The 68348-nt window shown below is 49.5% G+C and overlaps 3 protein-coding genes across 6 annotated transcripts; 1 reads left to right on the top strand and 2 right to left on the bottom strand.

Moving 5' to 3' along the window:
• Nucleotides 1-1923: 1923 nt before the first annotated feature.
• Nucleotides 1924-15735, top strand: CROT (carnitine O-octanoyltransferase). 3 transcript variants are annotated; one of them, XM_078860084.1, is made up of 17 exons: nucleotides 1924-2330; nucleotides 5308-5540; nucleotides 5900-6024; nucleotides 6717-6898; nucleotides 7448-7572; nucleotides 9066-9177; nucleotides 9347-9440; nucleotides 10019-10144; nucleotides 10341-10442; nucleotides 10892-10975; nucleotides 11459-11566; nucleotides 12047-12177; nucleotides 12719-12842; nucleotides 13334-13412; nucleotides 14337-14430; nucleotides 14569-14688; nucleotides 15072-15735. In XM_078860084.1, the coding sequence occupies exons 2-17, from the start codon at nucleotides 5423-5425 to the stop codon at nucleotides 15196-15198; spliced, it is 1851 nt and encodes a 616-aa protein (XP_078716210.1). In that variant the 5' UTR covers nucleotides 1924-2330; nucleotides 5308-5422; the 3' UTR covers nucleotides 15199-15735. The 3 variants fall into 3 exon arrangements, 2 of the variants coding, with proteins under 2 accessions (XP_078716210.1, XP_078716212.1); XM_078860086.1 differs by lacking the exons at nucleotides 1924-2330; nucleotides 5308-5540; nucleotides 5900-6024 and adding an exon at nucleotides 6035-6163; XR_013637156.1 differs by lacking the exons at nucleotides 7448-7572; nucleotides 12047-12177; nucleotides 12719-12842; ... (2 more) ...; nucleotides 14569-14688; nucleotides 15072-15735 and having other exon boundaries at nucleotides 1926-2330; nucleotides 11459-11492.
• A 217-nt stretch (nucleotides 15736-15952) lies between these two features.
• On the bottom strand, nucleotides 15953-19160 carry ST8SIA6 (ST8 alpha-N-acetyl-neuraminide alpha-2,8-sialyltransferase 6). The gene is made up of 4 exons (XM_078859963.1): nucleotides 19023-19160; nucleotides 18445-18557; nucleotides 17765-17857; nucleotides 15953-16421 (listed from the first exon to the last, which is right to left on the bottom strand). Exons 1-4 carry the CDS (start codon nucleotides 19158-19160, stop codon nucleotides 15953-15955), a joined length of 813 nt encoding a protein of 270 aa, XP_078716089.1.
• A 4435-nt stretch (nucleotides 19161-23595) lies between these two features.
• CFAP69 (cilia and flagella associated protein 69) lies at nucleotides 23596-67829 on the bottom strand. Of its 2 annotated transcripts, none has more exons than XM_078860082.1 (23): nucleotides 67685-67829; nucleotides 44216-44278; nucleotides 43139-43204; nucleotides 38649-38758; nucleotides 38293-38369; nucleotides 37607-37705; nucleotides 37054-37206; nucleotides 35646-35823; nucleotides 33222-33345; nucleotides 33078-33126; nucleotides 32335-32456; nucleotides 31361-31586; nucleotides 30758-30922; nucleotides 30418-30569; nucleotides 30186-30304; nucleotides 29955-30036; nucleotides 28537-28780; nucleotides 27836-27973; nucleotides 26708-26784; nucleotides 26392-26589; nucleotides 26205-26291; nucleotides 25668-25772; nucleotides 23596-25061 (listed from the first exon to the last, which is right to left on the bottom strand). In XM_078860082.1, the coding sequence occupies exons 1-23, from the start codon at nucleotides 67712-67714 to the stop codon at nucleotides 24894-24896; spliced, it is 2832 nt and encodes a 943-aa protein (XP_078716208.1). In that variant the 5' UTR covers nucleotides 67715-67829; the 3' UTR covers nucleotides 23596-24893. The 2 variants fall into 2 exon arrangements, with proteins under 2 accessions (XP_078716208.1, XP_078716209.1); XM_078860083.1 differs by having other exon boundaries at nucleotides 30758-30916.
• Nucleotides 67830-68348: the final 519 nt, after the last annotated feature.

Here is a 68348-nt window from a genome sequence, read left to right as displayed (position 1 = left end):
AAAAAACACAGATAATATATGCATTGTCTTTAAAACTGATTGGTGCACACTAGAGACAGCTTTCTTTTGAGCCTAGTCTCAAAACGGTGTTAGACCAGAGGACGCCAAAAGGCGTGTGTTTTAACATCTTAACACAGCTGTTTTGTTGCCGGAAAAAAGGGGAAAACCTATTCTCATATTTTGGTACTGGCAAAGGAGGTCCCATGATGAAGGTTAACGCACTTTGATGGCTCAACGAAGAAGAGAGCAATGTTGAGCTTCGTCTGGAGTGTGGTGGAGCTGTGCCCCTGCGAGACGAGATGTTGGTAACGCGGAAGACAGACGCAAAGGGATCGGAAGGTTTTGAGCGTGGATTCGGTGCAGAGTTATGAAAATGAGCCGGACTGATTGAAATATCGCGTCGTGTTTCAGGTGGGAGAAGAACGATGACTTATTTGATGGTTATGAAGAGGGGGGACATCCGTATCGGGCAGGTGGTAATGAGAGGCTTGCTGAAGGGAGTTATGAGAGAGAATGGCTTGCTGCCGAGTGGGATGGTGGAGGAAAGATTTAACATTTTATTGCAGCCATGTCGGTTACTTGGATTGGGTCATTGACGGATGCACCGTCCACGCTCCCCACGATGCTAACTGACTGTTTTAGCTGACCGCTATATGCTCATTATTCATAATAGATTTTTGGGTTTGGCCATGTAACGTATCGCCAAATTTGTAAAATAATACTCTCCACCACCTATCCACCACCTGACAGCCAAATAAACTGTCACATTTACAGCATTCAATGTGAAAATGATTGTTTCAGCTCGTCGATACGTTGAATAACACATTTCACAACTAAATGTATCTATTCTATAACGATGGTTTGCTTGAAATTGCACCAGGCATTTTAAGGACCAGTTTCAGTAAGTCGTTCTGACTTTGCCCTGAAGACGTTTTGCGCAGTTTTAAGCGAAATGAATGTGTTTATTTTGGTTGCTAGAGTGTTTTAAACGTACCAGTGACGGCTGAAACTATAATCAATGGCGCATTAAACGCTTACACACGTGGCAAGCTCTGTTGGGTGGTGGATGATCCGACGGCACAAATGTGGCCACATCATTACGTGGCCTCGCTCGTAACTCGAACAGGAAGAAGCTAAATAATGTCGATGCCAGACGACGTTCGATAAGGGCGTACGGCCATGACGTCGGCAGCGGCTCGCAGTGACACAGAACACTGAATCAAGATGACCGAGCTTTGTTTGCCCAGGAGGCAATCCTTTAGAAATCCAAATGCAAAGCGTGCTGAGATTTCCGCTGCCAGTGGGTGGCTGCCACTTCTGTTAAGCCCCTAAAACCCCCCGCGGAGTGGCCCGAATGGATGAGAACAAACAAATAATAATGAAGCACGCTGAAGAAGAAGGCGAGATAAGGGTTTAAAATGATGACCAAAGAGAAAGGATAAGCAGAGCTCCAAAACAAAACCTGTCGGGGAAAAGAACGATCTAAATTTGAAGTTTATATAGATTTGAAGTGAAGGGAAAAGAACGGTTACACAAAACATTAAAGATATTACGAGGTAGAAGGTAACGACCCGCGGAAGTTTATCACAGCAGGGAATAATTGAATGATGCAGAGCTGAGCCAAAGCTGGTGCGGGTTGCCCCCCACCACACAGATCGGGCTCGAGTCGTGATATGAAGAGAGGCGACGGCAGCTTCGGGATGCTCTTGTCAACGTTGAGTCCGATAGATAGAAAGACAGAAAGCAACACGGCCACGTTCTGCAAGAGGGACCACGCTGTCGAGCAGCGCCAATCGCGAGCGCGCTATGACCTGAGCAAGGAACGTGGACACTGCTGCCGAAAGTGGAACAATAACGACGACAGCGGCCTCGTAGCGCGGCGTCTCGTGAGCGGCCCGGGGCTTTAAACCCCCGGCGATGATGACAGGCGAGGAGGAGGAGGCGGCGGCGGGTCCGGCCGGCAGGGGTCGCTGCGTGACCCGGACCCCTCGCGAGCCCTGCGACCAGGGCCCCCCGCGGAGCGCACGGCCGAAGGCGGCGATCGTGTCGGGCTCAGGGCCCCGCGGTGGTCCCAAGAGTTCCCCCAGTCCCAGTCCCCAGACCCCAGTCCCAGGCCCCGGTCCACAGTCCCCGGTCCCCGGTCGAGCGAGGACCGCGGGGACCCCCCCCACGCCGCCGCGAGTGCAGCAGCAGCAGCGGCGGCAGGAGGCGCGGGCCTCGCGACCTTCGGCACCAGTTGGGTGGCAACGGGGGAGGCGAGACGAGGAGGAGGAGGCAGACGAGAGAGGGAGACGAGAGAGGGAGACGAGGAGGAGGAGGCGAGCGGAGAGGTGGGGACAACAACGGGGAGAGAGGGAGACGCGACTGGGAGCAGGAGACGGGAGAGGAGGGGGGAGACGTCGAGACGATGCGAGTGCGATGGGCTGTGTGAGAGAGGGGAGATGGCAGGAGGTTGATGGGAGACTGGGAGAGATGGGCAGGGGGGACTTCCATAAAAGAAGGGGAGCTAAGAGGGTGGGATACGAGGCAGAGAGCTGGGGGGGGGGGGGTGTGGAGGTGAGTGGGAGGTGAGTGAGGGTCGTGGAGACCGCGCGGAGTCTCTTGGTCGCGGCTCGGCAGGCAGTCGGTCCCCGTCTCACCAAGGAGCCCTCTCCGAGCGGGGCCAATGGACATTGATTCTCGACCCGATTCCGATCATTCCCCAGTAAAATTACGGCGACCTAATTGCGGTCATGAGCACATCATTATCAGGAGGAGCCCCACGGAGAGGGCCCCTGGCAGTGAACATTCAGCAGCAGTTCGACAGCATTGGCTCAGGCGAGCCTGGCCCCGCTGGTGAGACGCCGAATGTCGAAACCGAACCCAGGGGTTTGTGTTTGTGTCGGACCAATGCTGCTGAAACGCTCTCCTCGCAGGAGGAAGACCCTGTGGCTGCTGATGGGATGTGTAAAGCAGTACTTGTATATGATGTATATAGATGTGGAGGCAGGGGCGGAGCGACCTGTTACAACGCGGGGGGCTGTGGGCCCCCCCACTCCTTCTCGCGACTCACTCTTACTAATAGTTCCGGGTGTTTTTAACCCCAATACAATACATGTAGTGACATGTCAGGCTATATAACTATATATTATTTTAGTTGCACCGTGTATTGTGTGTGCAGGAAGACAGTCTCGCAGTGACATTATTACTTTTTTTTAAATATGTCAAGGTACAATACTCACAATTGAGTTCCCGTGCCTCTTGATTTCATGCTGGACCCATCGGTCTGGGATTTACTCAAAGGGGGGGGGGTGGATGGCGCAGCTTCATGCCGCTTTATTTAAGGCGTAGGAGGCTTTCGCGACCAACATTACCTAAATATAACCGTGTCGTTAAACCCGCCACCACCCGACGCAGACAATTAGTGAGGTTCGTCACGTACACAACACGTGGCAATTCGTTACGAGTTCGGCACACCGCTGTGATGATGCTGGTTGTGAATTGCTCGAACTGTAGATGTTGTGGGGGTTCTCTCCGACACACAGGCGGGGTGCTGGACCAGTCACGAATTGGCCACGTTTTGTTTACTTGACAAACCTGACGAATTGGCTGTGTCAGATAGTGGCGGGTTTAGCGACACATTTAGATTTACGCGATCTGACCCAACACAAACGTATCTTATGGATGTATGCTCTATTGATATGATAACCAGATACATTCATCGGGCTTGGTCCGTGATAGACCGCAGGTAATTTCTAATTAATACATTTTCATAACATGTTACTATCTTGATTTGAAGCTTTCGTGACTGCAGGAATCCATACTCTTTGGTTCTTTCGGTAAAGTCACGTAACTTTGCCGTCAGAACCAAAAAGTATGTTGTTACTCTGTTTATCTGTTGATTCGGGGCCTCCTTGTGGCCGATTGGACCCCTATGCGTCGCATAACGCTGCCACACGACACCGCCAAAGTTGCGCCCCTGTTTGGAGGGACAGATGTGTGAAGAAGTCGGTGTCTGCTGAGTTATTTAATTGCAGTAATGACTGCAGAGCGTCCATACATAACACGGTTGTTGTGGTGCGATTGGAACCTTAAGTTTTCTATATTTTCCTAAAAAAGCCCCAAAGTCCGAAACGTTTCCAGTGTGATGTTTGGACAGTGTTTCGTCTTCACTTGTACTATCAATGCCACCTGCCAGAGCAGTGCAACCTCCTCCCTGTGTGTGTGTGAGTGACAGAACGGCCCGTGGAACGTGATGTCATAGAACTGATTCTTAGATCTCACCTGGTTACACAAATACACTTGGTTTAACACTTAGGCTTTCGCCACCAATATTATCCATAATAGAGGTTTTTGGGTGAGATCGCAGAAATATACACGTGTCATTAAACCCGCCACCACTCGACAGAGCCAGTCAGTCAGCTTTGTCACGTAAATAAAACATGCCAATTCGTTAATAGTACAGCACACCGGTGTGTTGGAGAGTAAACCCACAACATTTATAATTCGAGTACTGTACGACGTTTCGCCAGTGATTACAACTAGCATCAGGCGAAAGCTAGCATCATCATCGCCTGATGATGCTGGTTGTAATTACTGGCGAAACGTCACACTCGAATGTTGTGGGTTTACTCTCCAACACACCGGTGTGTTGTACTAGTCATGAATTGGCATCTTTTGTTTACGTGACAAACCTTACTAATTGACTGACGGGTGGTGGCGGGTTTTAACGACACATTTATATATATCCGCGATCTAACCCATACACCTCTATGATGGACACTTGGGGAGCACATTGACACTTTCACAGCTGCCCTCCTACAAAATAAATGTTAGGTACGTGGCAGAAAACCTCGCTAGGGAGTTCTGCCAATAAATTCAAAAGTCAAATATAAACACGTTTGTTTTGTGCAGCCCTTGCTGACCGGGTTGAGATAATCGACGAACCACGCGTGAGAGCCGTGTACAGTCGTCGGTCGTACCCACGTCTGGTGCCCTGTTGGCTTACTCTGTTTATCAGAATCATTGTCATCGCAAACGCCAATGTGGCCACTTGCAGGTGTTTTCTTTTGCTCTGTTGCCTTGTTTTTGCTAAAAACATGAGCAAGTGACGTTGAGCAGTAGTACGTGCACTTTACTTCAGCTTGGCATGCGTGTGTGTGTGTGTTATCAGTGGCGCACTAGGACCCACATTCCACGGGGTCCCGGCTACATTGCGATCACGTGTGTTTTTAACAAACACATGCACTTTGTAAATGCAGATAAGAGTGGCGAAGGCAGCGCACCAAGGCACTATTGTGGGCACTATCTATTTATTGCCCTCCACAGGCACAACTGTCGCACAGCGCGACTCTGCGCTTGCTGCTCAAGGAGAAAGGTGGATACAGGTGTGGTGCACAGCGGATTCCGTTCAGAAAGGACCAGGTGAGCGTCGTGCGAAGAGATGGAGAGCCAGATGTTTGAAGGACAGCAAGGGGAGCGAACCTTTGAACACCAGGACAGCCTGCCAGCCCTGCCCGTGCCGAGTCTGGATGAGACGCTCACCAAGTACCTGGACTCTGGTAGGGAGGAGAGCCGGCGCTGTGCCGCTGCCTTCACAAGCGCCTCGCGATTGCTTCGGGCAAACGTCACCTAAACCCATGCTGATATTTCTCTAATTTAATTTTACTATGAGCGTTTTTTTTAAAGTAATATGTCCGAGCCAATTGTTGAAATTACAAATTAATTAAATACTGTTTTTGTCTGTGCACTTTATTTCATTTATTCTGTAATGTGGTTGTGTTTCCGCTGATTTTAATTGCTTCATTGTTGTTAGCGCTCTTTGACTTGTGAAATGAGACCATCCTTGTTTCTCAGCTGGTTAAATGACAGAAACGTATAACAGCAGCACGCAATGCGCGTGCGACGATCGCGTGTGCAGTCAGGCCCTTCGCTACAGACGAGGAGCTCGCCCACACGCGGGAAGTGGCGCGGCGCTTCAAGGAGGGAGTTGGAGCGAAGCTGCACGCGCTGCTTTTGCGGAGGGGAGCCGAGCGCCAAAACTGGGTGCGTGGGGGCAGCGTGCGCGCCGCCCTGCACCAGCAGCTGGGAACCTCGCGCGTGGCACGCGCGCCGTCAAATCTCTACCGGCAATCTCTGCACGTTTCTGGGGAAAATCCTTATGCGGTGTTGTGGAGAATTATGGGTAATGTCGCGTTATTTTTATTTTTTTAGGCGTCTTAAGTGTACAGTTTTTCGATCCACACTCTTGATTCTTATCGGTCTGTCCACTAGGTGTCGCTGCTTACACGTAGAGCTGCTCCGTCCTGGCGGTTTCCAACCTTGTGGTCTGAATGTTATTAGAGAGGTTGGGACAGCACTGGTCTGGACACTTGCTACCGTGTCGGATCTCACCCTGAACTTTATTTATTTAACACAGTGGCTGAGCACAGGCCCATCGACAAACAGCACGATCAAAGTTGTAAGAGATAAAGTGAACACTTTTCCTGAATTGAGCAAGGTTATTATACGAGCTTGGGGAGAAGGAACGATTAAGTGGAGCAGTGGGAAGTGTCGTGACTTGCAATGTGATGGTTGAACAGAGTGTAGATGAGTCTGGTCGAGCAAGTAGAGTGAACACGTTATGGACCGAAGAGACAACATACAGCGCATTTCAACATTGTGTATTTTAACGTAATGTGGCGTTGCCTGCCTGGCCCTGTCACGTGACTGCTGCTGCCCTGCCCCGCGTGATGCAGCTGGAGGAGTGGTGGCTGAACAAGGCATACCTGGAGTCGCGGGGCCCGCAGCAGATCACAGGGAACTTTGGGGGACCAGGCCCTTACCTGGAGCACGTGTGGCCTCCCAAGGCGGGGACCCAGCTGGAACGGGCCGCCATCTTGCTGTGGCACCACCTCAACTTCTGGCAGCTGCTACGCACGTGAGATGCGCACACACGGACAATGAATAATCCACTCCATCATTCGCCCACCGTTAGTCAGTCACCTCCTAATCACTCTTCTATAACTGCTATAACTGTTCTTGTCATCTTCACGCGTTGGTTCATTCACCCATATTGAGTACTCGGTCTACCAGATGGACTGCTTTGTTTAAACCACGTTGTAATCCACAGTGCAGGTCAAAACAACATGCACTCACTCACTCTCCCATTCACACACTCATCCTCCCACTTACTCAATCAGCACACTGCAGGTCACGCCTCTTGCTGCTTCTTCCCTTGCTCTGCTCCACTATGGAATTTCCTCCCATGATCGTCTCTATTCCCAAGCTATTCTAATTACCCTCCTCATTTCAAGATGCATTTTAACTCTGTAACTATTACAACTTTAATGGTGCCGTTTGTTGTTGGCCACGTGACCTTTAGGACCTGTGCTCAGCAACTGTGTAAGAGAAATCGCATACTGCCTGTACCAGCGTGTTTGTATGATGTTTCCCGCATGTGTGTGTGTGAATGTGTTGGTGCGTGAAGAGAGAGGCTGGCCACGCACCGTGCTAAGGGTGTCCCACTGGACATGCATCAGTTCCGTATGATCTTCGGTACCTGCAAGATCCCTGGAGAGAAATGTGACTCCATCGTCTGCCATTTCAAGACTGGTAGGCTCTCCCAACTAATTGGGTGCCATGGTGGCAAGATTTTAACTCTCTTGCTTGGTATACACGAGGTCGTGGATTCGATCCCAATCCTGACACCTGTATATTTGGAGTTTGCATGTTCTCCCCGTGGTCGTGTGGATTTTTCTCCAGGTCCTCCGGTTTTTACTTCCACATTTAGAAATACGCATTTAGAGTATTTGGCTGCCATACATTTCCACATGATAAGTTACATCTTTGAACTATCATTTGTGGCCAGGTCGCTTCTGAAAAATATCTGTTTAGCTCATTGGGCCTTCCCTAGTAAAATAAAAATTGGTAAAAAATTATAAAAAATAGGTAATAGGAAATTACTATTTTCAGAATTGGCAAAGTCCACGGTGCTGCTGTGCAGACAAATTTACGTGTTCGCGATACGCAGGTGCGTGGTAGAGAAAAAAATTCTCATTTTCCGCAATAATGATTTATTTTACTACAATTTGCAACCCCGGTCAGAAAATTTTGCGGGCTGCATCAATATCAGTTCTCGTGATGCCGAAACAGTGGGAAGACGGATGTCCTGAGCAGCTGAACATGAAGCTTCACAGTCTTTTACCGTTGAGCAGCACCCAGCCTGATGACGATTGGCTGCTCTGTATTTTGACTCCTCGTGCCCTGGACAGATTTAACTCGTGCCCTAGACTTGGTTGGACGGTTAGGGTTAAAGAAATACGAGCACTGACCTGTCATGAACAATTCTACCTATATTGGAAAACCTCATCCTTAAATAGCATTTGGTTGTTCACAAGAAGATTCATATTTTGACCTCATTTATTGTTGCCATTACAATAACCCTAAACCTAACCCGAACAATCGCAACACTCTACTTGCCGTACTATCCATCGGTGGTTCAAGACGACGAAGATGATGATGATGTTGCTCAAGTCCCACCTCAGGCTCTTAAGGCAACGCAAGAAGGCTGGTGCTGCTGTTGCTCCAGGAGCTCGCCTTCCTGGTCGGCCCAAAAAGTCGAGTGGCCCGGACCCAAATCAATGGTCAATATTGGCCTTATTTTAGCAAGTCTCAGTAGACTAAATAATCCTTTGAATCGCGTAAAACTTAACGAAAGTATCAATTAAAGACTGAAAAACAGATTTGCTGATTCAAAATTTTTTTTCATACTGATTTATGAGGACCGGTATGTGTTATGCTGCACTAGTGTACCACCAATATGTCCAAATGCTGCTGCGAGGATGCCCTCCCAAGAAGAAACACTCAATAAGTTCATCAAGACCACTTGTGGCCCTAAAGGAAATGTATAATTGGCGAGCTTTTGGGCAATGGCCCTGTTTCATAGCACATACAGAGGCCTGAGAGGTGGAGTGGATATTAAGAGCTTGGAGATTTTTGTATCAGATAGCGTGTTTTGTACACCCTCCTCCGAAGCGAATGCTTGGTAATCGTTATGGTTTCTCACCCCCTCTCACTTTGCCCCTGCCGCCACCTTCTGCCAACAGAGGCGGAGGGCGCCTGCCCATCCCATGTGGTGGTCTTGTGCCATGGCAGAATCTTCACGTTCGATTCTCTTGCGCCCGGCGGGGACATTCTCACACCTCCCGAGCTGCAGAGGTCAGGGTGGTCCACTCAGTAGAATGCACACACCAGTATTAGGAAGGCCGTACGTACATATTTGGTTTTAATTTGTGCTCATTACCTCACGAGTTAATCACAAGGAGATGCGTGGCATCGTGTGCACGTGCGTGCGTCTGTGTGCATGCACGTCCCCGTGTGGGAGCAGTCAGCTCGCGCTCGTGAAGGCTCGCTGTGCAGCGGAGCCCGAGGGACCCGGCTTGTCGGTTCTCACAGCCGGCGACAGAGCCAGCTGGGCCAAGGTAACAACCGCTTCTGAGTGATGTGGCCCGTGCATGGGAGCCCGTGCCATGCATGCGTCGAGTGATGGAGTGTTGCGTGGGTGTCACGTGACGTGTGTGTGTGCCTTCGTTTGCATGTGCCAACAAGACATTGTGGAGCAGCATTGCAGTGAACTGAGCTTGATTCCTGCTCACGGCCAATATCAGTGACAAATATCTCAATCGATCCTACCTCCCACCCCAACTCCAGGTCGACTCAGCTTTAAATTAGTACCCGGTGTGGGTGCAGTATGCAAATATATGCAATGGGGAGACAAAGGGGGGCGGGCGTGGCACTGACTAGCTACTGCCCCTTCCCCCCAGCGTGCCGTCTTCAATAGACGCTCGCTAACAGCACCCAACAGTCTGTAAAAGGCGAAACAGGGTATCTTTCTAGATTTAAAGCTTTCGTGACTGCAAGAATTCATACTCTTAGGTTTTTCGGTAAAGTCACGTAGGTAAAAATAAATAATAAAAATAATAGAAATAAAATAATAAATCACGTCGTTTCGGAGGCAACACAAGTCTCCGTCATCTTTGTTTCGTCGCGTGTATTACAGACCAGGCAGCACCTGCTAAACTTGTGCGCGGAGAATGTGGAGCACATGAACGCGGTGGAGAGCAGCCTGCTCGTGCTCGTGCTGGAGCAGGCATCGCCCTCCGCCTCGCCGAGCGACTACTCCCAGGTGATGCGTTCCAAACGTTCTCTTGCGGATCACTCGCTGTCATTTCGCCAGGCGAGGGCCTGTTCATTCATCTAGCCGGGCGAGGGCCTGTTCATCTAGCCGGGCGAGGGCCTGTTAATAGTAAGGCCCTCTGAAGCACACTGCGTCGCCATTATTAACCACTCTCGCCGCCCGGCGTGCACGCCATCCCTTGCAGCTCCAGAGCTGGGCATTAGCTGGCAATCCCCGGGGCCGCTGGGGGGACAAGTCCTACAACCTGATCGTCTTTGAGAATGGTACCTGCGTCTCCAACTGTGACGTAAGCAGCACTCGCGCCATCACAACAAAGGTTGATGTCATTTCATACAGACCCAGAGGTGTGCACAACTTGTTTGTACCACTTCATGGGGAAGTCAATAGTGGTAGAATATGGATAGAATTGCCTGTGACATATATAGAACTTCCGCCAATGGCTGAGGGCTGTAAACAGATGATCATCACCGACGTCTCAATGGTTAGTTTAACACTTAGGTTTTCGTGACCAATATCATCCATAATACAGGTTTTTTTGTGTTAGATTGCGTAAATATATAACGACACATATATTTACGCAATCTAACCCAAAAAACCTGTATTATGTCTCAATGGTTGATTGAGCAGGAAATCACTTTAAATATTTTTTGTAGCGTTCAATAACATTTAATGTTGGGTAAACAGTCAGGAAGTGCTGATGTGTGCAGAGTGTTTTCTGTTCTCCAACCCCTGCAGCATGCTCCCTATGACGCGATGGTGCTGGTCTCAACCACGAGTTACGCCGAGAACACCCTGAAGAGAGATGACGGCGTGTGGGTGGTGAGGCTCACATCCGCACACACATCTCTCTTCACGTGCACACATGCACACACACACCCCTTGCATGCACGTGTGCACCCTACGTGTGTATGTGCTGCCTGTGTTAAGAGCAGTAGTGCAGTGGTTCGTATGCTGTACTCTGAATCCGGCGACCTGAGTTCGATTCCCGCTCACAACTAATATTGGTGACGATTATCTGAACTGGTCTTGGGCCTCCCCTAGGTCAAATCAGCCTCAAATGAGTACCTGGTGTGGTGCGTGAACATTGTCACTGGGGAGACAAATACGGTCAGCCGTGGTGCTGGCCACTCACCCCCTCATGTACCATGCTCATTAACAGCACTTCATAAATACTCGCTAACAGCACTTCATAGGTGCTCGCTAACAGCACTTTCACAAACAGTCTGTTAAAGGCTATACGGGGATCTTTGTTTTTAAGTAGCCTGTGTTCTTTGGTGCCCGCATTCGTGCTGTCGCGAGCAGGGAGAAGTTCCTCTCCGCCCACTACCGCAGCCCCAGGAGCTACGGTTCCGGCTGGATGAGCGAATCTTGTCGGATATAGCTCACAGCGAGGCCCTTTACAACCGTCAAGTGAGTGGGCGTGCGTGCACACATTTACACATTCCGCACAGCAGGAGCTGCGCTGAGCATCCAAATCTTAGTCTGGATCTTGAGTCGGACGGACCCTGCAATTACACTTTGTGTGTGTGTATGCTGAATGCAAAACTATCATCATCGCGTCTTTGTGCACAATATAAGTAACGGAATAAATAAGCAAGACAATAATCAACTGTATCTGTCCCTCCACATTAAAAAGAATCTACACATCCCATCAGCCACACGGCCTTTTGGAAGTACATCATTTCAGAAGAACTGGTTCAACACAAGCCAATCTCTCGGCAAGTTTTGGCATTCAGTGTCTCAAGACACTTGCTTGAACCAATGTTGATCAGCTATCAGGTTATAGGCAAGGACCCGCTCTGCTAGATATGGGTCCTAGTACGACACAAAACTATAGCATACACAGCACAACATAATCATTGGCGTTGTGGTGTCTGTACATTTGCACAGGCAAAGGACCTCCAGGTGGTGTCGCTGGCATTCACAGCGTTTGGGAAGCTGCTCATCAAGCAGCGCGGGCTGCACCCCGACACTTATGTACAGCTGGCGTTGCAGCTCGCCTACTACAGGCTGCATGGCCGGTAAAGCACGCTGGCTCTACACGGGCTCACCTGCAAACTCACCTATCAACCCATGGCTTGTGATAAACCACACAGGTGGCTTGCTTCCAAATTGGGCCACGTGTGTGGCAGTTGGGCCAGGTTCTGTCCAGCCAAGCACTGGGTTCCACGTCTGTGATCAATTATGTTGTCGTTTCTCAGTTTTTGAGGCCAGGACACATTTTACTCATTCACCACACAGCATATTCTGAGCTCCAAGGTAGAAAATACTCTCGCAGTAAAGACAACATTTACCCGCAGCCAATGAGAAATCTGCATCAGCTGAAAAAGGGATTTCAGGCCTTAAATGAGCATTGATGCGGTGCCCATCTTCTGTTTACAGCCCTGAGCGAGCAGTTATGAATCCACATTCCTCTGGCGGGTGTAAGTCTACCCATAAGATAACCACTCTATCCTCCCCACAAAGCGGTACTTGTTTTATAGACCCCAGACATATGATGAGCTGAGGCACACTGCCGCCCTCGCGCTTCAGCGTGGACCCTGTTGCCGTCTGTGTGCCCAGGCCCGGCTGCTGTTATGAGACAGCGTCCACGCGCAAGTTCTACCACGGCCGCACGGAGACCATGCGGCCCTGCACCCCAGAGGCGGTGGCCTGGTGCCGGGCCATGCAGGAGCCTTCCATGCCGGCACGGTCCCACACGCACACACACAGCATACAAAGACAACCTGTATAGCCATGCATGCTATTGAAGCAGCTGCTGTTAGCGAGTGTAAAGTACTTATTTAAGACTGAGTTGACGTAGGGTAGGCCCAGGATCGGTTCAGATATTTGTCACTGGTCATGAACTGGAATCGAACTCGGGTGGCCGTGATCGTAGCGCAGTGCGCTAACCACTGCACCACCGCCTCCACAGTCCCGCGCATCCTCAGGAACGTACGCACACGTTGCCTGTGTCCAGCATCTTGTGAAGGGATATGCACACGGATGTACCAACAACACACTGCCGCTCAGTGGGTCGTGTAAACACGGGGCACGCTTCCAGGGGTGGAGTGACACAAGTCCGATCAGCACGATTGGCTACGTGCGGTGCAAAAGAAGTTGAACATATATACGTCCAAGTTGCAAGTATGGATTCCTGTGGCGTGCACTAATCTGTTTGTGCATTGATTTTGGCAGACGGGGCGAAGGCTGGAGTTGATGCTGGAGGCATTTGACAAGCACAACCGGCTCATGAAGGAATGTGAAAACAACAAAGGTAGAGAGAAGCGCGGTCGTGGTGCCATCAGCTGTGGCCTCAATGAGAATAAAATAACAGAGCAGGCAATGTGCCTTCACATATCTGTCACTAAAAATGTTAATATTTCTTTTCATACATCCCATCAGCCGCACAGCCTTTTGGAAGTGCGTTTTTCAGCTTCGTTGATTTAACAAGCAAACTCTGGACCAGTTAAATTTCGATTTAAAGCTTTCGTGACTGCAGGGATTCATCTTCTTGGTTCTTTCGGTAAAGTCACGTAGAAGGGAAGGACCAGTTTTTAACATTCAGCGTCTCGTCAGCAGTCAGACATGGTTGAACCAGTGCTGGTGCACTGCAAGATGTCTGTAGGCAAAGATGGGTCCTGGTTCGACGCAAATCAATATAATACACAATACAAGTGTCTTTGTAGAGAATTTAAATAAAATAATGAAGCAGACAATGTGTGTTCTTCACCTATTTGTCCCTTCATGTAAAAAGTTATTATGGTGCCTTCAGTTGTGAGAACAGATTAAGCGACTTAATGGGAAACTGAATTTGAATGTGACTTTTGCCTGCAACGCATGTGAATGCTCGGCATGCGGCCCATACTTCAGTGAGTGTGGTTCGCATGCACGTGTGCGTGTGTGTAGGGGAGCCGTGGCAAAGTATTTAGTGCATTGCGAACCTGGCCATTCAATTCCTGCTCATGGCCAGCGTCAATGATAAAAATCTGAACCTTTCCTGGGCCTCCCCTAGGTTGACTCCGCTTTTAATGAGTACCTCGTGTGGTTCAGCCACTGGTGAGACAAAGGTGGCTGGGTGTGGTTCGAGCCACACCACCCCCTCATTGGTGCACCATATCAGCCTTCATAGGGGCTCGCTAACAGCACCTGCCCCAACAGCCTGTGTAGGCTACACTGGCGATCTTTTCTGTGTGCACAGGCTGCGACCGGCACCTCCTGGGCCTCCTGCTGCTGGCGGAGGATGAGGGCCTTCCCGTACCGGAGCTGTTCCGCGACCCTTCCTTCACCAAGAGGTGGGGGCGACTGGATGGGTGGATGCTGGGGGCAGGAGGCATCACGGTGTTAGAATCCTCCGTGATTATGTGACATTCCACAGCCCCCTGTGTGGTTTTTCACGCCGCATGGTTGTTCACACTGTTTGCGTGTGACAGTGGTGGCGGAGGGAACTTTGTGCTGTCAACGAGCCTGGTGGGATACACCAACACCCTGGGCGCCGTCGCTCCCATGGTGCCACACGGCTACGGCTTCTTCTACCGCATCCGCGATGACCGGTGTGTCCCGCTCGCCTGCCAAATATTAAATCTGAAACAAACCCGCACCATAACGCTTTCACGTCCGCGTTTGTCTCTGTCCACGTGTCCATGTGTGTTCGCGCATCCATGTGTCTGTATTGTGCCCGTGTGTGTCCATGTTGTGTCCGCGAGTCCACGCATATAAGGCACAGTATGGGGCACAGATGGTGCATCTGCCAGTCATCTCAGTCAGTCAATCCTTGCCACCTGGGTCTGTCACGTGACCTCCTGTCGGCGAGCCTTCAACATGGCCTCAAAGTGCACCTGGCCTGACACAGGTGCCGTGGGGACGTTACCGTCACTTAGTGGCGAATGGCGGGTATTATATTGTGTCCTCGTGTGTCCGTGTGTCGCTGAGACAGCCTCGTGGTTTCGGTGACGGCGTGGCGCTCGTGCCCACAGACGGACGGGGAGCGACTCTACCACGCATTCGCCGCCGCTCTACACGAGATGCAGTGCCTTGCCCTGACGCGTGCGGCACGCCTCTGAGAACCCGCGGTGCGCGGGCGGGTTCACAGGTGTCGCTGTGCAGGGGCGTGCGTGTGTGCAGGGGCGTGCGTGTGTGCACGCGCGTAGTGGTAGTGCCAGGGCTGCTCAAGTCTCGTACCAGGAGATTCCACGGTGCCACGCGTACGCTGGGGACGTTTGCACGTTCACACAAAATGAATTCTGAGCCACAACATAATATATCTGTCCAGCCGTATCGGTGTCAGAATTACACTGTATAACTGATTACACTTAAATGCAAAAAATGCAACAATGCACTTAGCACGTGACCATTGAATACCACTACGTAACATGTACTTGTTTTATGTTCCTTCTGGCACGAGTTTTTAATTGTAGTGTCCGATTGCTGCCAAGGTATTCCTCAGTTTCTGTAGGAGGGTGACTTTCACCAGCATCTATGTTACAAATCAAGATGAGCATTTATGTTTTCTGTAATTTCAGTGATCTCTGGCCATGCAGCCTCTATGATTGTAAGGTCATTTTAAACTCTACATGTGAAATGACATACAGAAAATAAAATGCAATCAGGAGACCATTGTGTGTGTTTTTTATCTTATAAATGATATTCACCAGGTAACTTACGCATCTTAAAAAAAGGCACAGGTCCCACTGCTGCCAACGTAGCCTCGAGAGCTGAAACTTTTAAAAGCAGGCAGCCAAGGTGTTGCAGTGTCGGTGCGAGTAGGTGGGGAGCGGTAGGTGGATGGGGCATGTGGGCGTGGTGCTGTGAGGAGCATTATGTGCACGTGCCCATGTGCAGCCGTATTGCTCCCTGGCTGTGCAGCAGGAGGTAGTGGCTGAACTCCTGGGGCATGTCGTGCGCGCCTGGCCGAGGCGGTCTGTCGTCAAAGTAGTGATGTGGCAGAGAGGCCCCGTCGGGCCCTCGTTCCAAGGGCCAGAATCCGTACAGGTGAACTTGGCGGCACAGGGTGAGGGAGGCGCTCGCAAGCATGAGGCCCGTGGAGAGGCGCTGCGGATGCAGCCCTCTGGCCGCCCAGAGGCGAGCGAGACGCCGCAGGTAGTCGGGGTGGAAGAACACGGCCTTCTGGCGAGCGCCCGCTGCCTCCAGGGCACGGTGCGCCCTCAGGGCCGGCAGCAGGTTGTGCACGTAGGCGAGGGCGGGCACGAGAAGCAGAGCGTCCCCGTAATCCGTGACGTCTGACACGAAGCGGCTCCGGCTCTCGCTGCTGTGGAGCCCCCCGTACCTGCCAGGGCATGGATCCAGCGGGCAGCGGTGTTGGTCGCACCTCACGGAAAGGAAGTCCATGCGTGCTGTATTTTGTTAGGTTGGAGCGTTGTAATTTGCCGAAATGTGTGATGAAAAATCGTTTATCCTATTATTATAGTAGTTACTATGATCAATTCTGCCGGTGCATTATCCGTAAAATGCTATGCGCGGTGTGCTTCACCGACAATGGACGTTGCAAACGTTGTGACGTCATTCGAGGAAAAATAAGCCATTGTGTGGCGGAGTTGTGGTCCAAATTTTAATTAATTAGAAAAAATACTCGCAAATTACTTAAATGTGAAACATAGTAATCGTCGCCCCCTTCTGCAAAAAACGTAGCAGGACCCTCCTGAAAAAATTGTTGAGACTCGGCGAGGCTTTCCTGGGTAAACAAGCAAATTAACGATTTATAATGTTTTAATAAACTTTTTATTTTACCAGGTAAGGCCCACTGAGCTATGTAGCTCTTTTTCAGAAGCAACCTGGTCACAAATGGTAGCTCAACGAAGTGGCTTGTCACGTGGAAATGTATAGCAGCCAAATACTCTGAACGCATGTTTAGAAATGTGGATAGAAAAACCGGAGAACCTGGAGAAAAATCCACACGACCACGGGGAGAGAGATCATGCAAACTCCAAATATATAGGCATCGGGGTCGAGATCGAACCCCCGACCTGTGCATAACTATGTCACTGGGTGCGGAACCCCTACAGTGCTGCATGGATGATGGTGGGCCCACCTTGGCACATGGGCACAGTTTGTGAATTCAAGATGGGTGAGCATTGAGCAGCACATGGATTTTATTTGTGACAAGCCAACCAGTAGGGAATTGAGACTGCAGGCTCATTGTGTAAACCTCAGTTACCGGAGGTTCCTCTTCAATAGCACAGTTGCTGAAGAAAAGGCCCAAAACATTAAGCAGCTCGCAACAAACAGCCTTATTGAAGGTTGCAAATTTCAAATATGATTTCCAAGTCCAATAAGTGTATCGACAATACTCGATTAAAAAAAGTTGGTGATTTTCTGAAGGCAGTGTTGAGCGAATATTCATAGGACAATCAGTGGTAACTTTCCCACAAAGTGGTATCGATTTTATCGACCCTAGAGGGATGATCGGACAAGTCAACCCACATTTAGGCGTTGAACCTTGCGATTGCGATCCGCTCGCTCCACCACCGAGCGGCTACTTGGGTGGGTTGAAGATGCGACGGAGCGATGCTCGCGTGTGAGTGAGGCCCTGGGGGCAAAGGCCTTGTCGAGATCCGCACGAGCACGGCAACGCGAAGCGATCCCTGTGGCCCACTCCTGTGCCACACTCACCGCTCCTTGATGATGCTGGGGTTGAGCGTCACCATGTGGCTGCGGTTGCCCACGTCCCGCGTGAAGTTTCTCGACACCGGAGGGAGGTTGCACCTGCGCGGCCACACACACCGCGGGACGGTTGCGACCTGGCCGGTGAAGCGACGCGGCTGCTTCGAACACGTATCATTACAAAGGGCCGAGGGCGGCCTCGTGTAATTCTCACACCCCCTTCACAGTCGTCTCAAAAGTTCAGCTTCACAACGTTATAATAAAAATCTGTCTTGAAATGTTTTGCATGATTACAGCCTGGCGCAGGTGGCTATGCTGCACTTGGCCTGTGATGCAGCACTGTGGAGCGAGGGGTCACATTTGTGAATTCTCCCTCCCTACTCATGGGCAGTGAAGAAGTACAGTAGCTGGGATAATTTAGATATTTATAGGGAATAAGTGTTGCCCCTCTCACACGCGTCGGTTTTCTCTGGGTAATCGTTTCCTCCCGAGTGCATAAACACGTGTTGATGGAGTTGGCCAAAAAAATCTTAATATAGGACCACAGAGCTCGGACAATTGTTGTCAGCGGTCGTGGCTGCCTTCTTTCCCGCTTTTCTGTGGTTTCCAGTGCCGCTGAGTCATTTTGAGAGTGACGGAAAACTCCATTCTAACCGAGCTGCACTCCGCTAGAATTCACGGTCTCTCACCTGATTACAAAGTCAGCGTTGTCGATGCTCCTACCACACCGGCTCCCCAGCAGCGCCCCACTGTTCCCCACCACGGCACAGCGACCGTGTAACTCGCCGGCCAGAGGAGAGCTCTGGCACACGGTCCAACCCACACGACACGCAGCCCACACACAACACCAACAACAATCGATGCCCCTGCACGTAGCCACCAATATAAACACCCCACATACACCACCAACACTCCACATACACCACCATCAACTTTAACCCCCACATTCACCAACACTTTGACAACACCACCTAGGGATCTCTCACCCAGCGCACATAATGTGCCAGGAGTAGCGATGCACGGAGACTGGAAACATGCTGCGTCACCTCACACCTGAGGTTGCTAGCTGTCCTGGCCTGACCCATAAAAACTGAGGAGTCTGTGCTCGGGTGGCAAGAACCAATTTGTGCCGAGATCTGCTACCGGAAATTTCTGTGTTTGGAACTGTATTGCCAGGACACTGCGCGGTTCTGAGAATGGACCGAGGCCGAGTGAGAGTGTCGTGTGGGTTTGGCGCATGGGGCCGGTGACCCTGAGTGGGCCCCACCTCCGGCAGCACGGACAGGAGCTGCGGGGTGACGTGCAGAGTCTTGGTGGCGGCCTCGAACGCGAGTCCCGGGCGCTCCGCCGCGTCTCCCCGCGTGAGCACCAGGCCGGCGCGCGCATCGCAGCACGATCGCAGCATCGCCCTGCGCGCGCCGCACGGCTCCGTTACTGCCAGAGAACTCAACACGCTCGTCAAGGAAACATAGCGAATAGGTGATCTTTTAGGCAAGGTCTCTCTTCTTCATAGCACATAATTAATACCAGGGTTATTTATACCGGGTTTTTTTGTGACCGGTAATCGCATGAAAATAATGTAAAAAAACAGTTCCTGGTTTACTGCACATGTTGCAATGTCTCGAGAGAAGCAGGTTTATTTTTTTAACTGAGAAACGAAGGGAGCTGCTGCCGTGGTGCCATGGTCAGCACACTGACATTTAATCCAGAGCTCGTCTATTCGATTCAATCTCCTGGTGCAGCAGTTAAACCAATGGGGAGCATTTCTTAAATTCGCCCTCACCCCTCTATTCACCCAGCAGTGCGAATGGGTCCAACTTTACCTCCTAACCGAGGAGCAAGGGCGATCGGCGCGTTCGTTAGGAACATCAACTGGAAAGGGTTACCGGTTCCTCACGTTCGGAACCGGTTACCGATGAACAACCCAAGTTAACCCAACACTCAGCATTCGCTGAAGCTGGGCACTGCGGCTATATCCGGGGTTGAACACCCAGTTCCTACGTTTCTGTACTCGGACAGAGCTCAGAGTGATGCAGCAGTCAGGGTGATAGATGATCCAGCACTCATTGATTCCCTGTTGTCACTCGCTCGCCAGCGGTCAGTCACCTGTCATTCTTCTATCGCTACTACCATGGTTACTGTTCCCGTGAACTTCACTCGTATAATAATTATCTTACTTTACTCAAGATACATGTTAACTCTTATCTATGACGAATTTCTAGTGCTATTTGTTGCTGGCCGCCTGACGTTTTGGACCTCCTGTGGGCCTGTGATACAAACAAAGGTGGCCCTGACGAGCAGGGGAGGGGTCATCACCTGGGCCAAAGACAAAGATCGCCCGTATAGCATGAACAGACTGTTAGGGCAATCACTCTCAGCGAGTACCTGTGAAGGCTGGCACGGGACACAAGGGGGTGGGTGGCTAGCCCCATGCGCTGCCGCCTTTGTCTCATCAGTACTGATGTTTACCCACCACAGCAGTTACTCAATTGAGGTTGAGTCGACCTAGGGGAGGCCCAGGACCAGTTCAGATATTAGTCAATTACGTTGCCCGTGAGCGGGAATCTAAATCGGGTGGCCGAGTTCAGCAACCCTGCCCTACTAAACTTGACCCCCGCAAACGCAAAGGTGGAACTCCACATGTGCTGTATGCTCGACGAGCTTAGCGAGGGGTGGAAGAGGGAGGTTGTGGATGGAGAAGAAGCAGAAGAAGACTCGTGTTCAACCTGAGGTCCCGCGCCGCCTCCTCGCTCCACTCCCAGCGGCACTCTCCCAGGAGGCGTGCGGCGGCTGCCAGCTGCTCGGCGCGCTCCCTGCAAGGCCAGGACGAGACGATGGAGAGAGATGTGGTCCCTCTATTCCGTGACCCATGTCTCAGCACATCCACTGCCCTTACATAGAGATCCATTAAACATCAAGAGGAAGATCCCCCGTGTAGCCTTAACAGACTGTTGGGACAAGTGCTGTTAGCGAGCACCCATGAAGGCGGGAATGGCACATGAGGGGGTGGGTGGCCAGCACCACGCCCGGGCTACCTTTGTCTCCCTAATGGCGATGTTTATACATCACACCAAGTAACCATTTTTAAGACTGAGTCGACCTGGGGGAGGCCCAGGACCGGTTCAGATATCACCGGTGGTGGCGGTGCCGGATTAAGCTAGTGCGTGGCCTGTAGCATATGTTATAAAGGAGCCCTAAAAATATATATATAGAAATATTAAAACATAGTAAAGTCATTGTATTTTTTCATTTGCTATACAGCCAGATAATATGACAAATCGGTAACCTTGAACAGCCAGTCGTTCATAAAAGTTGATGGCAGTATAATACTATAGTCATAGAGCAAATGCAGAATCACTGAACCGGAATTGATAGCTTGAATGCATTTAGTGCGGGGCCCTTGAAAGTGCGGGGTTCGTAGCATATTTAGCTGCTTTTGCTACTACGATAATCCAGCCGTGAGCAGGCATCAAACCGTGGTCGCCAGGGTTCGTATGGTAGCCACGACACTGCTGCTACCCACAGTACCGCCCCTATATAGAGATCCGTAGGCCTACTAAGACATCACCATACAAGCGGGTGCCACGGGGAGCAGAGACCCTTGCAGCAGCAGGAGCAGCAGCAGCAGGAGCAGCAGCAGGAGCAGCAGCAGCAGCTGCAGCAACAGGGCAGCAGCAGCAGGAGCAGCAGCACCAGGAGCAGCAGCAGCAGCTGCAGCAACAGGGCAGCAGCAACAGGAGCAGCAGCAGGAGCAGCAGCAGGAGCAGGAGCAGCAGGAGCAAAGGCCCTTGCAGCAGCAGGAGTAGCAGCAGGAGCAGCAGCGGCAGCCCCAGTGTTGGGGACGGCGTTCAGACAGCGGGGTGCTCTTGGAGCGGTTGCCACCTGTCCGGTTTGCCCCGGACAGTCTACGAATTGGCATCTGTGTTCGGGTGGCAGGAAATTGATTCGTACCGACATTTCTCGATATTGTGTTTAACTTTTTTTTTTAATCACAGGATACTGCACGCACAGAGTGTTGGTAACTGTGACTGCGAACTCACCAGCTTTAAGGCATGTGAGAGAAGTGGCCATCCAGTGGCCATGACCGCGATGAGTGATGTGCCCTGCGGCGTCTCCAGCTGCCCCGATGGTTGGCGCCGTCATTCAACTCTCGCCGGCCCGCCAGCTGCTCGAGGCGCGGCGCGGCGCTCGACGAGACGGATCGGCAACCTCGCCGTGTCTCAAGCGTGGTCCCTTTCACTTTCTAAGCTAACATCTACACTTTTTTGTATTTAATTTTACCAGCCGAGGGTCCACTGAGCTATACTGTATAGCTCTGTTTTTTCAGAAGCGACCTGGTCACAGATAATAGCTCAACCAAGTGGCTTATCACGTGGAACTCTGTAGCAGCCAGATGATCTCTCAACGCGCCTTGACTTTAAATGCGGAGGGAAAAACCGCGTCCATGGAGAGAGAGAGGGAGACACGCAAACTCCAAATATACAGCAGCAGGCGTCAGGGTCGGGATGGGACCCACGACCTCCTGTACACCAGGCGAGCGAGTTAACATCTCGCCAAAAGGCGCTCACCGGTCACGGGGCACCGCGAGGGCGAGGGCGTCCCGGCACGACACCGCCGTCGCGTTCGTGCTGCACACGGCAGGGGGAAGAACGCGCGGTGACTCGAGCCACCGCCGGTCATCATCATTGCGCGTCTCGCTGTGTGTGTGCCCGTGATTAAGAGCCACAGCGGGCGATCAAGAGCCGCCACAGCGGGCGACGAAGAGCCACCACAGCGGGCGGCGCAGCCTCACCTGGTTACGGCCGCCAGGGCCCGGTCCTTCCTCGCTCCCACCGGAGCTCCTGTCCCCACGTGCGCGCATCCCAGCACCTCCCTGCCTCTTAAGGAAAAACGAGGTCAGAATTGGGACGCGGTGGTCGCACGAGGGGTTGGTAGGGCCCGCGAACCCCGTTCGCTATTCCTCGTGACTCAATGGTGGCAAGGGTCATAGCCACGGCCAGTAACCACAGGCGTGGGCGACTGCCTCTCTCCACCGTCGTTTCGGGACCATCAACCGTGACCCGGCACACTCCACCTGCGAAGTCCCCCCGCCGCTCACCACCTGGCGGCACCCTCATCCCCCCCCCCCCCCCCCCCGGGGAACCCACTCACCTCGTGAGGCGCGCGCGGGGCGCCAGGTGGAGCAGCAGCACGAGGAGAGCTGCCCCGGCACAGCAGACGAATCGCAGGGCCCTGCGAGGGCCGCCTCGAGAGGCCACGCGCACCATGCCCCTGTTGACGAACCCCCCCCCCCGACCCTCACGGCATGCCCACCTGTGCGGGCCCAGCGGCAGTGATTGCGGGTGGTGATCGAGAGGTGGTGCGAGGCACTGCCCCGGTGCCCAGGTCTCTTCCCGGAGCTGTGCCCACCCCGTGTCCGCCGGCTCGGGGACTGGGACCCCGGCCACGGACTAAATATAACGCGGCGCGCCGCCGGGTGTAGAGTGTCGCGTAGGGCGTTGGCTCATCGAAGAGGTGGGGGGGGGCCTGGGAAGAGGGACAGAAAGAGTGCCCCACGGGTTCGGTGGGAGAGAGGATGAGAGGGGCCCATGATCCGCCCCTTGGCGTTGGGAGGCCCCAATTCATCGGGGCCGTGAGGCTCGTGGCGCCCGCGTGTGACTGCACCACCAAGGGACATTGCAGATGTCTTGTGTAACCAGTCATTGGGCGCTTTTAACGCGAATGCCAATGCGCTCTTGGTACGGCGCCGTGTACACAGGGGTAACCCACACCCAGGGTGGCCGTGATTGTCATTAGATATGCGCGACTCTGATAATCTAACGTGTACCAGCTTTATTTTTATGCATATGTATTTTTACATTTGAATTAAATTCTAGCACGCCGCACATTTCACATCACGGCGAGGATCTCGCACCACGTGGCGGCTTAATGTCTGTGACCCCATCAATTCCACCTTCACTCACGGGATTAAAATGCGCTTAGTCGAGGCAATCTAATTCACGTATTGGCTGGATGTTGGGAAAGCTTTTTTTTTTATCCCAAGCCGTGCATGGTACTGCCTCCCTCACATACACACATCCATGGGTCCAGGTCCAACATTTGACTTGTTGGTACCACTTAAGAGACGGCAACACTTGGGTTGTGCGAACATATATTGCAAATCAAAGTGAATTATGCCTTATTTATAAAAAGCATCCTACCACATCATCCACGTTTGAGCCATACACAGAAACTGGTGTCACTTAATAGTGTTTACCACCTCCGCTCTGACCCCAGGGTGGGCGGCAGCGTACGCTGGTGCTGCCTCTGCTTGAAGAGCACAACCTCGGGGTCCGCTCTCACTGGAAGACTATGCTTGGAGAACCAAGTCCTCATTGTACCTCAACATTGAGAATAATTTTGATTGTGATCTTTTACTATGAAATAACTACTCTAATGCATTCAATACTAGAGTTGCATCTTATTCACGGATTATTTTCTCGATTTGATTCAACACGTCAGATGTTACACTAAAACGATGTACAAATCTCACTGGAAGCTTGAGGGTTGATTTGCACTGCACATGAGTACCTCTGCTCCCCAAAGGGCCCAAGTGCTCAATAAACTTCACTCCGGGCGTACACTGCAGCACGCAAAGTTAGGAACCAGCATCATCAGTTTCACTCAGTGGTTGCCCAGTGGCTGTTGCTGTGGTTGAAATGTGAATATAGAAATGTAGAACCCGTTCACTCTGCAGTAGCCCATATTCGATGTCGTTTCCCCTCGGTAAAAACATCGCGGCGTAGGAATAGGAACCGTAATGAGAAGTGCCAGGATGCATATTTGGTGCTCTGAGAAGTGCCGGGATGTGCGTTTGCTGTTCTGAGAAGTCCCGGGATGGCGTACCGTTGTGTACCGACAAAATTCACACTCTAACAATGTGAATTTAAAAATTATCCGAGACCATGTAATTTGGCCTGAAAACAACTTGAGTACACGACAGGTCCCGACTGAATGATAGAAGATTCCACTGCAAAGGGAAAAACGTATACAGCACATGGCAATAAATCAGCACCACTGAAAACTGCTAGGAGGTCAATTCGGCTCTGGCCCACTTAATGGATTCAGTAAGGTGGCTCCATGAGGATCGTGGTGGGACTCAGCGAGCCGACATCTGCTGGCGCTCCTGCTCCACAGCGAGGCCTGTGCGAGTGAGCGCGCCGCCTTTCACCGCCAGCTTCTGCAGCGCCAGCTCGGTGGCAGCCAGGGGGCCGCCCGTCAGCTCCGCCGGCGTGCTCTCGACTAAAACGCGCCGCCCAGAAAACGTCTGAACGCACAGAACATGCACAAGCACGCACAGGTACGTTATAGAGTTCAAGTCATCGCACTTCCTGCATGCATTATTTTTTTTATTAACACAGTTGCTGAGCACAGGGCCAAAGGCGCAGTATGCTGAGCAGTCATCAACACTATTACACCATCAAGTTGTAAGTGTGAACACGTGTCTTGAATTAAGCACAGTTATTATAGTAGCCTTGGAAAAGAGACGATAGGAGGTAATTCCAAAGTGCAGCAGTACGAGTTTGTTTCGACCTGCAGTGTGGTGCTTAAGTGGTGCGTGAGTGAATGAGTGAGCGTGTTGTTGGGTCCTGCAGTGTAGTGGTTTAACACAGCGTAGGTGAGACAAAGCAGTCGGTGTCTGGTAGACAGAGCCCTCATCATGGGTGGAGGAATCAACGAGTGAAACTCACAGGAAGAGCGTAACCATGGTAGAAGCGATATTACAGTGATAAGGAGGCAAGTGGCTGCCAGTGAATGAGCCAGTAACTGGAATAAATCAGTGAGTGTGCTGGATCAATTGACCTGGCTGGATAGAGAAATGCATTTTTGAGTAAATGTAATGTACTGAGACAATGGGGTGTGGTGGGAGTACCGTGGTGGTGAGCCCTGGTACTGTAGTGCTGTGGAGTTTGGGCCCTGGCCGGTAATCTCCTGGCCGGGATGAGTCTACGGACTGCTTGAGCTCCCGCTGTGCCTCCTGCGGACGCATAGCACATGTGTGTCAAGTCCAGGGTCACACTCTGATGGTTTCACACATAATTCATGAAAGCAATATTGAAAATGTAAAAAATGCAGTTTTAGAAGAAGTCAAAAGTCAAAGTGATTCCCTGCTCAAATGAACATAAACTGCACTCATCTCCTGTTTACAACCCCAAAGGCAAGTGGTAGAAATTGCACGCTTCCTTAAATGTGGGAGAATCTATCCATTGGAGAACCACTATTGACTTCCCCATACTCTATTTATTTTATCGACCCTGGACGGATGATGGACTGAGTCAACCCCCAACCAGGATTTGAACTCGTAACTTTCCAACAGCGAGCCGTTCGCTCTACCGCTGAGCCACTGGGACTGTTATCTGAAAAATGAACTTTCAGCAACTCGTAGTAATATAAAGATCATTGACAAGACCTTGAGCATCTCATAGTTGGATGTCCTTGCCACGTAGTGATTCCATGATTTGATTGCGGCCTCCTCTTGCTGATGGTTTGCTTTGATCTGTAAAGTAACAACATGGTTCATAATTAACAGCACTCACTCAGACCGGAATGAAAATGTGTGCAAAGGCAGCTGTCCTCACTCCCTGCGGTGAACCAACCTCGGCATAGAATTGTCTTTCATCTTGTAGCTCCTGCTCCTGACTCTCCTCCAAGATAGCGGCCTGTATTCGGGCCACTCCGGCTACAACCTCGCCAGTTGCCCGGGCGACCGTCTCCAGGGCATCGCGATCAGGGGTGGTGGGGCGCACACCCTCCTCGCGGAGCTCTGCCTCCATCTCCTGCCACACCTCGCCCACCTACACCCACAGGGGTACAACACCACCGCACCACGCAACGTACAATTTACACATTGTAATCGGTGCAACGTGCAGAACAATCGGTGCCACGTGTACATTACCCACACTAATTCCTTACCTTGAAGTCCATGTAGCGTTCCACAATGGCCAATGTAACCTGGTCATCGGGGCTTAGGCCTGGAAGGCCCAGGAAGCCTGAAGAGGGATAGATTGCGTCACGCAATTTCAATGGCACTGGTGTTGTTTTGAGCAGTGTGCCGTTTGTGGGTGTGATATTAAAGTAAAAATAGTAATTTGCTGCTCAAATGAGCATGGAGGTGGTGCTCATCTCTCATTAACAGCCCTGAGGCAATGGTGGAAATTTCCATGACTGGGATAAGTCATCCACAGAACAACCACTCGTAGGTAGAAAAAATAATAAATCACGACGTTTCGATCGCAATGCAAGCAATCGTCATCAGGAGATGATCACAAAGTGGTACTCATTTGATCAACTCCAGATGGATAATGGGCCGAGTTAACCCCAAACTAAGATTTACATTCTCAACTTTCTAATTGCGAATTGTTCCCTCTACCGCTGAGGTAGCAGGCTAGTAAACCTCTTTTAACAGATACACAAAGGGGCGAATATTGCATTCCAGCTAAATCCCCAGCCACCACATGCCCAAGCAACTTCTACTCCCTTTTGGCTACTTCCTTTTGATACAAGGGGCCAAGCAAGCATGGCATGGGCTAGAAGAGACACAGTCTGATGTGGTACAGGACCTGCAGCAAAGTGAACTTGTCGACAATTAAACCAGGAGTCAGAATGGTTAATATGGTTAATAATGGTAATCAGAATTGTCCTGACATACTGATAAGCTCAAACAATTTAAATGTTAATGTGTTAAACGCTTGTAGAGGTGAACATTTTATTTGTTTGGCTATATCGGATGGTGGAGGGTACCATCATTACGTGGTCTAACACAAAAATAAATTATGAATAATGAGCATAGTGGCGGTCAGCTAAAGCACAGCGAGTTGGGGAATGTGGATGGTGCATCTGTCAGTCACCCAATCCAGTTCACCCACAACATCATGGTCAATCTGCTGACCGCTCCAAACTTTCATCGCTTTACGTAGCTTCAAACTCCACCTAGTTTTGCACACGTGCTATGGTAATGTAACCACCACCACTCACTGGTGAGTCGCAGCTACTGTTACAGTGAGCGTGTTACCTGTTTACACAGGCTCATGTGCTCATTACCGATCTTGCTAAAGATTATGTAGATCTTGACCCAGTTGTTCTCTGTGATGTTGAGCACGGCCTGGCTGGGCTGGCGACCCGCGACGGGAACCACTGGCTGCTCAGCTCGCGCCGCGTCCACCAGCGGCAGCTGTGGCCCTGCAGCGTGGAGGCACCGTCCAAGTCAGACGGCGCACACCGCAACTCGGCAACTCTCCCGGTATCAGAGCGAAAATAACCGTATACTGTTGTACAATTACAACCGGCCTGTAACCAAACTCGGCAAATGAAGCTAAATGTCCACTGCTGCTACTAAACTGGACAAATTATAACCGTTTGCTTCTGCGAGCGACCACGAGGTCGGTGACATGGCCGAGTCGTAGCGCCTTCGACATTTGTTGCACAGTTCCATAAGTCGAATCCAGTCGGCAGCCCTGGTTAATACTGCAGGCATATTAACCGTAAAGTACAAAGCGCCGCCTCTTTCGCTCATGGTGGATGTTAAAGATGCCGTGATGCCATTTGAAGAATAGGCGATTGGGTGCTGGCATTACAATAAAAAATAAAAAAAATGACCCCGAAAGTTACTCAATTCAGAAACGCATAGCAATTGCCGCCCCTTACTGCAAAAAACTTAGCAGCACTCTCCTGAAAAGGCGTCTTCAGACACATTGAGGCCTTCCTGAGTAAGCAAGTGTAATATTAAAAATAAAAAAAACTACCGGGCAATACGACTCCCCGTGGGCCCCGGGGAACCCCCAGCTCCGTCTCTTCCTCCCTCCATAGGCACAGGAGCAGGGCAGGTGCGGTGGCCCCATCGCGCGGCCCTGCCCCGTCGGCAGCGCGCGCCTCCGCCACGCGCCCCCACCCTCGCCATGCGAGCACATGCTCTGCCGCCTTGGGGTTGTCCAGCAGCTCCACGAGCACGGAGAGGGTGAGGCTGTGCACGGCGTGTGTACACGGCACCTGGAAGCAGGGGCGTTTGTTGTTTAAGGGCTGGGACGTTTAAACGGTCACAAAGTCTGAAACGTGTTTGATTTTTGACTTTGCTTCACACTTAAAATGTTGTTGAAAAATGTGCAGCCTCCAGCGCTCCCTAGAGCACGTAGCTTGCATTGCACAAAGACAAAGATCGCCCATATAGCCTGTAACGGACTGTTTCGGCTATTGGCGAGCATCTATGAAGCCTGACAGCACACGAGGAGGTGTGTGGCCAGTGCCACGCCCGGCCGCCTTTGTATCCCGAGTGGCGATGTTTACACACCACACCAGGTAATCATTTGAGTCCGAGTCGACCTAGGGGAGGCCCAGGACCGATTCAGATAATCGTCACTGGTGTTGGCCATGAGTGAGAATCGAACACGGGTCGCCGGGTTCATAGCGCAGCTACATGCACACGCGCACGTACTCATTCGCGGACTCGCACAGTAGGTGGCCGCATGTTTTGTGGCTGGGTGTCGCTCTGCGTAGCCCTGTATCCCCATAGCTGTCTCTCTTCCTTTCTCTCACCATTCTTGAGTTTTTTTTTCTTTTTAAGACTGCACCAACACACCACAACGGTGAACACAGTGCAGAACTGCACTAAATAGCCGACCGATTCGTGTAGTTGTATTCTTGATTTAATGACGTTTAAACATCTTTTTAATGTTGAAACGTTTGATAAATGAAACAGAATCTAGCATCACTATCTGGGAGAAAGCAGAGCATAGGCTTGGTGAAACGATTAGCCTGCCATGACATTAATGCCAGGTTCCTGCATGAGAGGCTACTGAGATCATCAGAACGTGGTCAGTGGTTGGGATATGACCAGAGGTCACGTAAATGTCAACTATAATCTGCAAGCCCTAACGCCAACACTCAGCATCCTCGAGTAACATAAAGGGTACTGAGTGTTGGTGTAAGGGCGGGGGATGGTGGATTAGGGTCATTGTAAGGGTTAGGAGTTGGGGTAAAAGGCAACATAAAGCACCATCTCAAGTGTGCCAGGCCATTGAAGAAACGACGAATAGCTCAGAGTCTACACAATGCGAGGAGGTGAAAGCTGAAGTTGGGACACTGCTGTTGGCGGGTTGCTTTGTTGCATTCCAAGATGAGGTTGGGCTAGGATTAGGCGGTGGTGAGGAGGTAAGCACGGGGTCACCTGCAGCAGGTCAAGCAGCAGGAAGGCACCTTCATGCTCCAGGAAGATGTCCTCTGATGAAAAGCAACCCAGCACGCAGCACCTGTCGACCCACACCTCACTGTGAGGCTAACGTTTGTCACATCTGACTCAAGAGAAAACATGTCAGAATTAAATTTAAATGCTCTGTTTTATAGTGTGGGTTGGGGTCCTATGCGATGTGCGGAATATTGTCTCGTGTGCTGTACAAACCAGACGGCATCGATGGCAGCAATGACAAGGTGAGAGTGTGGCAGCCCAGCAGGCATAAGGTGGGGGCCCGCATGTAGGATCTTAGTCAGCATCAGTGTCCCATCACGGCCGAACAACCCCTGTCCAACACACAGAAGAATGACGTAACAAGTCGACAACAACATTTAGATGCCTAGACGGAATAGAACACGTAGCACATGTGTGCATATAGAGAGGAAGACAATGCTCTCACCTTTCTGTGAATGTCAGTTTGGCACAGAGAAGACAATGTGAGCAGGGCATCTGTCTGGATCTCCAGCGAAACCACATCCGTGAAGCCTGGGCCCCCATCGACCAATTCCCCATCCCTTGGTCTGCTTCCCGACATCAAGCCTGAGCACACGTCTGTCACGATAAGTTTAGTTTTAGCGCACAATAAAGACGCTGTCCAGCAATGCACGTGGTATTAACGAGATCGGGAGCTTATAGATGAAACGTATATTCTGCACCAATCACTGATGCGTGACACGTGCTGCAAGTGAAACATGTGCTGCTAGCCCTCTACAACCGCATAGCGATGATTAGGCTCTCACCGAGCAGCTGGCCGATGGTACCCTGGTCACACATGTCTTGAGCAATGCTGCTGTCCTGCAGGCGAGCCATAGCACGCATCACGCGTATGCAGTACAGCAACTGTGGGAGCTTCCCTCCCAGCTCTGCTCCTCTGTTGACACCAGTGCCTTGTCTTTGGTCTGGACCTCACGATGTCCATAATAAGAAATGCACAACGAAGAATAGAGCATTACAATCATTACCATTGATATAATATTTCGAATTTCACAGAAAGGTCAATAACGTTATTGAGCCAAACAGCTTTGTGTCATCCACCATGTCGCCCTTCCTGGTAATCTGACCAGGTGGCTCAGCGGAAGGGCTCACAGCTCGCAATTAGAAGGTTGTGAGTTCAATCCTGTTTTGGGCTTGACTCACTCCATCATCCCTCCGGCAATTGATAAAATGAGTACTACTTTGTGAGGAAATAAGCAGTGATTGTCCGATGGATAGACAAGCCCCCACCATAGCAATGTGGACATTCCACTGCTGAGTCAGGGCTGTAAAAAGGAGATTTGCAACCGCCTCAGTGCTTATTTGAGCAGGAAATTGTACGTCCCAGTTGGCTGCGCTGAGATCCCTACCCTTGCTGAGGCACCAGTCAAGGAGCAGGAGTAGGCGCGTGTTTCCCTGAATGTGCATGTAGTCGGTGGGGAGTGCCGGCGCCAGAGTGATGAGCGCCGCCAGCGCCTGCAGCTGCAACTCCTCCTGCTGGGCTGGGGACCAGGTGAGAGGGCCAGAGGCAGCCCTCGCCTCGTGCACATTCGAGTAGTGGAACAAGGAGAGCAGCACGTGGCCCTGAGACAGCAGCTGTGGGAGAGGTTGGGGGGTGTGGAGGCGGGGGGGTAGTGGGGTCGTGCTCAACAAGAAAGGCAGCGTTCTAGTACCTTGGAAACACAACAGTGATGCGTGTAACAATGGGATGTCAAACTACAACAACCTCACTGAGTATGGGCAAACAAGTGACGCGCTTAATCATGGAATTTGTATAGCGCCGTGACATGGCAAGCCATTACAAGGGCGCGTGTGAGCTGTCCACAGCACATTCAACCCGGTCCATCAATGACTTTCAGTGGTCAACAGAGGAGGCCAGGTGGACAGGCACCCCCAGAATGCAATTCTTCAGATTTTAGCCAGTGAAGTCCACCTACATCCACGGTGTTCACAATGTATAAAAGATGGTGCGATGGTATCACTGCGTGTGTCTCTATATCTGTACTGCACTTGTCTGTGTGAACCTGTGTGAACTTGTGTGCAGTGCGTAGTGCACTGTGCTTCGAGCCCAGCTACCCGAGTTTGATTCCCTCTCACGGCCAAAATCACTGACGAATATCTTTTCTGACCGTGGGCCTCCCCGAGGAAGACTCAGCCTTAAATTAATATCGAACGTGGTGTTCAAACATCACCATTTGCTGGAAAAAGGCAGGCTGGGTATGGTGCTCGTCAGACCACCCCCTTAGAGGTGTGTTTCTGGTGGCCTTCATAGGTTCTCTAACAGCACTAACCTCAAGAAGTATGTTAAGGCCATACAGAGGGGAAGGGTTCCTTGTGTTCACACCTGAATGTTGCATGGGTCACGACTCAGCACGACCAGGAGGTTTAAGAGAAGCTTTTTCATCTCAAAGTCCTCGTGGACACTGGTGAGGAGAAGGTTCTTGACCAGTGGGTTGTGGCTTTTCACTGCACGATCACACAGGGACCACCACAGAATGGACCGCCCATGATTTTGTGGCATATAAAAATACAGCTATAGTGTGAGCACTGGGCGTGATGACATGGCCCAGAATTAGCACGTGCGCCACTTGTTGACGAGGTTCACAGTTTGAATCAGGCAGGTCACCCTGATTAATGCTGCAAGTTTATAAACTATACTACCTGCTGTCTGCATCACAGCAGATGTGACTTTTTTTTTAAAAAAACGTTATGTCATGATACATTGTGTGCTGGCGTTGTGGTCCGAATATTCCAAATTTGAAAAATTACGTGGCAATTTACTCAAATGAGATTCCACATAGCAATCATTGCCCCCAACTGGCAGATTAATACCCACCTGCAGGCCAGGTACTGAGTCACCTTCTGCCATACAGGAACAGCAGCCACTGGAGGTGTCCTCCGATGTTTATGTTAGATTTAAAATTATATGTCATGGAAGGCACTTTGAGTTGCTGAGGCATTTAATCCAGTGCCGTATAACTGCAAATATTATTATTCAATGAAGGCTATTATAGTAGGTTTTTGGGCGATCAGATGGACACTATCTCACGGTATTATTCTGTGAACACAACTGTAAATGTGACATACCTTCTGTAAATGTTCCAAGTAACACCAGCTGTTTGGTGAGGCCTGTTTCCTGAATGAAGCAAATGAATATTGTTAAGGTATTTGTAAAATCACTCACAATGTCAATGGAAGGTGCAAACGCTGGGTGTACAGGCAAGTGCTCACCAGGAAGGGAGACGCGGGGTCGTGGGCAATCAGTGTAACGAGCACCAGCAGGTCGTTACGTAGCTGGCGGTCGTAGTGACTGAACCCACGCTGAACTTGCCGTGACAACACCTCCTTCAGGGCACTGCAAAGATAAGGATCCCCCTTATTGCCGTTTCATGCTCTTGGGGCAAGTTCTATTCGAGAGCACCTATTAAGGCCAATGTGGTACACTAGGGGGTCGTGTGGCTAGCACCACACCCGGCCACCTTTGTCACCCGAGTGATGATATTTACACACTGCACCAGGTACTCATTTAAGACTGGGTCGAGCTAGGGGAAGCCCAGAACAGGTTCAGATATTCGCCACTGATGTTAGCCGTGGGCGGAAATCGAACTCGGGTCACCAGGTTCATAGCGCAGTGCGCTAGCTACTACACAACTGGCACTGCACACACAAGCATACAGCCAGCTATGTGAACACACTATATATAGTTCACTCACCCACAGCATACTGAGAACACTTGAGAAATTTTCACAGCTATATATTTGTGTGTACATGCAGTGGTGTACATCAGTCAATTGGTGTCTATATATGGTCGTGTGAGGTGTTTATGGTCTACATTGATACCCAGTGCATTGTATCGACACAAAGGCTCAGCAGCTAGCCAGCTGGGTTGTCACTATGCCTTTGTGAGCCATGCCATCCATCATAGGCAATTGTTGTAAACATTTGCTTGGACAGTTTAACGGAGCTAAAATGGCAATCCCTGTGTGTGTACACACACAGGCAAGTGCTGGTGTGTGCGGAAGTTCAAGTTTATTTTGTTGAACCAGGTGAGAACTCAAGAGACCAGGATATGGTCTCATTTGCAAGAGTGACATTGGGTCATTAAAAAAAATACTAAAGCAATAACAACTACAAAAAAAGCTAAAATAGAAATCGGAGCAAAAACAGCCAAAGAGAAATTAGGGCAAAAACAATCACATAAACAGAATAAAATCTAAAATACGTACATCAATCAATACTAAAATATATTAACTCATAAAACTTTGCTGGGACCACTTACTTGTGTAGTGATGTGTATTGAGTCACTATGGCGTCTAGCGCCATCTATTGGAAGAAGAGTGGTACTGTGCATGTTAGCGTCTCTCTCTGGCACCAGGGTGTGTGTATGGCACAGAGGCGGGCCCTAGGGAGCATGCTTCTGGTGGAGGCCAGAGAGGACACTTCAGGACATGACAGTCTCGGTGAACCCGAGGGGGCACGTGACCAGGAGAGGGTAGCGAAGGGGCCAAGGGGTGGCGAGAGGGACACGTGACATAAGGCCCAGAACCTTCTAGTAGGATCTAGAAGGGGGCGGGGCCTAGGGCGGAGCCAGGCTACGCCGTTCTGGGCTGTCTTCTGGAATCAACCCGCCGTGCTACACGTCTCCTCGATCTTCGGTCGTCACGTTCGGCATCGTGGGTCAGGCAGGACGTTAGTGACCTGACCCGGTTATATAGTTGCCCATTGTGGTTTAGTCGCGAGTTGAAGTTAGCTACCACCTATGTCGTTATCCCGTACGTTTATGTAGTTACCCTGTCGGGGTGTTGTAATAAACGTGTTGCCTCCAAATTGCAGTGTGTCTCCATGGAACCCACATCAACATGGGATTATGGTGACTTGCTCCAGTGTGTAAAGAGACAGGGACGTACAAAATCGACAGCTCAACATCAAACTGTGGTTCACACAGGAGAGTGACCAAGGATATTTTATCAGGAATGGATTGCAGGTGTTTGAGCATTAACAGAGACTGAGTGAGAACCATATAGATGTCGTTCTGGGTACAATGAAATGTAGTGTTGTGGGGCATCTAAGAGTTTGAGGTTGTAATGCTGAATAAACACTTTGGAAAGGCAAGGGGATTCTGTGTGTTTGTGTAGTGACAAACGACGTCACTACTGTGTTGTCTCGATATGGGTAATGTAGGCGGGTGTCACGGGGGTCGTGTCAAACGGTGACACTTTGCGTGAACCCAACAGGACACGTGACCAGATAAGGGGCCCCAGGGGGGAGCTTGGGGGTCACGTGGTTGGGGGCCCAGACCTTCCCGAAGGATCGAGAAGGGGGCGTGGCCTGGGGCGGACCCGGCCACACCACAGCAGTTATAAATGGGGTGTGAACAGAGAGCTGGGTTGTTCGACCCCAGGATGAAGACGCCATCAACGCTCCTCCGACCTTCGTCCGTGACCAGGCAGCCCGTTAACCTGCCCTGGTCACGTTATGTCGTATTCCCTCCTCGAGTGTTAGTGAGATTAGGAACGGTGGTCACCACCCTGTGTATAACGTTCCCGTTGGTTGTTATGCGTTAATAAATAGTGTTGTCTCCAAGTTGAGTGTGCGCCTCAATCGAACCATTACAAATGCAATATGTGCTTGTGTGCGTGTAAGTGTGCAACTCACTGCACACACTCGATACTGGCCAGCTGGGCGAGCACTTGCGATTGCGGCCCGTTCTCCAGGAGGTTCCACAGCACCTCCACCGAGCGGAAGAGGAGCGCCCCGGAGGGGTCCGGGTCAGCCAGGCGAGAGCACAGGCGCTCAGCTCCCCGCGCACGCACCATCTGTGCGCACAGCTCCGCTGCATGTACCCATGTGCACGCATACATTTTCCCTGATGAACGCTGTACACGTTGACACCCTGTACACATTCATAGCAATCGTTTGTTTCTGATAAAGTGGCCTCGATGTTGGGGCGTTCTAGAGCGCTTTACCCAAGATAAGCGACTTACATATCTCAAATATTTGAAAGGGCACCCCCAAATGGCAGCTCTTCCTGTGCAGCACACAGTAACTAGGCACCTGGCCTGTAAGCAGGCATTAATCAGCCTGTATAGGGTAATAAATGCTACTCTATGTGTAATGTCAATGAGTGATTTTTTAATTGAAAAAATGTGGCTCATTACGCTAGTACACAATGGCCACGTGTTAAACACAATGTCCAACTTGTTTCGAATGACGCCAGGGGATCTTTAACGTTCACTTTGAGTGAAGCAGATGGTGCATAGACTTTCATGGTTAATACAACCGCAGCAACAACCTCTGCAATCAGTGGCGAACATACTATCTGCTTCCTCCATTGTCACCCCATTGTCAGTGCTTTCAGACTACAGTACTGATAACACGGTCGAAACATGTCCCACTTTTTGGTACTAAATTAACTGTGACAGCCTAGCGTTTCCCAGCTGGCACTCTTCGGCTGTTGCATGCAATAGTGTCAGCAAGAAACTACTGCTGAGAATAGAAACATTATTTATTTCATTTTGTTAATTTGAAAGTCCACAATTAGCATGACTAACAAAGCACAAGCCTTATTGGCCTGCAGGGAACTAATTACCCTGATTGAATGCCATGGTGTCTGAAACTCCCAGGATGGAGTTACCTATTGGGAACCGTAGGTTATGTGCAAATGCTATTTAATCCCGATGCTGCGATAGTTGCTCTCGTTCATAGCAAAGACAACCGGTTAGCTAACCTACCTGAGCAATGCCATCCAACCATGTGTACCATCATAGAACCTACGCTGATCAGGCATGGACCTGCTACTTTGTGTGAGATCTACTCGGCTTAGAAGAGCAGAACAAAGTTATTAATCTGCCGCCCTGGTGGCCTGGAACAGTCTCTGCCAACTGAAGTCAGCTCAGCCGTGACAATTAGTGCTTTTAAGACCAAACTAAAAGCATTTATTTTCTCTTGTGTTTAATTTAGTTAAAATTGTCTCTGTGCCATCCGTGCATACGTCTCAGCTTTTTGCTGAATATGGCGCATTACAAGTCTTGCATTGTTTGAGGTGTGCTCCAAGAGCCTTCACCTGAGTGAGAGGACAGGTGTTGCAGGGTCCGCAGCACGGCATGCTGGACGTCCTGTTGGGCCTCGAAGAGAGCGAGTGACAGAACCAGTGTCTCGGCCACACCGCTCTGCTCCAGCACGTACCGGGTAAACTCCACCCTACACCGCTGATAGCCTAACTCAAGGCAACCAATGTGAAAACAAAAGCGCAACACAAGAAAGTGCACAACTATGTCAACGTAGTGTTACTATGCACCAAATGAATAATGAGACAATTCACCTCCTTTCCTCCATCCAAATAAACATTTAATGTATTTTTTACACATCCATCAGTCACAAGGCCTTCTGACAGTGCACAATTTCAGCAGCTTTGATTCAACACAACGTCTGGACAGGTTTTGACATTCCATCTCTCATCAGCAGTCAGGCTTACTTGAACAAATATTGGTGAATTTCTGGATGGTTATAGGTAAGGACCCTTTCTGTTAGATATGGGTTTTGGTTTGGTGTGAAATTGGTAAATGTGTTATGAATATCTTGCAGAGTATTACATGTGCAAGGACTCCCTACTATACCTGGCACTTCTGGCCCTGACTGGTCACGACAGCACAACTGTAGGATGGAATCACAGATGTGCAGGCAGACTTCCATGCTGGACACACGCATCAGGTACCCTGAAACACAAAGACATAGATCCTCCTCTTGCTTTAACAGTCTGTTGGGGCAAGCGCTGTTAGAGAGCACCTATGAAGGCCAACATGAGACATGAGGGGCAGGGTGTAGCTAGCACACCTTATGGCCACACAAATCCAGGTACTCATTTGAGACTGAGTCGATCTAGGGGAAGCATAGAACTGTTTAGATATGCATCAATGATGTCGGCCATCAGTGGAAATCAAACTCATGTGGTTGAGTTTGTGGCGCAGTGAATCAGGTCCACATACACGACAAGCGTGTATGCAGACATAGACGCTTGAACGTTGTTGTACGATTCATACCAATCCTTGGTGTGACATTCCAAGACGTTCATTTGTTTTTTTCTGATGGACCACAGAAGAGATGACATCTTCCACATGTAAATGCTAAACATTAAAAGTTATGATCTACCAATTAGAATGGCAGTAATGACATCAGTAGGTTTCTCACAGGGGAGTCCTGAAAATGTCATCTTATCAGTTTAATACAGGCATAACTATGAGCTAAAAACCTCAGAGGGATATTTATTTTCAAATATAATCCATGTATGCACACATGCCCTCACCTAGCTGTGCGATGGTTTCAGAAGTGATCTGTGCATAAGCCATTTCATCCGATGCCTTTTCCTTGAAGAATGGTTTTCTGCAAAAAATACGGGCACTGAAATTCTACTCAATGTAGATGTTTTGACTATCATCACATTTAACAGGTGATGCAAGGCCCAAGGGAGTAACCAATACTTTAATGTATTTGTTCCAAAACAACTTTAAAAATAGAAGTATGCAAATGAAATGTCAGCCAAACCCTAATTGCTCAACCGATGTGTAAAATAGATCCCCGTTTCCATGGGTTTGCTTGCCAATTCCGGTTGCTTCATGCACAACTTCCAGTCCCATGGTGCTGTCCCTAATCCGGCCTCACCCCAGCAGACGCAGCAGCTGACACAGAGGCTGTGTGTAGCGAGGCGCTTCACCCACGAGGTCGGCCAGAGAGTTGAGGATGCGGCACACCACCACCAGCTCTCTCAGCGGCTGCACATGACCACATCAAGGGGAATCTCGCGTAGACGTGGCACATGTCGCACGTCCGCTGTCGCACACGGCTGTCACATTACCGAAGAACATGGGCCGGCGGTAGCACCTTTGCCACTTGTTGCGGAGATTTGAGGATTGAATCCGGCGGGCCTCCCAGGTTAATACTGCGGGTGTATGAATCATGAAAATACTATGCTACCGTTTTCTGCACAGTAGTGTTAAAGATCCTGCGATGTCATTAAAAAAGTAGGTTATTGTGCCCGCTTGGTGATGCCAATTTTCCAACTTTGAAAATTTACACCGCAAATTGCTAAACTGGATACAATTAGGAATCATTTCCCCATACTGGCGAACTAATGCCCATTTGCAAGACGAATGCCATTGGGGCGTCACCTTCAAATACTTGACGTGAAATGTGATGGAAGGTGCTTTGAGTTTCTGAGACAATTAAGAGCCCTGTAAGTGTAAATATTGTTATTTACGTATTTATATGAACATACGTTCAGGACCAAAAGTAACACATGCATATAGACTGACGAGAATACCTTGTATGAATGTGAATTGTGCAGTGTGCATTCACTATTCTGGAAAATTGCCCGATGATGCTGGATGTAATTACCAGCGAAGCGTCGTACTCAAAAATTTTAAATGTTGTGGATTCACCGGTGGGCTAAAGTAGTGAACTATTTGTCTTTGGCCAATGTGACACATTTTTTACTGATTGGCCGTGTCGGGTGGTGGAGGGTTGCGACACATAAATAACGCGATCCAACCCAAAAACCTTTATTATGAACAGCTTAGTTTGTAGACGCCGGGGTATTGCATGTCAGGGATCACATCCTTCACAGATAGGATCAGATCACGAATTTATGTACTGTGTTAAATCGAACCTGGATTTTGTGTTTGCTCATGATTTTGGAAATATTTTAGTGACCCCTGTTATGTATGGCAAGGTGATGGTTTTGATTGGGTCCTCAGATGTTTTTTTCCCAACTGTTGGGGTGATAGCTTTACGGATTGTGTGGTCTGAATATCCATTCATCTTGAGAGCTTGGTGTACGTGTTCCAGTTCACTGGCTAGGTGATGATGGTCGGAAATACATCGAGCTCTATGGTGTAGAGTTTTGATGAGGGAATTCTTCTGGGATGGATGGTGGTGGGAGTCAGGTTTTAGGTATGCATCCGTATGGGTGGCTTTCCTTTAGACAGAGTGTCCCATTGAGCCATCTGGTCTATTTTCAATTAAAACATCCAAGAATGGTAACTTGCCATCCTTTTCCACCTCCAGCCATCAAATTCACCATTCACCACAAGCTCCATATATATAGACACAGACACAATTTCAAACGAGAAGATGGGTACAAACTGAGCAATCATTGGAAGGACGTTATTAACCAGTTTAAGTCATAACTGGCTGTGATGTTTCCATCATACCTTCCGATGTTAGTAGTTATTTTCAACTCTCTGGTTTTACATTAACAGGTTAAATGTCTTTACATTAACAGGTTAAATGTCTCACTAACACAGCCACCGTTGCTCGTTTTCCTCGATGTGGCGGTGGCTCTCCGATCTTACATTGACATGCTAATCTCTCACAAGACAATGGCCACCTCCGCAGCTTCGTCGTCGTGGAGGTAGCTCTCCGATCTTACATTAACATGCAAATTTCTCACTTTAACATCACTGGCCCCGCCCACTTCGCTTATGACACTTGGGCTACACCCATTTCAAACCTTTAAAACATCCTGCCTCAGCAGCTTTCCCACTATTTTTCCCCTGATGACGATTGTTTGCGTTGCGAGTAGTTTTTTGTTTGTTATTTTTTTGTTATTTTCTTTGAACCTATCTACGTGACTTTACTGAAAGGCCCAAGAATATAATTTAGTCAGGGGTTTAGTGACTGGAAGCACTCTGAAAGAATAGGGGAACACGAAAAGAGTGCAGAACACAGATCATGCATGCTTGCCTTGCACCAGCGGACAAAGGGCAGTGCTATAGATGCAGATCTCATGCAGCAAATTGATGGGGAACGTAAATACGGGAGGGTCATTTCGAAAAGAGTTGTAGCAGTGATCAAGTTCTTGGGTGAAAGAGGACTTGCGTTTATGGGAGATGATGAACGGTTTGGGTCAACCCATAACGGTCATTTCCTTGGCATCCTAGAATTGCTATCACAATTTGACCCATTCTTAGCTGAACACATTAAAAAGTTTGGCAGAAAAGGAAGAGGCACAGTGTCCTATTTGTCGTCGAAAATATGAGAAGAACTCATTGAGCTAATGGATCAGAAAACTCACCTAACAATAGCAGATGAGATTCGGGATACCAAATATTTTTCAACAATTGTTGACTCCACCCCAGACCTGTCACATGTGGACCAATTGACGTTCATATTCTGGTTTGTTAACAGCAGCGGGGATGTGGTGGAGCGATTCCTGGGCTTTGAGCCAATTGAGAGCCACACTGGTAAAAGTTTAGCAGACTGTGTGACTTTGATGGTGGAGGGCCTTGAGTTGGACCTCTCAAACTGTAGAGGTCAGTCATATGACAATGCAAGCAACATGTCAGGAAAATACAATAGGCTACAGGCCCACCTGAAACAAAAAAAAAACCCTCTGATAGAATGTGCCTTGTGCAGCGCATTCACTAAACTTAGTTGGTGTTAACACCTTAGACGGCAGTAGCCCAGTGGCTGACGAGTTTTTTACATGTTGCAGTCACTGTACACATTTTGCTCTTCATCCACACACATATGGGGGAAAGTCTTTGGGAAGACAGATGTCAGACTGGCATTAAAATCGTTGTGCAGTGCTCGGTGGAGTGCTTGGGCAGTCAACCAAGGCACTGTGGAGAAATTACATCCACATTAGAGAGGCCTTCGGTGGTATGTGCAATGATGATGAGAAAAGAGATACTCGAATTGAGGCCGTTTTACTATGTGCTAAATTGGACAACTTAGAGATGGTGTTCATGGCATATTTCTGGGACGTCATAGTGTACTTGACAGGTTCCACGCTACAAGCGTGCACCTAGAGAAAAATTACACTGACATCTCTGTAGCACCCCAGCTTTTGTCTTTGTTGAGGGATTTTGTGGCGGGACAGCGAGACCAGTTTGATGCTTTTGAAAGGGCAGCCTTAAATGTGACAGGTGTCCCTCAGTCATATAAGCACAATGTTCAGCGAAAGAAGAAATACAAACCATTTGCAGATAAGAGCTCAGAGCCAGGTGTGACACTTGAGGGGAGGGAAAAGTTCAAAGTAGAAACATTTTATGTGGTCATTGATAAGCGAGTGGCATGCCTTGAACATCGCTTTGACGCTTACAAGTGTTTGACCAGTTTCTTTGGAGTTCTGTTTATGTCAGATCAGGTGTCTAACAGTGATGCCATCGTGGTAAAGGTAAATGCACTCTCCGCTCCATATCCATCAGACCTGGACATAAACTTTGCCAACAAACTCATCCAATTCAAGTCTTTCATGTCTGACTCTGAGGGTGAGAAGTACCCAACTAAATTGCTTGAGACGTTGCAGGCACTTAATCTGCAGTCAGTGTTCCCCAATGTTTTCGTGGCACTTCGGATTTTTCTAACTTTGCCAGTGACAAACTGCCAGGATGAGTGGACATTTTCCCTTTTAGGCAGAATAAAAAATGAGCTGTGGAGTAGCATGTGCCAAACACGTCTCAGCTCATTGTCACTTATGTCAATAGAGTCAGACCTTGTCAGACAGCTAGATTTTGACGATCTAATGGATGATTTTGTGAGGAGGAAGGCAAGAAAGACACCAATATAGGAAAGCGGGGGGGGGGGGAGCCTCCAAAAGACGTGCCCAGGGACCTCATGGGACCATGATCCGGCCCTGGGCACAGCGGGGGCAAAGTCATGCTGAATTTCCATGTGAATAAGCAGACAATAAATCTCGTTCCCATATGTCTCTCCAAATGTAAAGTATCTTTTATAAGTTCCATCAATCAGCCTTCTAGGGTTGAATTCCTTCTGGCAGTCCATTCTTTCAGCAGCATTGGTTCAACACAAGCAACATCGGGAACGGTTTCAACATTCAGTGTCTCATCAGCAAACTCAGGCTTGCCAGATGTTCATAGTCAAGGACCCCTCGCTTTGTAGATATGGGTCCCAGCTCGATACCAAGCTATACAACACATAGCATAACGATATTTTTTGTTATGAATATCTACGGATTTTTTTTCTGCCTGGCATCTAGAATTTTCCGTATATTTCGAAAAATATGCACATTGTATAAACTGCCTCGTAAGAACAAGCTTCCATCACATTGTCACACCACACCTCCTTGCACTCATATGAATCTAATCTAAACCAACCCCCGTGGAAAATGAGTGAGGGCAGAAGCAGGATACAAAACCATGCTCATGGTAGCCCAATGCCTTCTTGAGGGCGCTGATGTGACGATCCGTGTATCCACGCTGCACTCGCGCACACACACAAGTAGACCCTCATTAATCGCCTACGATTTCAGTTCAGTTTGTTTTGTTAATCCCTGGTTCGAACTCAGAGACCAGATTAGTTTCATTTGCATGAGTGACATGGGCCACCTTATGATAAAGGCAATAGCCTAACAAAGTACAGTCAGCAGGGCAAATAACAATACATGCAAAAAACTAATTGGAAAGCAAACCAAACTACTGCGTTACAAAGAAAAAAAAACCTAAAGCAATATCAGTAAAGTAACGTAGAAAGAAAAGAAAACATATATAATAGAATACGACGTTTCGATTGCAACACAAGCAACCGTCATCAGGTATAAATGAATGAGAAAACAAACCTAGTAAACTTGGTTGGATTACGTTCTTCCAAAGATTGCTAAATTTGAAGTTAAGTGTGAGAGAGAGACAAACACAGACACGGAGAGAGACACAGAGAGAGACAAACACGCAGAGAGAAAGACAAACACACAGAGAGAGACAGAGAGACAGAGAGAAACAAACACAGACACGGAGAGAGACACACAGAGAGACACAAACACACAAAGAGAGACAGAGAGAGAGACACACATGATGGAGAGACACATAGAGAGACGCACAAGCAGAGAGAGACACACACAGAGACATACACAGACACACAGAGAAACAACAACTCTGTGACGAGGCATTACAGTATATAGAGAGGGAGGGGGCAGATCCATTTTCTACGTGACTTTACCGAAAGAACCAAAGAGTAATTCCAGCAGTCACGAATGCTTCAAATCAAGTTTCTAAATCAATATCGTATAAATTACGTGTCCTGTACGGAAGGTTGGCTCGGACAATGTAACCATTCATAGTCAAGATTCAGTTTCATAAACATGGATTGTGGTCGGGGAACATGGCTCAAGATCGGCGATAGGCGAACACCAACATCAAAGCGAGCACCGTTGAGGGGACACAGCCACGAAGGAGCAGAGCGTTGATCGTGCGGGCGAGTGGGGGGGTACTCACGCAGTGCGGGTCCTCCAGAAGTTTGGCCACGCGGCCCAGGGTGACGGGCCCATCCAGTTGCCCCTGGAGGACACATGGACCCCACCCCCCGTAACTTCTATTTGTATTTTACACAAGCAAAGCCGTCGCAGTATACTGTACTGTGCATTGCAACGGAAATTGAGAGATGCTGAAAGACAAGGAATCACAACATGTCACTTGTTTTGTCAGCAGCGGCCACAGACATGCCGTGACCCCTGTGAACAAACCGATGCACTGTGAGCACAGCTGCCATGCGGAGGAGGTGAAATGCCAAGAGTTGATCCAGAGCGGACATCCCGTGTAGTATAACACAGCGGAGTTGTAGCATAGTATTGTTGGTCGTGTATTGTGTAGAATGGAGTGCAAAGTGAATGTCTACCTCTTTTTCTGTATTTCTGTATTGTGTATCGTACTGTGGGCAAAGTCACAGTGGCCTCGTCGTGTTATACGGTGTAGTAGTGTGCGGTTGTGATCTCGCGTGATGATGCTGTACTGTAGTCGTGTGCTATCAGACTGGATTTATCCTGGAGAAATCCGATGAGCTAAGAAGCTCTGTTTCACATATTTCCGGTCAACTACACTTTGTTATTTTACTAGATAAGCCCCACTGAGCTACATAGATTATCATGTGGAAATGTATAGTAGCCAAATAATCCAAACGCATGTTTCTAAATGTGGAAGGAAAACCCGGAGAGAAGTCTACGCAACCACGGGGAGAACACGCAAACTCCAAATATAAATTCATCATGGTTGGGGATGGAACCCACGACCTCCTGTATACTAGGGGAGGTAGTTAACATCCTGCTGGAAATGTGAGTGTTGTGGTGTGACAGTATAGTCATGTAGTGGCGTAGTTTGGTAGTGATGTGGTGTGTGGTAGTGATGTGATGTGTGGTAGTGATGTGGTGTGTGGTAGTGATGTAGGAGTGTGTGGTAGTGATGTAGGAGTGTGTGGTAGTGATATAGGAGTGTGTGGTAGTGATGTATGAGTGTGTGGTAGTGATATAGGAGTGTGTGGTAGTGATGTAGGAGTGTGTGGTAGTGATATAGGAGTGTGTGGTAGTGATGTAGGAGTGTGTGGTAGTGATGTAGGAGTGTGTGGTAGTGATGTAGGAGTGTTTGGTAGTGATGTAGGAGTGTGTGGTAGTAATGTAGGAGTGTGTGGTAGTGATGTAGGAGTGTGTGGTAGTGTTGTAGGAGTGTGTGGTAGTGCTGTAGGAGTGTGGTAGTGATGTAGGATCGTGTGGTAGTGATGTAGGAGTGTGTGGTGGTGCTGTAGGAGAGTGTGGTAGTGATGTAGGAGTGTGTGGTAGTGCTGTAGGAGTGTGTGGTAGTGATGTAGGAGTGTGTGGTGGTGATGTAGGAGTGTGTGGTAGTGATGTAGGAGTGTGGTAGTGCTGTAGGAGTGTGTGGTAGTGCTGTAGGAGTGTGTGGTAGTGATGTAGGAGTGTGTGGTAGTGATGTAGTGTGGTGGTGCTGTAGGTATGTGTGGTAGTGATGTAGTGTGTGGTGGTGATGTAGGAGTGTGGTAGTGATGTAGGAGTGTGGTAGTTCTGTAGGAGTGTTGGTAGTGCTGTAGGAGTGTTGGTAGTGCTGTAGGATTGTGTGGTAGTGCTGTAGGAATGTGTGGTAGTGATGTGGTGTGTGGTAGTGCTGTAGGAGTGTGTGGTAGTGCTGTAGGAGTGTGTGGTAGTGATGTGGTGTGTGGTAGTGATGTGGTGTGTGGTAGTGCTGTAGGTGTGTGTGGTAGTGCTGTAGGTGTGTGTGGTAGTGCTGTAGGTGTGTGTGGTAGTGATGTGGTGTGTGGTAGTGATGTGGTGTGTGGTAGTGATGTGGTGTGTGGTAGTGCTGTAGGAGTGTGTTGTAGTGCTGTAGGAGTGTGTGGTAGTGATATAGGAGGGTGTGGTAGTGATATAGGAGTGTGTGGTAGTGCTGTAGGTGTGTGTGGTAGTGATGTGGTGTGTGGTAGTGATGTAGGAGTGTGGTAGTGATGTGGAGTGTGGTGGTGATGTGGTGGTGATGTGGTGGTGATGTGGTGTGTGGTAGTGATGTGGTGTGTGGTAGTGATGTAGGAGTGTGTGGTAGTGATGTGGTGTGTGGTAGTGATGTGGTGTGTGGTAGTGATGTAGGAGTGTGTGGTAGTGATGTAAGGAGTGTGTGGTAGTGATATAGGAGTGTGTGGTAGTGATGTATGAGTGTGTGGTAGTGATATAGGAGTGTGTGGTAGTGATGTAGGAGTGTGTGGTAGTGATGTAGGAGTGTGTGGTAGTGATGTAGGAGTGTGTGGTAGTGATGTAGGAGTGTGTGGTAGTGATGTAGGAGTGTTTGGTAGTGATGTAGGAATGTGTGGTAGTAACGTAGGAGTGTGTGGTAGTGATGTAGGAGTGTGTGGTAGTGATGTGGTGTGTGGTAGTGATGTGGTGTGTGGTAGTGATGTGGTGAGTGGTAGTGATGTAGGAGTGTGTGGTAGTGCTGTAGGAGTGTGTGGTAGTGATGTAGGAGTGTGTGGTAGTGATGTAGTGTGGTGGTGCTGTAGGTATGTGTGGTAGTGATGTAGTGTGTGGTCGTGATGTAGGAGTGTGGTAGTGATGTAGGAGTGTGGTAGTTCTGCAGGAGTGTTGGTAGTGCTGTAGGAGTGTTGGTAGTGCTGTAGGATTGTGTGGTAGTGCTGTAGGAATGTGTGGTAGTGATGTGGTGTGTGGTAGTGCTGTAGGAGTGTGTGGTAGTGCTGTAGGAGTGTGTGGTAGTGATGTGGTGTGTGGTAGTGATGTGGTGTGTGGTAGTGCTGTAGGTGTGTGTGGTAGTGTTGTAGGTGTGTGTGGTAGTGATGTGGTGTGTGGTAGTGCTGTAGGAGTGTGGTAATGCTGTAGGAGTGTGTGGTAGTGATGTGGTGTGTGGTAGTGATGTGGTGTGTGGTAGTGATGTGGTGTGTGGTAGTGCTGTAGGAGTGTGTTGTAGTGCTGTAGGAGTGTGTGGTAGTGATATAGGAGGGTGTGGTAGTGATATAGGAGTGTGTGGTAGTGCTGTAGGTGTGTGTGGTAGTGATGTGGTGTGTGGTAGTGATGTAGGAGTGTGGTAGTGATGTAGTGTGTGGTAGTGATGTGGAGTGTGGTGGTGATGTGGTGGTGATGTGGTGGTGATGTGGTGTATGGTAGTGATGTGGTGTGTGGTAGTGATGTGGTGTGTGGTAGTGCTGTAGGTGTGTGTGGTAGTGCAGTAGGTGTGTGTGGTAGTGCAGTAGGTGTGTGTGGTAGTGCAGTAGGTGTGTGGTAGTGATGTGGTGTGTGGTAGTAATGTGATGTGTGGTAGTGATGTGGTGTGTGGTAGTGATGTGGTGTGTGGTAGTGATGTAGGAGTGTGTGGTAGTGATGTGGTGTGTGGTAGTGATGTGGTGTGTGGTAGTGATGTGGTGTGTGGTAGTGATGTAGGAGTGTGTGGTAGTGATGTAGGAGTGTGTGGTAGTGATGTAGGAGTGTGTGGTATTGATGTAGGAGTGTGTGGTAGTGCTGTAGGAGTGTGTGGTAGTGATGTAGGAGTGTGTGGTGGTGATGTAGGAGTGTGTGGTAGTGATGTAGGAGTGTGGTAGTGCTGTAGGAGTGTGTGGTAGTGCTGTAGGAGTGTGTGGTAGTGCTGTAGGAGTGTGTGGTAGTGATGTAGGAGTGTGTGGTAGTGATGTAGTGTGGTGGTGCTGTAGGTATGTGTGGTAGTGATGTAGTGTGTGGTGGTGATGTAGGAGTGTGGTTGTGATGTAGGAGTGTGGTAGTTCTGTAGGAGTGTTGGTAGTGCTGTAGGAGTGTTGGTAGTGCTGTAGGATTGTGTGGTAGTGCTGTAGGAATGTGTGGTAGTGATGTGGTGTGTGGTAGTGCTGTAGGAGTGTGTGGTAGTGCTGTAGGAGTGTGTGGTAGTGATGTGGTGTGTGGTAGTGATGTGGTGTGTGGTAGTGCTGTAGGTGTGTGTGGTAGTGCTGTAGGTGTGTGTGGTAGTGATGTGGTGAGTGGTAGTGCTGTAGGAGTGTGTGGTAATGCTGTAGGAGTGTGTGGTAGTGATGTGGTGTGTGGTAGTGATGTGGTGTGTGGTAGTGATGTGGTGTGTGGTAGTGCTGTAGGAATGTGTTGTAGTGCTGTAGGAGTGTGTGGTAGTGATATAGGAGGGTGTGGTAGTGATATAGGAGTGTGTGGTAGTGCTGTAGGTGTGTGTGGTAGTGATGTGGTGTGTGGTAGTGATGTAGGAGTGTGGTAGTGATGTAGTGTGTGATAGTGATGTGGAGTGTGGTGGTGATGTGGTGGTGATGTGGTGGTGATGTGGTGTGTGGTAGTGATGTGGAGTGTGGTAGTGATGTGGTGTGTGGTAGTGATGTAGGAGTGTGTGGTAGTGCTGTAGGTGTGTGTGGTAGTGCAGTAGGTGTGTGTGGTAGTGCAGTAGGTGTGTGTGGTAGTGCAGTAGGTGTGTGGTAGTGATGTGGTGTGTGGTAGTAATGTGGTGTGTGGTAGTGATGTCGTGTGTGGTAGTGATGTGGTGTGTGGTAGTGATGTAGGAGTGTGTGGTAGTGATGTGGTGTGTGGTAGTGATGTGGTGTGTGGTAGTGATGTGGTGTGTGGTAGTGATATAGGAGTGTGTGGTAGTGATGTAGGAGTGTGTGGTAGTGATGTAGGAGTGTGTGGTAGTGATGTAGGAGTGTTTGGTAGTGATGTAGGAGTGTGTGGTAGTAATGTAGGAGTGTGTGGTAGTGATGTAGGAGTGTGTGGTAGTGATGTGGTGTGTGGTAGTGATGTGGTGTGTGGTAGTGATGTGGTGTGTGGTAGTGATGTAGGAGTGTGTGGTAGTGCTGTAGGAGTGTGTGGTAGTGATGTAGGAGTGTGTGGTAGTGATGTAGTGTGGTGGTGCTGTAGGTATGTGTGGTAGTGATGTAGTGTGTGGTGGTGATGTAGGAGTGTGGTAGTGATGTAGGAGTGTGGTAGTTCTGTAGGAGTGTTGGTAGTGCTGTAGGAGTATTGGTAGTGCTGTAGGATTGTGTGGTAGTGCTGTAGGAATGTGTGGTAGTGATGTGGTGTGTGGTAGTGCTGTAGGAGTGTGTGGTAGTGCTGTAGGAGTGTGTGGTAGTGATGTGGTGTGTGGTAGTGATGTGGTGTGTGGTAGTGCTGTAGGTGTGTGTGGTAGTGTTGTAGGTGTGTGTGGTAGTGATGTGGTGTGTGGTAGTGCTGTAGGAGTGTGGTAATGCTGTAGGAGTGTGTGGTAGTGATGTGGTGTGTGGTAGTGATGTGGTGTGTGGTAGTGCTGTAGGAGTGTGTTGTAGTGCTGTAGGAGTGTGTGGTAGTGATATAGGAGGGTGTGGTAGTGATATAGGAGTGTGTGGTAGTGCTGTAGGTGTGTGGTAGTGATGTGGTGTGTGGTAGTGATGTGGAGTGTGGTGGTGATGTGGTGGTGATGTGGTGTGTGGTAGTGATGTGGTGTGTGGTAGTGATGTGGTGTGTGGTAGTGATGTAGGAGTGTGTGGTAGTGCTGTACGTGTGTGTGGTAGTGCAGTAGGTGTGTGTGGTAGTGCAGTAGGTGTGTGTGGTAGTGCAGTTGGTGTGTGGTAGTGATGTGGTGTGTAGTAGTAATGTGGTGTGTGGTAGTGATGTGGTGTGTGGTAGTGATGTGGTGTGTGGTAGTGATGTGGTGTGTGGTAGTGATGTAGGAGTGTGTGGAAGTGATGTGGTGTGTGGTAGTGATGTGGTGTGTGGTAGTGATGTAGGAGTGTGTGGTAGTGATGTAGGAGTGTGTGGTAGTGATATAGGAGTGTGTGGTAGTGATGTATGAGTGTGTGGTAGTGATATAGGAGTGTGTGGTAGTGATGTAGGAGTGTGTGGTAGTGATGTAGGAGTGTGTGGTAGTGATGTAGGAGTGTGTGGTAGTGATGTAGGAGTGTGTGGTAGTGATGTAGGAGTGTTTGGTAGTGATGTAGGAGTGTGTGGTAGTAATGTAGGAGTGTGTGGTAGTGATGTAGGAGTGTGTGGTAGTGATGTGGTGTGTGGTAGTGATGTGGTGTGTGGTAGTGATGTAGGAGTGTGTGGTAGTGATGTAGGAGTGAGTGGTAGTGATGTAGGAGTGTGTGGTAGTGATATAGGAGTGTGTGGTAGTGATGTAGGAGTGTTTGGTAGTGATGTAGGAGTGTGTGGTAGTAATGTAGGAGTGTGTGGTAGTGATGTAGGAGTGTGTGGTAGTGTTGTAGGAGTGTGTGGTAGTGATATAGGAGGGTATGGTAGTGATATAGGAGTGTGTGGTAGTGCTGTAGGTGTGTGTAGTAGTGATGTGGTGTGTGGTAGTGATGTAGGAGTGTGGTAGTGATGTAGTGTGTGGTAGTGATGTGGAGTGTGGTGGTGATGTGGTGGTGATGTGGTGTGTGGTAGTGATGTAGGAGCGTGTGGTAGTGCTGTAGGTGTGTGTGGTAGTGCAGTAGGTGTGTGTGGTAGTGCAGTAGGTGTGTGTGGTAGTGCAGTAGGTGTGTGGTAGTGATGTGGTTTGTGGTAGTAATGTGGTGTGTGGTAGTGATGTGGTGTGTGGTAGTGATGTGGTGTGTGGTAGTGATGTAGGAGTGTGTGGTAGTGATGTGGTGTGTGGTAGTGATGTGGTGTGTGGTAGTGATGTGGTGTGTGGTAGTGATGTAGGAGTGTGTGGTAGTGATGTAGGAGTGTGTGGTAGTGATGTAGGAGTGTGTGGTAGTGATGTAGGAGTGTGTGGTAGTGATGTAGGAGTGTGTGGTAGTGATGTAGGAGTGTGTGGTAGTGATGTAGGAGTGTTTGGTAGTGATGTAGGAGTGTGTGGTAGTGATATAGGAGTGTGTGGTAGTGATGTATGAGTGTGTGGTAGTGATATAGGAGTGTGTGGTAGTGATGTAGGAGTGTGTGGTAGTGCTGTAGGTGTGTGTGGTAGTGATGTGGTGAGTGGTAGTGCTGTAGGAGTGTGTGGTAATGCTGTAGGAGTGTGTGGTAGTGATGTGGTGTGTGGTAGTGATGTGGTGTGTGGTAGTGATGTGGTGTGTGGTAGTGCTGTAGGAATGTGTTGTAGTGCTGTAGGAGTGTGTGGTAGTGATATAGGAGGGTGTGGTAGTGATATAGGAGTGTGTGGTAGTGCTGTAGGTGTGTGTGGTAGTGATGTGGTGTGTGGTAGTGATGTAGGAGTGTGGTAGTGATGTAGTGTGTGATAGTGATGTGGAGTGTGGTGGTGATGTGGTGGTGATGTGGTGGTGATGTGGTGTGTGGTAGTGATGTGGAGTGTGGTAGTGATGTGGTGTGTGGTAGTGATGTAGGAGTGTGTGGTAGTGCTGTAGGTGTGTGTGGTAGTGCAGTAGGTGTGTGTGGTAGTGCAGTAGGTGTGTGTGGTAGTGCAGTAGGTGTGTGGTAGTGATGTGGTGTGTGGTAGTAATGTGGTGTGTGGTAGTGATGTCGTGTGTGGTAGTGATGTGGTGTGTGGTAGTGATGTAGGAGTGTGTGGTAGTGATGTGGTGTGTGGTAGTGATGTGGTGTGTGGTAGCGATGTGGTGTGTGGTAGTGATATAGGAGTGTGTGGTAGTGATGTAGGAGTGTGTGGTAGTGATGTAGGAGTGTGTGGTAGTGATGTAGGAGTGTTTGGTAGTGATGTAGGAGTGTGTGGTAGTAATGTAGGAGTGTGTGGTAGTGATGTAGGAGTGTGTGGTAGTGATGTGGTGTGTGGTAGTGATGTGGTGTGTGGTAGTGATGTGGTGTGTGGTAGTGATGTAGGAGTGTGTGGTAGTGCTGTAGGAGTGTGTGGTAGTGATGTAGGAGTGTGTGGTAGTGATGTAGTGTGGTGGTGCTGTAGGTATGTGTGGTAGTGATGTAGTGTGTGGTGGTGATGTAGGAGTGTGGTAGTGATGTAGGAGTGTGGTAGTTCTGTAGGAGTGTTGGTAGTGCTGTAGGAGTATTGGTAGTGCTGTAGGATTGTGTGGTAGTGCTGTAGGAATGTGTGGTAGTGATGTGGTGTGTGGTAGTGCTGTAGGAGTGTGTGGTAGTGCTGTAGGAGTGTGTGGTAGTGATGTGGTGTGTGGTAGTGATGTGGTGTGTGGTAGTGCTGTAGGTGTGTGTGGTAGTGTTGTAGGTGTGTGTGGTAGTGATGTGGTGTGTGGTAGTGCTGTAGGTGTGTGTGGTAGTGCAGTAGGTGTGTGTGGTAGTGCAGTAGGTGTGTGTGGTAGTGCAGTAGGTGTGTGGTAGTGATGTGGTGTGTGGTAGTAATGTGGTGTGTGGTAGTGATGTCGTGTGTGGTAGTGATGTGGTGTGTGGTAGTGATGTAGGAGTGTGTGGTAGTGATGTGGTGTGTGGTAGTGATGTGGTGTGTGGTAGTGATGTGGTGTGTGGTAGTGATATAGGAGTGTGTGGTAGTGATGTAGGAGTGTGTGGTAGTGATGTAGGAGTGTGTGGTAGTGATGTAGGAGTGTTTGGTAGTGATGTAGGAGTGTGTGGTAGTAATGTAGGAGTGTGTGGTAGTGATGTAGGAGTGTGTGGTAGTGATGTGGTGTGTGGTAGTGATGTGGTGTGTGGTAGTGATGTGGTGTGTGGTAGTGATGTAGGAGTGTGTGGTAGTGCTGTAGGAGTGTGTGGTAGTGATGTAGGAGTGTGTGGTAGTGATGTAGTGTGGTGGTGCTGTAGGTATGTGTGGTAGTGATGTAGTGTGTGGTGGTGATGTAGGAGTGTGGTAGTGATGTAGGAGTGTGGTAGTTCTGTAGGAGTGTTGGTAGTGCTGTAGGAGTATTGGTAGTGCTGTAGGATTGTGTGGTAGTGCTGTAGGAATGTGTGGTAGTGATGTGGTGTGTGGTAGTGCTGTAGGAGTGTGTGGTAGTGCTGTAGGAGTGTGTGGTAGTGATGTGGTGTGTGGTAGTGATGTGGTGTGTGGTAGTGCTGTAGGTGTGTGTGGTAGTGTTGTAGGTGTGTGTGGTAGTGATGTGGTGTGTGGTAGTGCTGTAGGAGTGTGGTAATGCTGTAGGAGTGTGTGGTAGTGATGTGGTGTGTGGTAGTGATGTGGTGTGTGGTAGTGCTGTAGGAGTGTGTTGTAGTGCTGTAGGAGTGTGTGGTAGTGATATAGGAGGGTGTGGTAGTGATATAGGAGTGTGTGGTAGTGCTGTAGGTGTGTGGTAGTGATGTGGTGTGTGGTAGTGATGTGGAGTGTGGTGGTGATGTGGTGGTGATGTGGTGTGTGGTAGTGATGTGGTGTGTGGTAGTGATGTGGTGTGTGGTAGTGATGTAGGAGTGTGTGGTAGTGCTGTACGTGTGTGTGGTAGTGCAGTAGGTGTGTGTGGTAGTGCAGTAGGTGTGTGTGGTAGTGCAGTAGGTGTGTGGTAGTGATGTGGTGTGTAGTAGTAATGTGGTGTGTGGTAGTGATGTGGTGTGTGGTAGTGATGTGGTGTGTGGTAGTGATGTGGTGTGTGGTAGTGATGTAGGAGTGTGTGGAAGTGATGTGGTGTGTGGTAGTGATGTGGTGTGTGGTAGTGATGTAGGAGTGTGTGGTAGTGATGTAGGAGTGTGTGGTAGTGATATAGGAGTGTGTGGTAGTGATGTATGAGTGTGTGGTAGTGATATAGGAGTGTGTGGTAGTGATGTAGGAGTGTGTGGTAGTGATGTAGGAGTGTGTGGTAGTGATGTAGGAGTGTGTGGTAGTGATGTAGGAGTGTGTGGTAGTGATGTAGGAGTGTTTGGTAGTGATGTAGGAGTGTGTGGTAGTAATGTAGGAGTGTGTGGTAGTGATGTAGGAGTGTGTGGTAGTGATGTGGTGTGTGGTAGTGATGTGGTGTGTGGTAGTGATGTAGGAGTGTGTGGTAGTGATGTAGGAGTGTGTGGTAGTGATGTAGGAGTGTGTGGTAGTGATATAGGAGTGTGTGGTAGTGATGTAGGAGTGTTTGGTAGTGATGTAGGAGTGTGTGGTAGTAATGTAGGAGTGTGTGGTAGTGATGTAGGAGTGTGTGGTAGTGTTGTAGGAGTGTGTGGTAGTGATATAGGAGGGTATGGTAGTGATATAGGAGTGTGTGGTAGTGCTGTAGGTGTGTGTAGTAGTGATGTGGTGTGTGGTAGTGATGTAGGAGTGTGGTAGTGATGTAGTGTGTGGTAGTGATGTGGAGTGTGGTGGTGATGTGGTGGTGATGTGGTGTGTGGTAGTGATGTAGGAGTGTGTGGTAGTGCTGTAGGTGTGTGTGGTAGTGCAGTAGGTGTGTGTGGTAGTGCAGTAGGTGTGTGTGGTAGTGCAGTAGGTGTGTGGTAGTGATGTGGTTTGTGGTAGTAATGTGGTGTGTGGTAGTGATGTGGTGTGTGGTAGTGATGTGGTGTGTGGTAGTGATGTAGGAGTGTGTGGTAGTGATGTGGTGTGTGGTAGTGATGTGGTGTGTGGTAGTGATGTGGTGTGTGGTAGTGATGTAGGAGTGTGTGGTAGTGATGTAGGAGTGTGTGGTAGTGATGTAGGAGTGTGTGGTAGTGATGTAGGAGTGTGTGGTAGTGATGTAGGCGTGTGTGGTAGTGATGTAGGAGTGTGTGGTAGTGATGTAGGAGTGTGTGGTAGTGATGTAGGAGTGTTTGGTAGTGATGTAGGAGTGTGTGGTAGTGATATAGGAGTGTGTGGTAGTGATGTATGAGTGTGTGGTAGTGATATAGGAGTGTGTGGTAGTGATGTAGGAGTGTGTGGTAGTGCTGTAGGTGTGTGTGGTAGTGATGTGGTGAGTGGTAGTGCTGTAGGAGTGTGTGGTAATGCTGTAGGAGTGTGTGGTAGTGATGTGGTGTGTGGTAGTGATGTGGTGTGTGGTAGTGATGTGGTGTGTGGTAGTGCTGTAGGAATGTGTTGTAGTGCTGTAGGAGTGTGTGGTAGTGATATAGGAGGGTGTGGTAGTGATATAGGAGTGTGTGGTAGTGCTGTAGGTGTGTGTGGTAGTGATGTGGTGTGTGGTAGTGATGTAGGAGTGTGGTAGTGATGTAGTGTGTGATAGTGATGTGGAGTGTGGTGGTGATGTGGTGGTGATGTGGTGGTGATGTGGTGTGTGGTAGTGATGTGGAGTGTGGTAGTGATGTGGTGTGTGGTAGTGATGTAGGAGTGTGTGGTAGTGCTGTAGGTGTGTGTGGTAGTGCAGTAGGTGTGTGTGGTAGTGCAGTAGGTGTGTGTGGTAGTGCAGTAGGTGTGTGGTAGTGATGTGGTGTGTGGTAGTAATGTGGTGTGTGGTAGTGATGTCGTGTGTGGTAGTGATGTGGTGTGTGGTAGTGATGTAGGAGTGTGTGGTAGTGATGTGGTGTGTGGTAGTGATGTGGTGTGTGGTAGCGATGTGGTGTGTGGTAGTGATATAGGAGTGTGTGGTAGTGATGTAGGAGTGTGTGGTAGTGATGTAGGAGTGTGTGGTAGTGATGTAGGAGTGTTTGGTAGTGATGTAGGAGTGTGTGGTAGTAATGTAGGAGTGTGTGGTAGTGATGTAGGAGTGTGTGGTAGTGATGTGGTGTGTGGTAGTGATGTGGTGTGTGGTAGTGATGTGGTGTGTGGTAGTGATGTAGGAGTGTGTGGTAGTGCTGTAGGAGTGTGTGGTAGTGATGTAGGAGTGTGTGGTAGTGATGTAGTGTGGTGGTGCTGTAGGTATGTGTGGTAGTGATGTAGTGTGTGGTGGTGATGTAGGAGTGTGGTAGTGATGTAGGAGTGTGGTAGTTCTGTAGGAGTGTTGGTAGTGCTGTAGGAGTATTGGTAGTGCTGTAGGATTGTGTGGTAGTGCTGTAGGAATGTGTGGTAGTGATGTGGTGTGTGGTAGTGCTGTAGGAGTGTGTGGTAGTGCTGTAGGAGTGTGTGGTAGTGATGTGGTGTGTGGTAGTGATGTGGTGTGTGGTAGTGCTGTAGGTGTGTGTGGTAGTGTTGTAGGTGTGTGTGGTAGTGATGTGGTGTGTGGTAGTGCTGTAGGAGTGTGGTAATGCTGTTGGAGTGTGTGGTAGTGATGTGGTGTGTGGTAGTGATGTGGTGTGTGGTAGTGCTGTAGGAGTGTGTTGTAGTGCTGTAGGAGTGTGTGGTAGTGATATAGGAGGGTGTGGTAGTGATATAGGAGTGTGTGGTAGTGCTGTAGGTGTGTGGTAGTGATGTGGTGTGTGGTAGTGATGTAGGAGTGTGGTAGTGATGTAGTGTGTGGTAGTGATGTGGAGTGTGGTGGTGATGTGGTGGTGATGTGGTGTGTGGTAGTGATGTGGTGTGTGGTAGTGATGTGGTGTGTGGTAGTGATGTAGGAGTGTGTGGTAGTGCTGTACGTGTGTGTGGTAGTGCAGTAGGTGTGTGTGGTAGTGCAGTAGGTGTGTGTGGTAGTGCAGTAGGTGTGTGGTAGTGATGTGGTGTGTAGTAGTAATGTGGTGTGTGGTAGTGATGTGGTGTGTGGTAGTGATGTGGTGTGTGGTAGTTATGTGGTGTGTGGTAGTGATGTAGGAGTGTGTGGTAGTGATGTGGTGTGTGGTAGTGATGTGGTGTGTGGTAGTGATGTGGTGTGTGGTAATGATGTGGTCTGTGGTATTGATGTAATGTACGAGTGTCTGGTAGTGTTGTAGTGTGTGTGGTAGTGATGTGGTGTGTGGTAGTGATGTGGTGTATGGTAGTGATGTGGTGTGTGGTAGTGATGTGGTGTGTGATAGCGATGTGGTGTGTGGTAGCGATGTGGTGTGTGGTAGCGATGTGGTGTGTGGTAGTGATGTGGTGTATGTGGTAGTCATGTGGTGTGTGGTAGTCATGTGGTGTGTGGTAGTGCTGTAGAAGTGTGTGGTAGTGATGTAGGAGTGTGTGGTAGTGATGTAGGAGTGTGTGGTAGTGATGTAGGAGTGTGTGGTAGTGCTGTAGGTGTGTGTGGTAGTGATGTGGTGTGTGGTAGTGATGTAGGAGTGTTTGGTAGTGATGTAGGAGTGTGTGGTAGTAATGTAGGAGTGTGTGGTAGTGATGTAGGAGTGTGTGGTAGTGTTGTAGGAGTGTGTGGTAGTGATATAGGAGGGTATGGTAGTGATATAGGAGTGTGTGGTAGTGCTGTAGGTGTGTGTGGTAGTGCTGTAGGTGTGTGTGGTAGTGATGTGGTGTGTGGTAGTGATGTAGGAGTGTGGTAGTGATGTAGTGTGTGGTAGTGATGTGGAGTGTGGTGGTGATGTGGTGGTGATGTGGTGGTGATGTGGTGTGTGGTAGTGATGTGGTGTGTGGTAGTGATGTGGTGTGTGGTAGTGATGTAGGAGTGTGTGGTAGTGCTGTAGGTGTGTGTGGTAGTGCAGTAGGTGTGTGTGGTAGTGCAGTAGGTGTGTGTGGTAGTGCAGTAAGTGTGTGGTAGTGATGTGGTGTGTGGTAGTAATGTGGTGTGTGGTAGTGATGTGGTGTGTGGTAGTGATGTGGTGTGTGGTAGTGATGTAGGAGTGTGTGGTAGTGATGTGGTGTGTGGTAGTGATGTGGTGTGTGGTAGTGATGTAGGAGTGTGTGGTAGTGATGTAGGAGTGTGTGGTAGTGATATAGGAGTGTGTGGTAGTGATGTATGAGTGTGTGGTAGTGATGTAGGAGTGTGTGGTAGTGATGTAGGAGTGTGTGGTAGTGATGTAGGAGTGTTTGGTAGTGATGTAGGAGTGTATGGTAGTAATGTAGGAGTGTGTGGTAGTGATGTAGGAGTGTGTGGTAGTGATGTGGTGTGTGGTAGTGATGTGGTGTGTGGTAGTGATGTGGTGTGTGGTAGTGATGTAGGAGTGTGTGGTAGTGATGTAGGAGTGTGTGGTAGTGATATAGGAGTGTGTGGTAGTGATGTATGAGTGTGTGGTAGTGATATAGGAGTGTGTGGTAGTGATGTAGGAGTGTGTGGTAGTGATGTAGGAGGGTGTGGTAGTGATGTAGGAGTGTGTGGTAGTGATGTAGGAGTGTGTGGTAGTGATGTAGGAGTGTTTGGTAGTGATGTAGGAGTGTGTGGTAGTAATGTAGGAGTGTGTGGTAGTGATGTAGGAGTGTGTGGTAGTGTTGTAGGAGTGTGTGGTAGTGCTGTAGGAGTGTGGTAGTGATGTAGGATCGTGTGGTAGTGATGTAGGAGTGTGTGGTAGTGATGTAGGAGTGTGTGGTGGTGATGTAGGAGTGTGTGGTAGTGATGTAGGAGTGTGGTAGTGCTGTAGGAGTGTGTGGTAGTGCTGTAGGAGTGTGTGGTAGTGCTGTAGGAGTGTGTGGTAGTGATGTAGGAGTGTGTGGTAGTGATGTAGTGTGGTGGTGCTGTAGGTATGTGTGGTAGTGATGTAGTGTGTGGTGGTAATGTAGGAGTGTTGGTAGTGCTGTAGGAGTGTTGGTAGTGCTGTAGGATTGTGTGGTAGTGCTGTAGGAATGTGTGGTAGTAATGTGGTGTGTGGTAGTGATGTGGTGTGTGGTAGTGATGTGGTGTGTGGTAGTGCTGTAGGTGTGTGTGGTAGTGCTGTAGGTGTGTGTGGTAGTGATGTGGTGTGTGGTAGTGCTGTAGGAGTGTGTGGTAGTGATATAGGAGGGTGTGGTAGTGATATAGGAGTGTGTGGTAGTGCTGTAGGTGTGTGTGGTAGTAATGTGGTGTGTGGTAGTGATGTAGGAGTGTGGTAGTGATGTAGTGTGTGGTAGTGATGTGGAGTGTGGTGGTGATGTGGTGGTGATGTGGTGTGTGGTAGTGATGTGGTGTGTGGTAGTGATGTGGTGTGTGGTAGTGATGTAGGAGTGTGTGGTAGTGCTGTACGTGTGTGTGGTAGTGCAGTAGGTGTGTGTGGTAGTGCAGTAGGTGTGTGTGGTAGTGCAGTAGGTGTGTGGTAGTGATGTGGTGTGTGGTAGTGATGTGGTGTGTGGTAGTGCTGTAGGTGTGTGTGGTAGTGTTGTAGGTGTGTGTGGTAGTGATGTGGTGTGTGGTAGTGCTGTAGGAGTGTGGTAATGCTGTTGGAGTGTGTGGTAGTGATGTGGTGTGTGGTAGTGATGTGGTGTGTGGTAGTGCTGTAGGAGTGTGTTGTAGTGCTGTAGGAGTGTGTGGTAGTGATATAGGAGGGTGTGGTAGTGATATAGGAGTGTGTGGTAGTGCTGTAGGTGTGTGGTAGTGATGTGGTGTGTGGTAGTGATGTAGGAGTGTGGTAGTGATGTAGTGTGTGGTAGTGATGTGGAGTGTGGTGGTGATGTGGTGGTGATGTGGTGTGTGGTAGTGATGTGGTGTGTGGTAGTGATGTGGTGTGTGGTAGTGATGTAGGAGTGTGTGGTAGTGCTGTACGTGTGTGTGGTAGTGCAGTAGGTGTGTGTGGTAGTGCAGTAGGTGTGTGTGGTAGTGCAGTAGGTGTGTGGTAGTGATGTGGTGTGTAGTAGTAATGTGGTGTGTGGTAGTGATGTGGTGTGTGGTAGTGATGTGGTGTGTGGTAGTTATGTGGTGTGTGGTAGTGATGTAGGAGTGTGTGGTAGTGATGTGGTGTGTGGTAGTGATGTGGTGTGTGGTAGTGATGTGGTGTGTGGTAATGATGTGGTCTGTGGTATTGATGTAATGTACGAGTGTCTGGTAGTGTTGTAGTGTGTGTGGTAGTGATGTGGTGTGTGGTAGTGATGTGGTGTATGGTAGTGATGTGGTGTGTGGTAGTGATGTGGTGTGTGATAGCGATGTGGTGTGTGGTAGCGATGTGGTGTGTGGTAGCGATGTGGTGTGTGGTAGTGATGTGGTGTATGTGGTAGTCATGTGGTGTGTGGTAGTCATGTGGTGTGTGGTAGTGCTGTAGAAGTGTGTGGTAGTGATGTAGGAGTGTGTGGTAGTGATGTAGGAGTGTGTGGTAGTGATGTAGGAGTGTGTGGTAGTGCTGTAGGTGTGTGTGGTAGTGATGTGGTGTGTGGTAGTGATGTAGGAGTGTTTGGTAGTGATGTAGGAGTGTGTGGTAGTAATGTAGGAGTGTGTGGTAGTGATGTAGGAGTGTGTGGTAGTGTTGTAGGAGTGTGTGGTAGTGATATAGGAGGGTATGGTAGTGATATAGGAGTGTGTGGTAGTGCTGTAGGTGTGTGTGGTAGTGCTGTAGGTGTGTGTGGTAGTGATGTGGTGTGTGGTAGTGATGTAGGAGTGTGGTAGTGATGTAGTGTGTGGTAGTGATGTGGAGTGTGGTGGTGATGTGGTGGTGATGTGGTGGTGATGTGGTGTGTGGTAGTGATGTGGTGTGTGGTAGTGATGTGGTGTGTGGTAGTGATGTAGGAGTGTGTGGTAGTGCTGTAGGTGTGTGTGGTAGTGCAGTAGGTGTGTGTGGTAGTGCAGTAGGTGTGTGTGGTAGTGCAGTAAGTGTGTGGTAGTGATGTGGTGTGTGGTAGTAATGTGGTGTGTGGTAGTGATGTGGTGTGTGGTAGTGATGTGGTGTGTGGTAGTGATGTAGGAGTGTGTGGTAGTGATGTGGTGTGTGGTAGTGATGTGGTGTGTGGTAGTGATGTAGGAGTGTGTGGTAGTGATGTAGGAGTGTGTGGTAGTGATATAGGAGTGTGTGGTAGTGATGTATGAGTGTGTGGTAGTGATGTAGGAGTGTGTGGTAGTGATGTAGGAGTGTGTGGTAGTGATGTAGGAGTGTTTGGTAGTGATGTAGGAGTGTATGGTAGTAATGTAGGAGTGTGTGGTAGTGATGTAGGAGTGTGTGGTAGTGATGTGGTGTGTGGTAGTGATGTGGTGTGTGGTAGTGATGTGGTGTGTGGTAGTGATGTAGGAGTGTGTGGTAGTGATGTAGGAGTGTGTGGTAGTGATATAGGAGTGTGTGGTAGTGATGTATGAGTGTGTGGTAGTGATATAGGAGTGTGTGGTAGTGATGTAGGAGTGTGTGGTAGTGATGTAGGAGGGTGTGGTAGTGATGTAGGAGTGTGTGGTAGTGATGTAGGAGTGTGTGGTAGTGATGTAGGAGTGTTTGGTAGTGATGTAGGAGTGTGTGGTAGTAATGTAGGAGTGTGTGGTAGTGATGTAGGAGTGTGTGGTAGTGTTGTAGGAGTGTGTGGTAGTGCTGTAGGAGTGTGGTAGTGATGTAGGATCGTGTGGTAGTGATGTAGGAGTGTGTGGTAGTGATGTAGGAGTGTGTGGTGGTGATGTAGGAGTGTGTGGTAGTGATGTAGGAGTGTGGTAGTGCTGTAGGAGTGTGTGGTAGTGCTGTAGGAGTGTGTGGTAGTGCTGTAAGAGTGTGTGGTAGTGATGTAGGAGTGTGTGGTAGTGATGTAGTGTGGTGGTGCTGTAGGTATGTGTGGTAGTGATGTAGTGTGTGGTGGTAATGTAGGAGTGTTGGTAGTGCTGTAGGAGTGTTGGTAGTGCTGTAGGATTGTGTGGTAGTGCTGTAGGAATGTGTGGTAGTAATGTGGTGTGTGGTAGTGATGTGGTGTGTGGTAGTGATGTGGTGTGTGGTAGTGCTGTAGGTGTGTGTGGTAGTGCTGTAGGTGTGTGTGGTAGTGATGTGGTGTGTGGTAGTGCTGTAGGAGTGTGTGGTAGTGATATAGGAGGGTGTGGTAGTGATATAGGAGTGTGTGGTAGTGCTGTAGGTGTGTGTGGTAGTAATGTGGTGTGTGGTAGTGATGTAGGAGTGTGGTAGTGATGTAGTGTGTGGTAGTGATGTGGAGTGTGGTGGTGATGTGGTGGTGATGTGGTGGTGATGTGGTGTGTGGTAGTGATGTGGTGTGTGGTAGTGATGCGGTGTGTGGTAGTGATGTAGGAGTGTGTGGTAGTGCTGTAGGTGTGTGTGGTAGTGCAGTAGGTGTGTGTGGGAGTGCAGTAGGTGTGTGTGGTAGTGCAGTAGGTGTGTGTGGTAGTGCAGTAGATGTGTGGTAGTGATGTGGTGTGTGGTAGTAATGTGGTGTGTGGTAGTGATGTGGTGTGTGGTAGTGATGTGGTGTGTGGTAGTGATGTAGGAGTGTGTGGTAGTGATGTGGTGTGTGGTAGTGATGTGGTGTGTGGTAGTGATGTGGTGTGTGGTAATGATGTGGTGTGTGGTAGTGATGTGATGTAGGAGTGTGTGGTAGTGTTGTAGTGTGTGTGGTAGTGTTGTAGTGTGTGTGGTAGTGATGTGGTGTGTGGTAGTGATGTGGTGTATGGTAGTGATGTGGTGTGTGATAGTGATGTGGTGTGTGATAGCGATGTGGTGTGTGGTAGCGATGTGGTGTGTGGTAGCGATGTGGTGTGTGGTAGTGATGTGGTGTATGTGGTAGTCATGTGGTGTGTGGTAGTCATGTGGTGTGTGGTAGTGCTGTAGAAGTGTGTGGTAGTGATGTAGGAGTGTGTGGTAGTGATGTAGGAGTGTGTGGTAGTGATGTAGGAGTGTGTGGTAGTGATATAGGAGGGTGTGGTAGTGATATAGGAGTGTGTGGTAGTGCTGTAGGTGTGTGTGGTAGTGATGTGGTGTGTGGTAGTGATGTAGGAGTGTGGTAGTGATGTAGTGTGTGGTAGTGATGTGGAGTGTGGTGGTGATGTGGTGGTGATGTGGTGGTGATGTGGTGTGTGGTAGTGATGTGGGGTGTGGTAGTGATATGGTGTGTGGTAGTGATGTAGGAGTGTGTGGTAGTGCTGTAGGTGTGTGTGGTAGTGCAGTAGGTGTGTGTGGTAGTGCAGTAGGTGTGTGTGGTAGTGCAGTAGGTGTGTGGTAGTGATGTGGTGTGTGGTAGTGATGTGGTGTGTGGTAGTGATGTAGGAGTGTGTGGTAGTGATATAGGAGTGTGTGGTAGTGATATAGGAGTGTGTGGTAGTGATGTATGAGTGTGTGGTAGTGATATAGGAGTGTGTGGTAGTGATGTAGGAGTGTGTGGTAGTGATGTAGGAGTGTGTGGTAGTGATGTAGGAGTGTGTGGTAGTGATGTAGGAGTGTGTGGTAGTGATGTAGGAGTGTTTGGTAGTGATGTAGGAGTGTGTGGTAGTAATGTAGGAGTGTGTGGTAGTGATGTAGGAGTGTGTGGTAGTGTTGTAGGAGTGTGTGGTAGTGCTGTAGGAGTGTGGTAGTGATGTAGGATCGTGTGGTAGTGATGTAGGAGTGTGTGGTGGTGCTGTAGGAGAGTGTGGTAGTGATGTAGGAGTGTGTGGTAGTGATGTAGGAGTGTGTGGTGGTGATGTAGGAGTGTGTGGTAGTGATGTAGGAGTGTGGTAGTGCTGTAGGAGTGTGTGGTAGTGCTGTAGGAGTGTGTGGTAGTGCTGTAGGAGTGTGTGGTAGTGATGTAGGAGTGTGTGGTAGTGATGTAGTGTGGTGGTGCTGTAGGTATGTGTGGTAGTGATGTAGTGTGTGGTGGTAATGTAGGAGTGTTGGTAGTGCTGTAGGAGTGTTGGTAGTGCTGTAGGATTGTGTGGTAGTGCTGTAGGAATGTGTGGTAGTAATGTGGTGTGTGGTAGTGATGTGGTGTGTGGTAGTGATGTGGTGTGTGGTAGTGCTGTAGGTGTGTGTGGTAGTGCTGTAGGTGTGTGTGGTAGTGATGTGGTGTGTGGTAGTGCTGTAGGAGTGTGTGGTAGTGATATAGGAGGGTGTGGTAGTGATATAGGAGTGTGTGGTAGTGCTGTAGGTGTGTGTGGTAGTAATGTGGTGTGTGGTAGTGATGTAGGAGTGTGGTAGTGATGTAGTGTGTGGTAGTGATGTGGAGTGTGGTGGTGATGTGGTGGTGATGTGGTGGTGATGTGGTGTGTGGTAGTGATGTGGTGTGTGGTAGTGATGCGGTGTGTGGTAGTGATGTAGGAGTGTGTGGTAGTGCTGTAGGTGTGTGTGGTAGTGCAGTAGGTGTGTGTGGGAGTGCAGTAGGTGTGTGTGGTAGTGCAGTAGGTGTGTGTGGTAGTGCAGTAGATGTGTGGTAGTGATGTGGTGTGTGGTAGTAATGTGGTGTGTGGTAGTGATGTGGTGTGTGGTAGTGATGTGGTGTGTGGTAGTGATGTAGGAGTGTGTGGTAGTGATGTGGTGTGTGGTAGTGATGTGGTGTGTGGTAGTGATGTGGTGTGTGGTAATGATGTGGTGTGTGGTAGTGATGTGATGTAGGAGTGTGTGGTAGTGTTGTAGTGTGTGTGGTAGTGTTGTAGTGTGTGTGGTAGTGATGTGGTGTGTGGTAGTGATGTGGTGTATGGTAGTGATGTGGTGTGTGATAGTGATGTGGTGTGTGATAGCGATGTGGTGTGTGGTAGCGATGTGGTGTGTGGTAGCGATGTGGTGTGTGGTAGTGATGTGGTGTATGTGGTAGTCATGTGGTGTGTGGTAGTCATGTGGTGTGTGGTAGTGCTGTAGAAGTGTGTGGTAGTGATGTAGGAGTGTGTGGTAGTGATGTAGGAGTGTGTGGTAGTGATGTAGGAGTGTGTGGTAGTGATATAGGAGGGTGTGGTAGTGATATAGGAGTGTGTGGTAGTGCTGTAGGTGTGTGTGGTAGTGATGTGGTGTGTGGTAGTGATGTAGGAGTGTGGTAGTGATGTAGTGTGTGGTAGTGATGTGGAGTGTGGTGGTGATGTGGTGGTGATGTGGTGGTGATGTGGTGTGTGGTAGTGATGTGGGGTGTGGTAGTGATGTGGTGTGTGGTAGTGATGTAGGAGTGTGTGGTAGTGCTGTAGGTGTGTGTGGTAGTGCAGTAGGTGTGTGTGGTAGTGCAGTAGGTGTGTGTGGTAGTGCAGTAGGTGTGTGGTAGTGATGTGGTGTGTGGTAGTGATGTGGTGTGTGGTAGTGATGTAGGAGTGTGTGGTAGTGATGTAGGAGTGTGTGGTAGTGATATAGGAGTGTGTGGTAGTGATGTATGAGTGTGTGGTAGTGATATAGGAGTGTGTGGTAGTGATGTAGGAGTGTGTGGTAGTGATGTAGGAGTGTGTGGTAGTGATGTAGGAGTGTGTGGTAGTGATGTAGGAGTGTGTGGTAGTGATGTAGGAGTGTTTGGTAGTGATGTAGGAGTGTGTGGTAGTAATGTAGGAGTGTGTGGTAGTGATGTAGGAGTGTGTGGTAGTGTTGTAGGAGTGTGTGGTAGTGCTGTAGGAGTGTGGTAGTGATGTAGGATCGTGTGGTAGTGATGTAGGAGTGTGTGGTGGTGCTGTAGGAGAGTGTGGTAGTGATGTAGGAGTGTGTGGTAGTGATGTAGGAGTGTGTGGTGGTGATGTAGGAGTGTGTGGTAGTGATGTAGGAGTGTGGTAGTGCTGTAGGAGTGTGTGGTAGTGCTGTAGGAGTGTGTGGTAGTGTTGTAGGAGTGTGTGGTAGTGATGTAGGAGTGTGTGGTAGTGATGTAGTGTGGTGGTGCTGTAGGTATGTGTGGTAGTGATATAGTGTGTGGTGGTGATGTAGGAGTGTTGGTAGCAGAGGTGTGGACTCGAGTCATGTGACTTGGACTCGAGTCAGACTCGAGTCATGAATTTGATGACTTGCGACTCGACTTGGACTTGCATAACAATGACTTTGTCCCACCTATGAGATGTGGACTCGAGTCATGTGACTTGGACTCGAGTCAGACTCGAGTCATGAATTTGATGACTTGCGACTCGACTTGGACTTGCATAACAATGACTTTGTCCCACCTCTGGTTGGTAGTGCTGTAGGAGTGTTGGTAGTGCTGTAGGATTGTGTGGTAGTGCTGTAGGAGTGTGTGGTAGTGCTGTAGGAGTGTGTGGTAGTGATGTGGTGTGTGGTAGTGATGTGGTGTGTGGTAGTGCTGTAGGTGTGTGTGGTAGTGCTGTAGGTGTGTGTGGTAGTGATGTGGTGTGTGGTAGTGCTGTAGGAGTGTGTGGTAGTGATATAGGAGGGTGTGGTAGTGATATAGGAGTGTGTGGTAGTGCTGTAGGTGTGTGTGGTAGTGATGTGGTGTGTGGTAGTGATGTAGGAGTGTGGTAGTGATGTAGTGTGTGGTAGTGATGTGGAGTGTGGTGGTGATGTGGTGGTGATGTGGTAGTGATGTGGTGTGTGGTAGTGATGTGGTGTGTGGTAGTGATGTAGAAGTGTGTGGTAGTGCTGTAGGTGTGTGTGGTAGTGCAGTAGGTGTGTGTGGTAGTGCAGTAGGTGTGTGTGGTAGTGCAGTAGGTGTGTGTGGTAGTGCAGTAGATGTGTGGTAGTGATGTGGTGTGTGGTAGTAATGTGGTGTGTGGTAGTGATGTGGTGTGTGGTAGTGATGTGGTGTGTGGTAGTGATGTAGGAGTGTGTGGTAGTGATGTGGTGTGTGGTAGTGATGTGGTGTGTGGTAGTTATGTGGTGTGTGGTAGTGATGTAGGAGTGTGTGGTAGTGATGTGGTGTGTGGTAGTGATGTGGTGTGTGGTAGTGATGTGGTGTGTGGTAGTGATGTGATGTAGGAGTGTGTGGTAGTGTTGTAGTGTGTGTGGTAGTGCTGTAGTGTGTGTGGTAGTGATGTGGTGTGTGGTAGTGATGTGGTGTGTGGTAGTGATGTGATGTGTGATAGCGATGTGGTGTGTGGTAGCGATGTGGTGTGTGGTAGCGATGTGGTGTGTGGTAGTCATGTGGTGTGTGGTAGTGCTGTAGAAGTGTGTGGTAGTGATGTAGGAGTGTGTGGTAGTGCTGTAGGAGTGTGTGGTAGTGCTGTAGGAGTGTGTGGTAGTGATGTAAGAGTGTGTGGTAGTGATGTAGGAGTGTGTGGTAGTGCTGTAGGTGTGTGTGGTAGTGATGTAGGAGTGTGTGGTAGTGCTGTAGGAGTTTGTGGTAGTGCTGTAGGAGTGTGTGGTAGTGCTGTAGCAGTGTGTGGTAGTGATGTAGGAGTGGGTTGTAGTGATGTAGGAGTGTGTGGTAGTGCTGTAGGTGTGTGTGCTAGTGACGTGGTGTGTGGTAGTGATGTAGGAGTGTGGTAGTGATGTAGGAGTGTGGTAGTGATGTAGTGTGTGGTAGTCATGTGGAGTGTGGTGGTGATGTGGAGTGTGGTGGTGATGTGGAGTGTGGTGGTGATGTGGAATGTAGTGGTGATGTGGTGTGTGGTAGTGATGTAGTGTGTGGTAGTGATGTAGTGTGTGGTAGTGATGTAGGAGTGTGTGGTAGTGCTGTAGGTGTGTCTGGTAGTGCAGTAGGTGTGTGGTAGTGATGTGGTGTGTGGTAGTGATGTAGTGTGTGGTAGTGATGTAGTGTGTGGTAGTGATGCAGGAGTGTGTGGTAGTGGTGTAGGTGTGTGTGGTAGTGATGTGGTAGTGATGTGGTGTGTGGTAGTGATGTAGGTGTGTGTGGTAGTGATGTGGTGTGTGGTAGTGATGTGGTGTGTGGTAGTGATGTAGGAGTGTGTGGTAGTGCTGTGGTAGTGATGTAGGTGTGTGTGGTAGTGCTGTATGAGTGTGTGGTAGTGATGTGGTGTGTGGTAGTGATGTGGTGTGTGGTAGTGATGTGGTGTGTGGTAGTGATGTGGTGTGTGGTAGTGCTGTAGGAGTGGGTGGTAGTGCTGTAGGAGTGTGTGGTGGTGATGTAGGAGTGTGTGGTAGTGCTGTAGGAGTTTGTGGTAGTGCTGTAGGAGTGTGTGGTAGTGCTGTAGCAGTGTGTGGTAGTGCTGTAGTGATGTAGTGTGTGGTAGTGATGTGCGTGTCCGTGGTGTCAGCTCCTCACCCGCCGCGGGTCGCTCCTGCTCCTCGACATCCTCCTCACTGCCGTCTCTCTCCGCTCTTCTCCGCTGTCCCGCTCCCTCTCAGCTCCCCTCTCTCAGCTCCCCCCTCTCTCAGCTCCCCTCTCTCTCTCTGATCCCCCCTCTCTGTCTCCCCCCTCTCAGCTCCCCTCTCTCTGCCTCCCCTCTACTCCTCGCGCCTCTCCTCCTCCTCCTGCCGACCTCCCACGGCTGCACTCGCCATGGCCCCCGCTGCCCGCTCGGCTTCCGCGCGTTGCCAGGGGAACCGCGCGGGGCCCGCCGGGAGCCCCGCGCGGTGGTGAGAGGGGGGGTGGTGGTGAGAGGGGGGGTGGTGTTGAGAGGGGGGGGGGGGTGGTGGTGAGAGGGTGGGGGGTGGTGAGAGGGGGGGTGGTGGTGAGAGGGGGGTGGTGGTGAGAGGGTGGTGGTGGTGAGAGGGGGGTGGTGGTGAGAGGGGGGGTGGTGGTGAGAGGGGGGGTGGGAGGGGGGGTGGTGGGGTTGGAAGGGGGGGGGGTGGTGAGAGGGGGGGGGGTGGTGAGAGGGGGGGGGGTGGTGGTGAGAGGGGGGGGGTGGTGGTGAGAGGGGGGGGGGGGTGGTGGTGAGAGGGGGGTGGTGGTGAGAGGGGGGTGGAGGGGGGGGTGGTGGGGTTGG

Source organism: Lampetra fluviatilis, chromosome 10 (assembly GCF_964198595.1).
Source record: "Lampetra fluviatilis chromosome 10, kcLamFluv1.1, whole genome shotgun sequence".
NCBI lineage: Eukaryota > Metazoa > Chordata > Hyperoartia > Petromyzontiformes > Petromyzontidae > Lampetra > Lampetra fluviatilis.
Note: the sequence above shows the minus strand (reverse complement) of the source record. Positions and strands in the feature narration are given on the sequence as shown.

Bases quoted from the DNA above. Each gene is read 5' to 3' on its own strand.
- CROT (XM_078860084.1), top strand. From the start codon at position 5,423: ATGGAGAGCCAGATGTTTGAAGGACAGCAAGGGGAGCGAACCTTTGAA. The intron at 12,843-13,333 runs GCACGGTCCCAC...TGATTTTGGCAG, and splicing joins TGCAGGAGCCTTCCATGCCG to ACGGGGCGAAGGCTGGAGTT. The intron at 13,413-14,336 runs GTAGAGAGAAGC...CTGTGTGCACAG, and splicing joins GGAATGTGAAAACAACAAAG to GCTGCGACCGGCACCTCCTG.
- ST8SIA6 (XM_078859963.1), bottom strand. From the start codon at position 19,160: ATGCTGCGATCGTGCTGCGATGCGCGCGCCGGCCTGGTGCTCACGCGG. The intron at 17,858-18,444 runs GTGAGAGACCGT...GTGGCCGCGCAG, and splicing joins AACGCTGACTTTGTAATCAG to GTGCAACCTCCCTCCGGTGT. The intron at 16,422-17,764 runs GTGAGTGTGGCA...ATGCCCTGGCAG, and splicing joins CCCAGCATCATCAAGGAGCG to GTACGGGGGGCTCCACAGCA.
- CFAP69 (XM_078860082.1), bottom strand. From the start codon at position 67,714: ATGTCGAGGAGCAGGAGCGACCCGCGGCGG. The intron at 33,127-33,221 runs GTGAGCACTTGC...TGCTTCATTCAG, and splicing joins ACCCCGCGTCTCCCTTCCTG to GAAACAGGCCTCACCAAACA. The intron at 28,781-29,954 runs GTGACCCCGTGC...CCCTGCTTCCAG, and splicing joins TGCTGCTTGACCTGCTGCAG to GTGCCGTGTACACACGCCGT.